Source organism: Mus musculus, chromosome 10 (genome assembly GCF_000001635.26).
Source record: "Mus musculus strain C57BL/6J chromosome 10, GRCm38.p6 C57BL/6J".
Classification (NCBI taxonomy): Eukaryota; Metazoa; Chordata; class Mammalia; order Rodentia; family Muridae; genus Mus; species Mus musculus.
In genome coordinates, this window is record NC_000076.6 from 17,892,884 (window position 1) to 17,964,972 (window position 72,089).

The window sequence follows — 72,089 nt, forward strand, 5'->3', positions numbered from 1 at the left end:
CCCCCCCCCACCCCCACAAGTGTGAGGATTAAAGAAAGGCTTGAGCCACCACTGCCCAGCAGAGTCTAACACCTTGCGTTCTTTGTATGTTTTGGATATTAGCCCTCTATCAGCTGTAGGATTGGTAACAATCTTTTCCCAATCTGTTGGTTGCCATTTTGTCCTACTGACACTGTCTTTTACCTTACAGAAGCCTTGCAATTTAATGAAGTCCCATTTGTCAATTCTTGATCTTAGGGCACAAGCTATTAGTGTTCTGTTCAGAAATGTTTCCCCTATGCCCATGTGCTCCAGTCTCTTCTCCACTTTCTCCTCTATAAGTCTCAGTATCTAGTTTTATGTGGAGGTCCTTGATCCACTTGGACTTGAATTTTGTACAAGGAGATAAGAATGGGTCGATTTGCATTTTTCTACATACTGATCTCCAGTTGAACCAGCACCATTTGTTGAAAATGCTGTCTTCTTTCCACTGAATGGTTTTAGCTCCTTTGTCAAATATCGAGTGACCATAGGTGTGTGGGTTCATTTCTGGGTCTTCAATTCTATACCTCTGATCTGCCTGCCTGACTATGTACCAATATTATATAGTTTTTATCACTGTTGCTCTGTAATACACCTTGTTTGTCAGGGATGATGACTCCTCCAGAAGTTCTTTCATTGTTGAGAATAGTTTTTGCTATTCTGAGTTTTTTGTTATTCCAAGTGAATTTACAAATTGCTCTTTCTGACTCTATGAAGAATTGAGTTAGAATTTTGATGGGGATTGCATTGAATCTGTAGATTGCTTCAGCAAGATGGCCATTTTTACTATAATAATCCTGCCAATCCATGAGCATGGGAGATCTTTCCATCTTCTGAGATCTTTGATTTATTTCTTCAGAGACTTGAAGTTCTTCTCATACAGATCTTTCACTCGCTTGGTTAGAGTCATACCAAGGTATGTAATACTATTTATAACTATTGTGAAGGGTGTCATTTCCCTAATTTCTTCCTCAGCCTGTTTAGCCTTTGAGTAGAGAAAAGCTACTGATTTGAGTTAATTTTATATCCAGCCACTTTGCTGAAGTTGCTTATCAGCTATAGGAGATCTCTGGTGGAATTTTTGGGGTCACTTAAGTATACTATCATATCATTTGCAAATAGTGATATTTTTACTTCTTCCTTTCCAATTTGTATCCCTTGACCTCCGTTTGTTGTCTAATTGCTCTAGCTAGAACTTAGAGTACTATATTGAATAGATGGGTAGAGAGTGGGCAGCCTTATTTAGTCCCTGATTCTAGTGAGATTGCTTCAGGTTTCTCTCCATTTAGTTTGATGTTGACTATTGGTTTGCTGTATATTGCTTTTACTATGTTTAGGTATGGGCCTTGAATTCTTGATCTTTCCAAGCCTTTTAACATAAAGGGATGTTGAATTTTTTCAAATGCTTTCTCAGTATCTAATGAAATGATCATGTGGGTTTTTTGAGTTTGTTTCTTTAGTGGACTATGTTGATGAATTTCAGTATATTGAGCCATCCCTGCATCCCTGGGATGAAGCCTAATTGATTGTGATAAATGATCCTTTCAATTTGTTCTTAGATTCAGTTGGCAAGAATTTTTGTATTTTTGCATCTATGTTCATAAGGGAAATTGGTCTAAAGTTCTGTTTCTTTGTTGGGTCTTTGTGTGGTTTAGGTATAAACATAATTATGGCCTCATAGAACCAATTGGGTAGTGATCCTTCTATTTCTATTTTGTGGAATAGTTTGAAGAGTATTTGTATTAGGTCTTCTTTGAAGGTCTATAGAATTCTCCACTAAACCCGTCTGAACCTGGGCTTTTTTTTTTTTTTTTTTTTTTTTTTTTTCCGGTTGGGAGACCAAAAATGTCTGCTTCTATTTCTTTAGGAATTATGTGTTTAGATGGTTTATCTGATCCTGTTTTAACTTTGGCACCTGTTATCTGTCTAAAAAATTGTCCATTTCATCCAGATTTTCCAATTTTGTTGAATATAAGCTTGTGTACTAGGATCTGATGATTTTTTGAATTTCCACGGTTTCCATTATCATCTCTCCCTTTTCATTTCTGATTTTATTAATTTGGATACTGTCTCTCTACCCTCTGGTTTGTCTGGCTAAGAGTTTTCTTGTTGATTTTCTCAAAGTACCAGCTCCTGGTTTTGTTGGTTCTTTGTACAGTTCTTTTTGTTTCTATTTGGTTCATTTTAGCCCTGAGTTTGATTATTTCCTGGCATCTACTCCTCTTGGCTACCTTTGCTTCTTTCTATAACTTTCAAGTGTGCTGTCAAGCTGCTAGTTTATCCTCTCTCCAGTTTCTTTTTGGAGGCACTTAAGAGGTATTCCTCTTATTACAGCTTTCATTGTGTCCCATAAGCTTGGGTATGTTGTGCCTACATTTTCATTAAATTCTAAAGTCTTTAATTTCTTTATTTCTTCCTTGACCAAATTATCATGTACATGCATACTTTCTGTTGTTTTTGTTGGTGTTGAAGACCAGCCTTAGACCGTAGAGATCTGATAGGGTGCATGAGATTCCTTCAATCTTGTTGTATCTGTTGAGGCCTGTTTTGTGATCGATTATATGGTCAGTTTTGGAGAAGGTACCATGAGGTGCTGAGAAGGCAGCATATTCTTTTGATTTAGGATGAAATGTTCTATAAATATGTTAGATCCATTTGGTCATAACTTCTCTTACTTTCACTGTGTCTCTGCTTAGTTTCTGTTGACATGATCTGTCCATTGCTGAGAGTGGAGTGTTGAAGTCTCCCGCTATTATTTTGTGGGATACAATGTGTGCTTTGAGCTTTAGTAAAGTTTATGAGTGTGGGTGCCGTTGCATTTGGAGCCTAGATGTTCAGAATTGAGAGTTCATCTTGGTACATTTTTCCTTTGACCAGTATGAAGTGTCCTTCCTTATCCTTTTTGATAAGTTTTGGTTGAAAGTCGATTTTATTCGATATTAGAATGGCTACTCCAGCTTTTTTCTTGGGACCATTTGCTTGGAAAATTGTTTTCCAACCTTTTACTCTAAAGTAGTGCCTGTCTTTGACACTGAGGTGGGTTTCCTGTATGCAGCAAAATGCTGGCTCCTGTTTATGTATCCAGTCTGTTAATTTATGTCTTTTTATTGGGCAGTTGCATCCATTGATGTTAGGAGATATTAAGGAAAAGTGATTGTTGATCTCTGTTATATTTGATGTTATTTTTATGTTTGTGTGGCTATCTCCTTTTGGGTTTGTTGAAAGAAGATTACTTTCTTGCTTTTTCTAGTATGTAGTTTCCCTCCTTGTGTTGGTGTTTTCCATCTATTATCCTTTGTCGGGTTGGATTTATGGAAAGATATTGTGTAAATTTGGTTTTGTCATGGAAAATCTTGTTTTCTCCATCTATGGTAATTGAGTTTTGCTGGGTATAGCAGCCTGGGCTGGCATTTGTGTTCTCTTAGGGTCTGTATGACATCTGCCCAGGATCTTTTAGCTTTCATAGTCTCTGGTGAGAAGTCTGGTGTAATTCTGATAGGTCTGCCTTTATATGTTACTTGACCTTTTTCCCGTACTGCTCTTAATTGGTGCTTGATTCCTATGTGATGGGAGGAATTTCTTTTCTGGTCCAATCAATTTGGAGTTCTTTAGGCTTCTTGTACGTTTATGGGCATCTCTTTCTTTAGGTTAGGGAAGTTTTCTTCTATAACTTTGTTGAAGATATTTACTGGCTCTTAAAGTTGGGAATCTTCTCTCTCTTCTATACCTATTATCCTTAGGTTTGGTCTTCTCATTGTGTCCTGGATTTCATGGATGTTTTGGGTTGGGGTTTTTTTTACTTTTTGCATTTTCTTTGACTGTTGTGTCAATGTTTTCTATGGTATCTTCTGCACCTGAGATTCTCTCTTCCATCTCTTGTATTCTGTTGGTGATGCTTGTGTCTATGAATACTGATCTCTTTCCTAGGTTTTCTAACTCCAGGGTTGTCTCCCTTTGTGATTTTTTTTTTTATTGTTTCTATTCCCATTTTTAGATCCTGGATGGTTTTGATCAATCCCTTCACCTGTTTGTTGTGTTTTCCTGTAATTCTTTAAGGGATTTTTTGTTTGCTCTTCAAGGGCTTCTAGCTGTTTGCCTGTGTTCTCCTGTATTTCTTTAAGGGAGTTATTTAAGTCCTTCTTAAAGTCTTCTATCATCATCATGAGATGTGATTTTAAATCAGTCTTGCTTTTCTGGTGTGTTGGGAGTATCCAGAGCTTGCTGTCATGGGAGAACTGGGTTCTGATGATTCCAAGTAGCCTTGTTTTCTTTTATGTTCTTAAGCTTGCCTCCTGCCATCTGGTTATCTCTAGTGCTACCTGCCCTCCATATATGTTTGGAGCCTGTCCTTCCTGTGATCTTGGTTGTGTCAGAGCTCCTCAGAGTACACCTGTCTTTGTAATCCTGTGATTCTTGGATCCTGATTTCCTGGGTGTATCAGAGTTCCTGGGAATCAAACTCCCTCTGGGCCCCTGAGATCCTGGTGTGGCCAAGTTCCTGGGATTCTGTGATCCTGGTCGTGTTAGAGTGCCTGGGAGTGGAGCTTTCTCTGGATGTTTTGGGACTGGCTGCAGAGTTTTTACCCAACGTCTGTTCTGGGCACGAGCCCAGACCAGAAGGGTCCCTTGCCACTGGTTGGGTAAGGTTCCTGTGTCCCTTGATCTCGCTGGTCTCAGTTATTTCCGGTGGTGTTGGCACAGATGTCGTGTCCTCCTCACCTCTGATGCTATGATCCTGGGTGTGTTAAGCGTGTCTTAGAGTAGAGCTTCCTCTGGATGTTGTGGGACTGGCTGTCACAATTATTTCAAGTATTTTTTTTCCTTTCCTCCCCACTAAAAACTACTCTTAGATGTTTTCAAATATGATTGCTCTGTGTGAATCCATCACTCCAAATCAATGTATTAAGACACTGAAAGGTGGGACTTACCAAGAGGTGGTCTTTAGGCCACCTCACATATGTAGTAGATGTACAGTTTGATCTTCATGCAAGTTTCCCAACAACTGGAGTGGGGAGTGTCCCTCACTCTGTTGCCTGTGTGTAGATCCTGTTTCCCTAACTGGACTGCCTTATCTGGCTTCAGTGGAAGAGGATGTGCCTAGTCCTGCAGTAACAGGAGGTGTCAGGGTTGGTTGATACCCAGATGAGAGGTGACCACCCCCTTCTCAAAGGTGAAAGGAAGGGTGACTGGGGGAGGGAGGGGCTTTAAAGAGGGAATGTGGGGGGGGGGGCTGCGGTTAGGATGCAAAGTAAATAAATTGAGAAAAAAATAGTCTCCTAAGCTCAGATAATTGAATGTTTAGTCACCAGAGAATGGAACTGTTTGAAAACATTAGGATTGGGTGAGGCCTTGTTGGAGAAAGTATATCACTGGGGGTGAGCTTTGAGGTTTTGAAAGCCCGTGCAAGGCCCTGTATATCTCTCTGCCTGCAAATCGGGATGCAAAACTGCTCCAGTGCCTGCTTGCATTGCAACCATGCTCCCCAGCAGGCTTAAGCCTCTGAAACTATTTTCAAGTCCCTAATTAAATACTTTCCTGTATAAGTGTTGCCTTGGTCATGGTGTCTCTTCACAGCAATACAAAAGTAACTAAGGCAATGTCTAGTGGGGGCTTGGGTGTTTCAAAATCACACTTTTTACATTTTTCTTTAACACTTTCTATACCATAGAATTATGTATAACCAGAACAATAATTTTATAATATACATACAAAACAAGGGGAAGGCTGATTTGCTATTATTTTGCTGCAAAAGAAGCTTACATGTGATACATGTGTGTAAGCAGTGAAGAATTTCTAATTGTGGGTCCTGTCCCTGTTTTTTCTTTTTTTTATATTTATCTATCATGCATGTGCATGCACCAGAGCATACATGTTCTGTCAGAGGATGGCTTTCTCGAGCTGCTTCTCTCCTTCCACCATGTAAGGTCTGGGGATCAAACTCAACAAGTACCTTTATTTACTGAGCCATCTTGCTACTCTGGAATTTTCACTTTGGATTAGTTGCAGTAGTACTTTTGGAATGGCTTTCTGGGATTTTTTTAAACTCTGAGAATATCCCTACTTCTCTACTATCTTTTCTTACCAAACATCCCCGTTTCTCAAAAACTTCCAACAAAATCTAAAATGCAAAGTTTAATATTTGTTTCTAAAATTTTATTATTCTTAATACACACCTTTCACATACAGAAACCCTCTAACATCACACATGATTCCATAACCCAAATGCTTCAATTTTTATCAACATTCTTTAAGTATTTACACTGGCTTCCCTCAACAAAAGTGCAATCCAAGACATCTTGACAAGAAATCTTTGTAGACAACAACATATTTTTGAGCTGGTTTTCATGGTGTCCATTCATTATATTCTCTTTCAATTATCTGAAAAAATAATAAAGTCAACAAGGTATGAAGATGAACTAGGTTAGGCAGCATCCTGTCATGGGAACCACACCCTAAAGAAAAGTGCTTTTTCCTCACCTCTTCCCCAATCTCCCAACTAAAATTATTCAACAACTGCTTCAAGGACTTGAACAAAAAAATCAACAAGGTTAGAAAACAGGCACAAAGCAGACTGCACAGAAAAAGCACTGGTATTGTAGGACGACACGAGGAACTCAGAAAGGTAGTCTTGGTAGTCTAGCATGTTATGACTCAATCTGTTAAGTTTTATCATTTAAACATATAAAACTCTTTCTTCATGAGCTAATTTTTCCCAAAAAGGTATGAAAATTTCTTTTACTTAGAAAAATGAATCCCTTTTTCAAAAACTGGAAATTAAAGGATGTTGGAGAAGCCCCTCTGTAAGGGCTTCCCATGTGATCAGGTAATCAGAAACAGCAGAGAGCTGAGATGGCCTGAAGAAAATACGATCAGAAATTAGCTTGTCTCAAAACTGAAGCAATTTTACTTGCTCAAAGTATGGAACACTTTAAAAATAAATGACTAAAGATATTAAAGTAGATAAAAATCACTTTAAATTATTAGTCAATCTATGAGTTACTGAATCTATGAGTTACTCATCAGAAACAGAAGTTAGATCTCCTAGGTGACTGATACCCTTTACTGTCCCAACTACAATAGAAATGATAATCCTTCTTGACATAGACCAATTCTAATCAACGTGTTCAGGCAAAGACTGGTGAAAACATTAAGGTCAGAAGATTTCCAAAGTAAAATTTACCTTTATAGCAAGTATTGTATGCTTAGTTGTATTTTTTTTTTTCTCCAACCAGCCAAATTTTCCCTTCCAGACAAAAGTGAAATTAATGCACTAAAAGGCAAAAGGTAAGTATTGGAATGCAGGGCTCATGCTTCTTTTGTAAGACCATATACATAGTCCTCACTTTATCATCAACATAGCATCAAATGCAAATGTTATCCAACTGAAATAAGACCTCTTCCTTTTAGGGGCAGAAATCAATCTAAGGAACAAGAACGGAATGTGGCTTACAGCTCCACAGTGTCTTTTAACCTAAAGAACTCACGTGGTACAGTGAATAGATTGACTTCGGAACAATAACACAGTGAAATTTTACTAGAAAACGTCACCAGGTTAAAGAACTGCATTACAAGTATTTTATTTATTTTAAAAGAATCAGAAACACGAAGACAAATATGAATTTGAATAGAAACTTACCAAAATTTTAAACTTGAGTGTACAACAGACTCATAGGGAAACAGCTAATTCCTAATTACAGCTTTGTGCTTCGGAGACAAATTTGTAAGTATTATGTTATGTAGACCTCATGTAATTGCATTAAACACCACCTGACCAATAATGATTTCTGCTTGTCCTAGGCAAGTTTTTACAGATGTGAAACTTCAGATCATCAAACTATGAGTAACAAACCAACTGATGAAGAATATTCATCCAAAGATGAAGAGTTTTAGTTGGGTTCCTTAATGCTGATTCCATCAAATCACCAAGCAGTAGAATTTAAAACTCACTGGCAATAATGCTTAGACAATTTTGAAGAGAAACACCCACTGTATGTGTAGGGGGCATAAACCAAAAAAATGATATAAATATTTACATAAACTTCAAATTTGCCTAGTCATAAATGGGTAAGATTTAGTATTCTTTTAATATGTACTTCTATATCATACTTGAAAATACCAAATTGCTTCATAAGAAGTAAGTCTCTAATTCTAACTGTACAGGCCATGTCTTCAGCATATTGAAGTTTCCACATTCTCCTGCACAGAGGTTGGTTTGGAATACTTGGTCTGTATGCTACTTTTGCTTTAACCAACAGTGAGGGATCATGGGAATCTTTAGGATGATCTATTTTCAGATATGCTCTTTTGCATTACTGCTCCCAAAACTGAACTTACTTTTAAAAGAATAAAAACTATTCATCATTCTAACTGTCGCCTTCCTTCTTCAGATTGGCTCTGACTATGTGGCACTAGATATACTGAAAAGGAAGTGTGGCACAGGTGGTTCTGCAGCACAGCAGGCAGGCCAGAGGTTTACCTGCAAGGAGCTCTGGATACCAGGCAGCACTTCAGCAATGCAACCTGTAAATGCTGCCCATCAAAACCACCGAGTATACAGATTTTCTGTAGACTCTCTGACCACCTCTAGAGATACAGTTCAAATAACCAAAGTGTGTCTTTCTGCCTGCCTGATTCAGTGTGCATCATTTCCAAATTTGCTTCACAAGACCTGCTAGATTCAGCTCACCTACACAGCAACAGCTTTCACGTGTCATATAATTTGGATATTATTTCCAGTATGAAAACTGTTAAATTAGACAAATAGTCAAAGAAAGAGCACTCAGTTCTACTCTCAAATCATCTATCAGTGGGAGAAAATTGCACCTCAACCTGTGCTGAAAAACAGAGTCCAGACAGCCTAATACAGTACTGGCTGTCCAGGCTCAGGTGTACATTCACTTGTCATTTATTTCCCCAAGGCCCAGAGAACTAACAGTGAGTCTCAAGAAAGCTAACATTTAGTAAAAGCTCCCTCCCAACTCCTACCACACCTCTAGTTTAGCCAGATTCCCACCCCTAAATGGCACCCATTCTTCCTACTACCTTAGAACTCCATCAGACACTCTGCATGAGACTAAAACCCTACCAAACCTGCACAATTCCCCATCTGGCCTCCAGTCTTACCCACACATTGACATTTGGGAATCAGGAAAGGGCAAGAGGAAGTCCCCATTTTAGTGGCACAAATATACAAAGTAAACTCTGCTTCAAATTAGAAAAGAAATTAATGTCACAGAATGTTCCCCTATAAAAGATATGTAGTAAAGTAATAATATCAATAAAATAGCTATTACTAAAGCAAAGCTTTCATCAATAAGCTTCGAGAACTTTGAAGGAAGAGAATGGCTTCACGAAATGGTAGTCCAGGTTCCCACAGTGTGGACACTGCTGGACATTGCTGTACTCAGAGAAGTACTGCATCCCGATCCGTACGTCGATCACAGGCTTGCCACAATGCTTGCAATTCAGACGGGCCTGGGGAAACAGACATCATAAGCCACAATACCACTAGCTACCCAATATAGTCAAAAGCCACCTAATCAAAATGCTGGGAACTGACTGAGATTCAGCGAAACATCTCCATTATTAGCAGAATCAAGGCATGTACATCTAAGATGCATATTCTGACATTCGTCATCATCCTTCTAAAGACTACAGTCTCCCAGTTTCTCTCTTAATATGAGGTGCCTACCAATGAGAAAATTCTAAACAGTACTACCAACAGAGTTACCTAACAGCAATCAACATCTCCCTGGCTGATATGGCTATTTGCACCTGAATCTACATTAAAAAAAAAAAAAACTTTCCTGAAGAGTCCAGGTTTATTTCAAAAGCTCTTATACACTGTCATTTGTCTCTATATGACAGTTTTCTTTGATATAAAAGTAAAATCTCCCTAAAATATCCAAGCAAAATGGGCAATGCAGGCAAGAGTGTTGTGTATGTTGAGAGTCTGGAATTCACTATCACATGCCATCTTCACCTGCGCCTGTGCCTCTAACAGCACCATCCTGCAGCACTTCAGCAATAGATCTGGGAGCACAGTGGATAGGCAGAAATTACAGACCAAACAGTCTTGATTTAGAGCCTTCCTAAAAATCTGCTAACAAATCTGTCCTCAAGGCTTTCTTGTGAAGGAGCATGATGTGCATTTCAGATGATGAAAGGGGCACACACTGATAAATACCAAGCCCAAGAAAACAGAAAGCTGAACAGCTGGGATTTAAACTAAATGTGCTCCAAAGTGCACACTTCACCTACACACGCTATCTTTCCAAAGCCTAAAATGAACTCTCTTTTAACTACTTCATCCCTCTGAGTCTTCAGGAAAGTTCTCTCTAACCTCTTATTCTTTTCAGATAACCAAATACTACTTATTGTTGGCTCAGACTTATTTGAAGACTTTCCTGAATACTTGAGAACTGTCTACAAGGTGTATCTTCACGGTGAATATTTTCAATTGTTTAATAATAATAATAATAATAATAATAATAATAATAATAACAACAACAACAACAACAGTAATCAAACAGGTTTTCTGTTTCAGTTGAGGGACAGAAAATATAATCTTGGCATATATCAGTTTCAAGAATGAACATACAGTGCAGACAAAAGGATTGGTGGGCAAGATGCCAGTCTGTATTTCTAACTGAATACATGGAAATGCCACACCCGTTCAACAACAAGTAGAAAGAACACCAGAATAGGAATCACATGTTTTAGTCACAGCTGTGACACGATTTATGTAGATCTGGAGAAAACTTTCAAAACCTTGAGTCATCCATTATAAGCATCCATTCAGAAAGCTGAATGAGCTCTGGCAAGGTCCCATGCAATGCTAAAATGCCATGAGCTTTATTTAATATAGCCCAAATCTTTGTTCATGTCCTCACTTCCTTAAGAGGCTAACCCTCCTGCTACATCATCTATGTACACAGAAAAGGCACCACACTCCCTTTGGTTTCTATCATCTTACGAATGGACACTAAAGCATGACAGTGAGTAACTGGAAGATCACAGTAACTCAATCAAAGCTAACCTGGAATCTGGAAATGTGGTCAGAACACCACCAGAACAGGAGACTAAGGTCTTCCGGTTTGTGCCTTAGCTCTTCATACCCAAATCCCACCTGGAAAAAGCTGGTCTTCCAGGAGTGCAGACACACCTGAGAGCACAGGTGAGAACACCACTTTTGCTCAAATACCTGGCCCAAGAGGGACCCGCCTGGAGCCCTAATGAGGACACAGGAACTGAGAAGCAGCTGAGGATAGAATCTTTCTGGATTCCATCTGCACCCAGAGCTGACCCTGTGCCACAGTTCTCCATATACAAATTCCACCTGGAAAGAGCTAGTCTCACAGGAATGCTGACACACAGGCTTAGGGACAAGCCACAGTAAGAGATAGCAAGACCAGCTAACACCACAGATAACCAGATGGTAAGAAGCAAGCATAAGAACATAAGCAAAAGAAAATAAGGCCACTTAAAATCATCAGAACCTACCCACCACAAAGCCCTGGATACTCCAACACATCAGAAAAGCAAGACTCTGATTTTAAAAATCACATCTCTTTAAGAAGGACTTAAATAACTCCCTTAAAGAAATACAGGAGTACACAGGCAAACAGCTAGAAGCCCTTAAAGAGCAAACACAAAAATCCCTTAAAGAATTATAGGAAAACACAACCAAACAGGTGAAGGGATTGAACAAAACCATCCAGGATCTAAAAATGGAAATAGAAACAATAAAAAAAATCACAAAGGGAGACAACCCTGGAGTTAGAAAACCTAGGAAAGAGATGAAGAGTCATAGATGCAAGCATCACCAACAGAATACAAGAGATAGAAAAGAGAATCTCAGGTGCAGAAGATACCATAGAAAACATTGACACAACAGTCAAAGAAAATGCAAAAAGTAAAAAAACCCCAACCCAAAACATCCATGAAATCCAGGACACAATGAGAAGACCAAATCTAAGGATAATAGGTATAGAAGAGAGAGAAGATTCCCAACTTAAAGGGCCAGTAAATATCTTCAACAATGTTATAGAAGAAATCATCCCTAACCTACAGAAAGAGATGTCCATAAACATACAAGAAGCCTAAAGAACTCCAAATTGATTGAACCAGAAAAGAAATTCCTCCAGTCACAAAATAATCAAAACACCAAATGCACTAAATAAAGAAAGAATATTAAAAGCAGTAGGGGAAAAAGGTCAAGTAACATATAAAGGCAGACCTATAAGAATTACACCAGACTTTTCACCAGAGACTATGAAAGCTAGAAGATTCTGGGCAAATGTTATACAGTCCTTAAGAGAACACAAATGCCAGCCAAGGCTACTATACCCAGCAAAACTCTCAATTACCATAGATGGAGAAACCAGGATATTCCATGACAAAACCAAATTTACACAGTATCTCTCCACAAATCCAACTCTAGAAAGGATAACAGATGGAAAACACAAGAAGGGAAACTACACCCCAGAAAAAGCAAGAAAGTAATCTTCCTTCAACAAACCCAAAAGAAGATAGCCACACAAACATAATTCCACCTCTAAGAACAAAAATAATAGGAAGCAACAATCTCTACTCCTTAATAGAAATACCTAAAGAAATGTTCAACATCCTTAGTCATCAGGGAAATGCAAATCAAAACAAGATATTCCACTTCACACCAGTCAGAATGGCTAAGATCAAAAACTCAGGTGACAGCAGACACTGGCAAGGATGTGGAGAAAGAGGAACACTCCTCTATTGCTAGTGGGATTGCAAGCTGGTTGAACCACTCTGGAAATCAGTCTGATGGTTCCTCAGAAATTTGAAATCAGTTATACCACTCCTGGGTATATACCCAGAAGATGCTCCAACATGTAATAAGGACACATACTCCACTATGTTCATTGCAGCCATATTTATAATAGCTAGAAACAACCCATATGTTCCTCAACAGAGGGATGGATATAAAAAATGTGGTACATTTACATAATGGAATACTACTCACCTATTAAAAACAATGACTTCAAGAAATTTGCAGGCAAATGCATGGATCTAGAAAATATCCTGAGAGAGGTAACTCAGTCACAAAAGAACACACATGGTATGTACTCACTGATAAGTGGATATTAGGCAAGGATTGTGGAATACCTATGATAGAACTCATGGGCCACATGAAGCTCAAGAGGAAGGAAGACCAAAGAGTGGATGCTTCAGTACTATTTAGAAGGGGGAGCAATATAATCAAAGGAAATAGAGGGTGGAAAAGAATTGGAGGAAGAGAGGAATGGGAGAGGAAAAAGAGGGGCAGAATCAGGTATGGGAGGAGATGGAGGAGATGTACAGAGGGTCAGGAAATCAACAGAGATGTGTAGCAATGGGGGATGGGCAACTGGGGGTAGCAACCAGAAAGTCCCAGATGCCAGGAAACAAAGAGCCTATCAGGATCCCATGGAGATGCTTAGCATACCTGTTGTGACCATATCCAGAGGTTAGGCACTCCACCCCCCAAACCCAGGTTGAGGGATGGGGCCACCCAACCAGCTCCAAAATTTTAACCCTGAAATAAAGGAAATACTGAGACAAATAGTGAAACAGAGACCGAAGATCCTTCCCACATGCAGACACCAAACCCAGACACTATTACTGATGCCAAGAAGTGTTTGCTGACAGAAGCCTGATACAGCTGTCTCCCGAGAGGCTCTGCCAGATTCTGACCAATACAAATACAGATGCAGATGCTCAAAGCCAACCATCGGACTGAGCACAGGGATCCCAATGGAGGAGTTAGGGGAAGGACTGAAGGAGCTGAAGGGGCCTTATCTGACATCAATGGGAGGGGAGGCCCTTGGTCCTGTGAAGGCTCAATGCCCCAGTGCAGAGGAATGCTAGGGCAGTGAAACAGGAGTGGGTGGGTGGGGAAGCATCCTCATAGAAGCAGGGTAAAGGGGGACGGGACAGGGGGTTTGCAGAGGGGAAACCGGAAAAGGGGATAACATTTGAAATGTAAACAAATAAAATGTCCAATTAAAAAAAAAAAAGAAAGAAAGAAAAGAGAACTAGTCAACCTTATCCAAAACCAAAAGACATAGGAAGAAGGCTATCCACCTCGCTCACAAGCACATTTCTCTTCTGTAAAACACTAATGAGCAAAAAAGAGGGGAACTACTGTCTGTGGCTTTGAACTCAACACAAACAGGTCACCTACTAATCAAACTGATACTAGAAGAATATTTTTTAAAAATGAAGTTACAATGGTAATGATACAAACTCCTATTGTAGCCACAGTGTAATACTCACTATCTGTAAAGGATATGGGTTAACACAATGCCAGCAGAGAACATCTGCTACCCAGAGTCACCCACCAGGGAAGGATGTAATACGCCTTCCTCAAGTATGTTGAATAATAATAATTCCGGTATTCCTTGGGATTTTATCCCTTTGGTTTCTATTTCTTATTTAATGGGGTTTTGTGTCAGCACCTCCTCCTTTCCTTTCCTACAAGTCAGGAAAGAATAGTGCTGCTTCTAGCACTTGAGGAATTATAAAGCTTTCTGGTCAATGTCATATAACTTAAGTGGGAGATACTGGGTTTTGCAAACATCTCACAGAAAGTACGCAATTGGTGAATTTTTTTCTGTTCTAGGAAAAAAATTTCCTTTTCAGTTTAAATTAAAACCCTTTGTTACAGATTTGTAGTATAAATTAATCTCACAAAATGAGAAAGTTATAAGCAAAATGAAAACTAAAGAAACCATACACAGATACCTAACCCCCTGGGCCACCTACCCAACTGCTGATAATCAGAGAGCACTTTCATGCTGTCTCAAAGGAAGCAAGGTGCTTTGCAGTTTTATTTTAGTTTTGATTTAACAGATAAAAAGTATTCCAAATCTACTTCTCTCTATGCCCCCTCTCTTTGTGAGTGTGTGTGTATGTGTATATATGTGTGTGTTTCCCTTTGACTAAACAGTATTTTACCTTACCTGAATTTTTATTCCTTAGACGGACACCATGACCAAACCCTCATACCTCACACGCCAAGTACCCACAAAGCAGCCTTTAATTCTCTAAGTTAACTTGGTGACAAAAGCCCATAGGTATCTACTGCACCTTCAGTTCAGCTGATACCAACCTGACAGCAGGGAGAGGCAGCCAGGATGTCGTAGGTATACATGGTGCCCAGCTGGTGCCAGCTGCCGTCCCATCGTGACTTGCATTTGATGCAGATAATCTTGTGAACCCCTTCCAGGCAGTCCACACACACTGCATACAGATGCATGAGTCTCCCTGCACAAAGAAAACACAAGAGTGAAGGTGCAAAACAACTTTATCCCCAGTGCTGATAAAAAGCCCCCATCATCAACAAAAAGCAAATGTTTTATTTGAGTAAATAATTTAGTCTTGGTATCGACAGCCCAGAACTTTTACAAAAGTCACAATTACTATGTTAACATTCCTCAATCCCAAAACTGCTATCACCACAGCTAACTTAGAAACTAGAATTATATAGTACTTGTGATACATTAGAAATTCAATATAATATTTACTGAGCTTTTAAAAGTCACAACCTCAATTTCTTCACTGTTTATCCAGGACTTAATGTCTATATAAGAAAAGGTCGTCCAAATATATGGAAGGGTAAGCATTCAAATTAGTAAGCATGTCTAGGATGCTCCTGGGCCATGTGTAACAGCAACACTGCTGAGAGCAGGGAGCGCTAGAACACAGCACAGTGGCTTCTTAATCAGAGTGCGCTGCTATCTAACGCAGACTGAGGGTTTTTACCATTACCTTGCCAGGACCAGCAGCTCTCTCTCCCTTCTCTACTGCAAAGACTTCTAGTTGTCTTTGGAGAGAACATTTTCATTGCATTTGTTTACATGGCCCGATTCCTCCTCGAGAGCAGGAGCCACACCTCATTCTTCCTTGTCAATTTGGTATCCAGCACAATGTCCACAGTGTGAAAAGCTCTGAGTGCTGAATGAGTGGATGGAGCATGGTAACAGCCAAGAACACTATAAACTGGGAGGTGGGGTCTCTGCCAAAACCGGGGCGACTGCAAGAGCTCCTTGCAGTACCACCCACCTATGTTCTAAAACACTGAAAACAAGGTCTCATATGCCATACAACTGAGTTCCTGGGACCATATCCAAGTCAATTTAATTATCTATGAACCACTAGAACACTTCCTTTCCAGTCTCTTCCTACAGTGCTCAATGATACATCAGGACTGCTAGTGGAAGTTAACACAGACACAGAAGGTGCTGGTAACAATGGCTGTGATGGTGAAGACAGGAATGTTCACTGTGCACTTACCCTGTGCCATGAGCGTTCCATACATCCTTTCATTTAACTTTCACTGCAACACTACAAAGGGCTCATGACTTTTATTCCCATTTCAAACAGGAGAGGCAGATGCTTAAAGAGTCTAGGCAGCTTGGGAATGCTTACAAAGAAAATAAGGAGCCAAAACGAGATTCAATTCATGTCTCACTTGACTCTAAACTTACAGGCAAACAAACTCTTGGGAAGCCCAAGTCGAAACTTAGTTTCAGGAATTGTTTTCTATTACTATTCCATGATGTCCTATAAAGAGAATTTCTGAGCCATAGAAAAGATTCTGTAAGCAGTGTCCTAATAGCACAATCACATACGATGCACAGTAGCAAAGAAGGCCATCGAATCGCTCTTAAATAGACCAGTGTTACTTAGAAAGACCAAATAAAACCATTTTCTCAACCTGAGAGCAGGGTCTGGAGACAAAGCTGGGGAAGGCCCAAAGGATTAAGGGGCAGAGCAAGGGAATAACAACCCAATGAGCACAGTAAACATCTCACCAACATAAAATCAACTGTGAACTGTGGAATCCTGTGCCCTAGAATGTGGCCATCCTGTTGGGAGCTGGAAATGCTTTATAAATGTGGCTGGCCTAAGAGCTCACTATAAATAAGATCACCCAGAGTTCCGAGGTACAGCAATAGAAACACTGACCCATGACTAATGCCTTAGTTGTGGTACTGGTGACTTCTCTAGCATTTATTAAACCTCTTGACCAGATTCTAAAATCAGCAGTTAGTTCTTGGTACCTCTGTAGAGTGTACCAAGCACAGCCATTATCTCTGTATACTTGCCTCTTTCTCCATCCTCTCTCTGATCAACACCTTAAGGATTTAGCCTTGAGTGCTATCACACTGCTTCTTTTCATTTCCAAGATTTCGCCACCAATGTTAAAAATAATATCCCACATGTTCACCAGAAATGCTTCTTTCTAACAGTGCTTGCTAGGTTTCTTCACAGAAAGTTAACTAAATATATACAAATAACCTCATCTTCTTTCCCATAAAATCAGTATTTTTCCAACCTTGTCTACTCTAGCCTGTAAAAATGTCTTTTATATGGTTTGGAATCAAAGTGAACTAAAGAAGACCCTTCATTTTCACAGCCAAAGACTCTCCAAATCTGTAATTTTCCTTAAGTCTCCTGCAGATATTCCTTCCTTTTAGTTCCCACCATCTACAAACAGTAGTTTCTTTATCTTCATGCATACAGATGTGACAAAATTTCAACTCTGTCTCCAGGTTACAAACTTTTCAAGCAGCTTTTTTTTAGTATATTAGGGTTTTTTTTTTAATGCTGAAAACTTTTAAATTCAAATTCATAATAACACGGCAAAGGGCTTCTTTGGCTTGAAAGAAATACCCCACCTGCTCCCACATCTCCTATTCCATACTGCCTCCTCAAGAACCAAACCCAAGAACTGGCCCTTTCTTCCTTGGAAATCTCAGAGCGCTCAGAGTACAGGATGTACATACTAGGCATGTGCTACTTACTAATTCCATGTATGATGCTACTATTCACAGGCTCGGGCTCAGTACAGTTAAGTTATATAAGTTAGCACATAAAAAGCATTTTATATACTAAGACATATACTAATGATCCCACGCAGCACATGTGCAAAGTTTGACTGATGATAGATGTAGCACCCTAATTCGTTTCCATAAAGTGTGGTACAAGTTTTAAGGTGTAGAAATAAAGGTATTTCCATCCATTTTCCTCTAAAATTACTAGGAGTTATGCTAAATAAGAAACAAAAACCCTACCTCTAAAACACAGGAAGAAACCTAAGTGCCATCTAATGGTATTTCTGCCTTTAGCTGTTCCCTTTCCTACCCTGGCAAGGGTGCCCTGCGTTAGTTGAGCACACTATTCAATACATTCTACTGAGAGCAGTTGTTTTGACTCTATAGCTGAATAAAATCATACGGCAGCATTTGTCTTTCAGTACCTGACCTATTTCATTTAATTATGCCCTCTAGCTTCATGCATTTGAATAAGTAGAAGGTGAATCCTCACCCCCTTCTACTTCTAGTGGGGTATAGCAAAGCCACCAGAGAAAACTGCACACAGTTCCCTCAAAAAAAAAAAAAAAAAAGAAAGAAAAAAAAGAAAAAGAAAGAAAAGAAAAAGAAAAAGAAAAAAAAACTAAAAAATAGGGGCTGGACAGATGGCTCAGCGGCTAATAGCACTGACTGCTTGTCCAGAGGTCCTGAGTTCAATTCCTAGCAACCACATGGTGACTCACAACCATGTATAATGGGATCGAATGCCCTCTTCTGGTGTGTCTGAAGACAGAGACAGCATACTCATATATATTCAATAAATAAATCTTTAAAAAAGAAAAAAGAAGAATATTTTTAAAAAAAAACTAAAAAAATAGGCCAGGGATAGTGGCCCACACCTTTAATCCCAGCACTCTGGAGGAAGAGCCATACTGATCTCTGAGGTTGAGGCCACCCGATCTATAGGAAGTTCCAGGCCAGCCAAGGCTACACTCTAAGATTCTGTTTCAAAAATAAACACATAAATAAAAATTATGAATTACCTAATAATAGAATGGTTTGACTTGTGTAACTAGAATTATATAATTCTTGACTTGTGTAATTATTAGAATTAATTAGAATTACCACATGATCCAGAGGTCAAATCAGTATGTCAGAAGTACAGGTATTCCCATATTCACTGCAGTATTCCTCACAAAAGCTACAGAATCAAACTAAGTGTCCATTACAAGATTAAATGACAAAGAAAATATTTTGTTTACATACATATACACACATATTTAGCAACCAAAGAAATTTAATCATACTTCCATTAAATGGATATACCTGAAGGACATTTTATTAAGTAATAAATAAACCAGGCACAAAAAGACTGATACCATGTGATCCACATAGCTGTGTGATGTACAAGGATGAAGTACAGTGGTTACCTCTCCTAGGGAAGAGAGAGACACTGGGGTGGGAGGAAGAGGCTAGTTAATGGGCAAACAACTATATTGTTAGGAGGAGTAAAAGTGCTAATGTTTCACTGTATTGTAGTGACTACAGTTCATTATATATTTTTCAAAATTAGTAGGATTTGGAACATTCTTATCACATAGATTATAAATATGAAGTGAATGGAATCTTCAGTACCCTAATCTTATTACATAATATAAACAGGCACAAAAACATTACACTACAATCCGTTCAATTAGAAGCACAACTTAAAAAAAAAAACCTCAAATTAACCTAATGGAGGATAAAGGTGGGCATGGCTAACAGAGAACCCATTCCATGGGAGTTCCAGAAGCCAACCTGTCTATCACCGGTTGGATGAGAAACCGTCCTAACCAACCCAGCCATGAAACCATGAGAGGGCTTAAGTCCCTTGAGGCCACTGGGCTTTGGGGAGTTTCACTTTACAACAAAAACTAAAGAATTCCTGAGAACCACACAGAACATCCACAGAAGACTACCCTGTAACTGCAACCTTTCTCTTACTCTGAAAGATAAGAAAAGAAATTGCATCTGAGAAACAAGAATGTTTCTTGGTTTTTTGGCGGCACATGCTTTTAACCCCAGCATTTGGGGGGCAGAGCCAGGAATATCTCTTCTAGGCCAGCCTGATCTACATAGTGAGTGTCTCAAAAAAGCAAGCACACAAAAGATCCTAGAAATTCAAAATACTAGAAGAGAAATCTAAAGAAACATTCCATTTCCAGAAGGTTTAACAGAGTAACACATAACAGAAAAACACAGGATTTTCTTTCCCGTCAAAAGAAAGTCAGAAATGTCAAGCTAAGAGGTACAATATCACACATTAAGTGGAAAGAGAGAAATTTATCAAAGTTTTGTATTTATAATACAAAAGCAAAGTTTCTCCAAAGTGAGGATCTAAGTTTCTGTACTCAATCAATAATCCAAGACAGCCCACAGTCTGTGAAGGCAGAGGAGCTGAGAAACCACAATATATAGTAGGATTTCCTAACAGGAGAGAGAGTAAGGGAGAAGTCAACTTCTTTAAAGAGGACAGAGATTGGGGGTTGGGGGTTCAGACTTCAAGACAGTAACGAGGTAAGACAGGAGATAGTAAAGAAACACTTTCTAAGTTTCCAAAAATAAATGTTTGTAATTTAAAGGACTGCATGACCCGGCTAGGTAACAACCAAGTGTTTAGGAATGAATGAAGGCATTCTCAAACTTCCAATGTCGCAGCTTCTGAGGGTGTCTGAGGGAAAAAGTAAAGAAAAGAAAATATGGGTTAGAAGGCAAGACATAAAGCATGAGAAATAAGAAAGGCTTTCCTTCAAGTCCAGCAGGTCCTGAGTTCTTCAGGACAGAATAGAGAGAGCATAGAAATGAAAGCCTTCAGAAGAGATGTTTACAGAAGAAAAGAAACTTCAAAAAATGTTAAGTGTGTAGAAATGCTTTAGAAAAGTGGTTTACAAAGCTGCTAGATGAGAGCAACTGCCCAAAGTTAAAACAAAAAATAAATACACCACTCTCAGGCACTTGAACCTTAAGACGCTAAACCAACGGTTAGTTCTCAATAATAAGTCTTCCCAGGTCTGTGACTGCACCAAGCCTGGGTTACAGAGTGAGACCTTTGCCTCCAAAAACCAAAACAACAAACACATGGTAATGGAAGAAATGAACTCTAATTTTTAAAAGTATCCCTTTCAAGGGATATAATGAAGAAAAATATATGTGTGTGTGTGCACGTGTATACACGTATACACACGTGTATACATACATATATATATATGTATATATATGTATGTATATATATATACATACATACACGCGCACGCACACACACACACACACACACACACACACACACACATATATATATATATATATAATGTTCAACACCATTAACATAGAGTAGAAACACTAGGGATTTATCTCCAAAGGAAAGAGATCCGTAGTCATCCATCTTATGTGCCAGTCTTATCAAAAGATATAGTACTTAAAACCAGAGACTTAAGAGAACTGTATTCAAAATCCTGATGTCAAAAACCTTGAAGAATCACTTAGCATTTCAATGTGTTTGGCTCTGGGGGTGGAAACCGCAGGGTTTAGTGGGAAGAAGACAGGAATCATTTTTATCTGACACTGTAGCATATTGTTAAAGTTATGAACTATTATATACATGTATCTCTTCTTTGGAAGTTCAACAGTTTTAATTTCACACCTCTACTGCCCAACTACTTGCTATTTAAGTTATGGCTAAAAAGTACCCAAGTCTTTGTCATACATATAAGCTGACCACTACAGTTCCCCAACTAATGGCATGCCTGGGCTTCAATCATCCCCCATTTTCCTTTTGATACTATCAATGTTCTCATCTTTCACAATTTTAAAATTAATTCGACTAACACTGGCCCTTCTTGTTTCCTCCTTTCCCTGTTTACAAGGATAACAGCCTGCTGGGCACATTAAAGGTTTCAAACTACTTCACAGCAAAGAGAAAAATGTAATTTCTTCTATAAATTTTTACCCAGTTATAAAAAGCTAAACATTAGCTATCCTTTCATCAAAGTAGCACAAAACAAAGACATAAAATTGTACCCAGTACAGTGAGATCCAAGTACAAAAACCACCAGCCACTGGGAGAAGCTGGAATACTCATGTTACCTATTTAGTCCCTGGCTAGAATAAAAACATGTCAGTTACAATTAAATAAAGTAAAAATGTAGTTCCATCTTGTTTGCTTTTTTGGGTTTTAACAAATAGAAACCAGGCAAGGTGAATTAACACCTATACCTTGAAGGTGACAAGGAACATCATATTCAATCTCATCGTGTCTTGAGGGGCTTAAGAACAGAGTTCCATCCACCAGAGGGAACTGTTCAAACACGGGGAGCGCCCGGTGGCACAAAGCACAGTTTACGACGTTTCTGTGGCTGGCACTGAGGGCTGCAAGAATGAACTTCCGCAGATCTTCGCCTTGGCCTACTTGGGCATCGTCTTCCATCCGAACATGGAAAGTGTTTAGCTTATGCCTGGGGATGTGAGTGAGAAGTTCAGAGAGGTCCAGCCGCCGCAGGAACTGGACAGGGGTGTCAAAGTGTCCTGCCCTGTGTACAGACAGACCAGCCGAACTGTAATCAAAGTGGGCATTTCTGAACACGTGGCCTCCTGGCACGGCCTTTTTGTGAGGCTCAAGATGAATGGCATTCTTTAAGAATTCCCCAAGGTATCTGGAGGATCGGGGACCACTAAAGTGGGCTGGGGAGAGGATAGAGTAGCCTGTGGGTGGGGACTGGCCAGGGGAGCCACAAGGGGAGCGGGCGCCATAGGCTGCAGAACCGACTGTCTTTTCCTGGGAGTTCTGCCTGTCCATGGAGTGCCGCCGAGGAAGGTCATGGTTCAGGCCCTTCTGGGGCTTGTTCAGGGCCCTGCCTTTTTTTGCCTCCTCCCCAGCCTCCCCTGGAGGCCTTGCTGTGTTCTTCTCTGACCCAGACTTCTTCTTCTTTTCATCTTGCATTCGCTTTACCTGGTACCAGTCTGTGTCCTTTTTTAAGTGGCCCTGCCCACAGCGGCAGGAACAGAAGCGGAAAGCCAGGTCATAGCCCTTCTTGGTCCACATGTTTTGGCGGCACTGCTTCTCATTCCAGCTGCGGGCCCTGCCGATGCAGTTGAACTGTACCAAGATGCTGCTCTCCCACTCGTAGAAGCACTGAAGATGCATCCAGGTGCTGCAGGGACAGTGCTCATTGTTGCACACCACCTTCTGATAGTCATCCTTCTCCAGGTCCACTGGTCTCCCAAAGCTGCAGATCAGAGGCGTGGCACAAGGAGCTCCTGAAAGAGGAAGAAAACGAGATTCAGCACAAGGACACAAGGACTCCAGAGGGCGTCCATCTGTCCGCCTGGCCCATTCGTGCGAGTTACACCTCCCCTAGAACAAACACCAGGCAGATTTAGAAACACCCATTATTTTCTTCTGATACGATGCTGTCCCAAAGAAATTTATATTCTATTATTATTTGCTAAAAAAAAAAAAAAAAACAAAAAACCATACTGGTACGTTTCAAGAAGTCCAAATCCTTCCTAGTTCAATTGTGTGTCTGGCCTTCTAACAGTGTGGTATAAAGTTTTCTCAAGATGTGGGTATAACAACAGACAGTATCAGAGTTCCTTTAAAACTGCAAGGCAACTAGGAATATGAAGCGTCTACCCCAACCAGTTCTGGTGGCATCTTCAAAAGGGCCCTCAAAGTGCTTTATCACCAGGGGTTTTAGATAGCATCTGTCCCGAATAGTGGATAGCACTGAGAAAATAGACCAGCCTCATCTCAACTCTTCTTCTAGAGTCACCAGATACTAAATGCAGGATGTCTGGTTAGACTGTTAGCCTACACAGAACTCCAGTTAAGTCCTCAGGCAGGAGCGATCCTGTGCTTTACAAAATATTTAGCTACATTTTTGCCCTCCACCCAATGGTTACCAATAGTATCCTTTCTCTCAAATTTAATGCCCGGAATGTCTGCAGACATTTTCAGATACTCCTTGTAGGGCAAAATGACTGAAAACTACTAGTAAGGTAAGGGTCAAAAGCTCACAGAATGAGCAGGGAGTCAAGCACTGCCATCTCTGTGAGGGTTGTTCTTCTGGTGAGGGAGGGAGGCACCAAAGGCAATAGTGAGCAAAGGGTGTGCAAGATGAAAAGGTGGCAACTATGTGTCTGTAACTCCCTGAGAGACTTGGAGTGTAGCCACAAAGGGAAGAAAGGAGAATGTGAATGGAACAGGGGACAGCCAATGCTGAGATCAGAGCATGTTTTAGAAGCTTAGGACAACTCAGCAGCTTGAAAACATAACACAGGGAACAAATCCCCAACTTCCTTAGAAACACAACCTGACCACTGCCCAATGAATAACTAACACAACTTCCCACCACTTCCAACAGCATGGGTGGGCATACCTTTAAGCCTGTGCAAATCCTAGCTGTGCCTCCTGAACTCCAGTTGTCTCCTTCAGAGCAGGGTGCCAGGGTCTCAGCAGAGCAGCCCTAGATGACTGCTGTGGGCCTCCATCTGCCTCCAAGGAGTCTAAGCCCTTAATCCTCATTTGTACAAATCCCATTTTGTATAGGCGAGTAATCGAGAGCATTGATTCTGCCATCAGGATGCCTGTATACCAGTACCATTTACAGTGTTCAATCTTCCTAATGCTGCAACCCTTTAATTCAGTACTTCATGAAGTGGGGACCCCAACCATAAAATTAGTTTCATAGCTACTTCATAATTGTAGTTTTGCTACTGTTATGAATTGTAATTTAAATATGTATTTCCTGATGGTCTTAAGTGAAAGGGTTGTTCAAGGGTGTTGTGACCCATAGATTTACAAACAAGCTAGTACCCTTGGACAAGTTACTTCTTATCAGTTTCTTCTGTGGAAAATGCAGATAAAAATACTTTAGTTGTTAATGATAAAAAATTCATACATACACACACAGTGCTTAGAACAGAAAGGATATGACATCTATTAAACATTAGGTCTTCCTGCCTACTGCTTCAAATACTACCTTTACACACCTACTATACCACCTGACCCAGGCCTCTTACAATCAGGAGCAAAATAAAGTTTCATTAAGACACTGCCATGTAAAACTCATACCTGACAAAAGCAGAAGGAAGAACGAGCTGTAATACTAGAGGAACAAAAATCCAATTATACCAAAGCACACTGAAAAAAACTGTACAAGTGATTCATACTGAGTAACTACAACCACTTGGACTATGTCCTTGAAAATGTTGTCAAATAAAGTTCAGTTGCTTTAACCTTCAATTCTTCAGAGGGACAGCCTTAAATAGCATATCTTGGAAATGTAGTAATAATAATAACTAAGATATATGAACCCAGGATTAACAGGGTGGCTACTGATCTCTTCACTCACAATTATTCATAATGTAAATCCTGAAGTCCATTTGCCTTAAAAAAAAAAAAAAAAGACTAAGGTAAACTAATAAGGAAAAATTCTATTTAGATTCTTTCCAAAGAGCAGCAGATACACTTAAATCTGAACATTAAGCAACTCCTATCTAACAGACCCTGGAAGCTGGACCCTTAAGCAGCAAACTGAATTAAGAGCTTTAGGGCTGGAGAGATGGCTCAGTGGTTAAGACAACTGGCTGCTCTTCCAAAGGTCCTGAGTTCAATTCCCAGCAACCACATGGTGACTCACAGTCATCTGTAATGAGATTTGATGCTCTCTTCTGGTGTGTCTGAAGACAGCGACAGTATACTCATACACATTAAATAAATAAATCTTTTTTAAGAGCTCTAATACAGATACATGGAAGAAAGACATAACTTCATAACTCTACCCACACCTCCCTGTGGCTTTAAACACCCACCATCACTCATCATAGCAAGTCTCACCTGCTTTCTGCATCCACATTTCTATGTGGAAAGGCCCTGCTACAATGTGGACATAGTTGAGTATTCCCATATATGCATGTGTTGATCCCCACTGTAGCAATATGAGAGGATATGGACCTTTACGGGGTGCAGCCTAACAAGAACTGTGCCCTTGGAAGGACACTCAGTCTCTTGGAGCAAGAGGATGATCACTGAGTTGCTCTATTTCTTGATTTTTGTCTGCAGTTAGTTAGGAATACTTCTGAAATGCAGTCCTAGTAACCTGGCTGACTGGGCACCTGTTCCCTTACTAGAGCCATACAGAGCCCACACAGAACTGGACCAATGCACACACCACGCCCTGGAACCTCCAAACCTATGAGTTAAATAACCTCTTCATAAATACCCTGCCTCAGGTATTTCATTATAGCAATGAAAGGCTGACAAATATCGGCCAGCACTCCACCTTGCCAGCTCTGTATGTTTACACATCAGCCTCTGTAATGTGGCTTTGTAGCTAGGATACAAAAACAATACAAAGTCAAGAGCCTGCTTAACATTGAGTAATACACGCAACAGACATCACACTCTGACACACCTCCAACCCCAGAGTGAGGATGGGAGGAAGGCAGGAGATTAAGCAATAGGATGATTAGAAATAATAACAGGAAGAGCACAGTGGGGACAGCACAGGGACTTGTGTTTCTGCCCTATCCTCTCATGCACTCTCTCCTTCCCCTGACCACACAGGACAGGCAGCAGAGATGAGTAAGAAAGATGGAGTGCATGTGCTAATTCTGCTGCTGACCCACACTGAGCCACTCATCACCCATCAAGACAAAAGCACCTACCTGCTACTCATCTCAGATGGATGTAGCCTTTATAAACTGCAAAGTTCCATTATATTGTGTATTGCTTTCAACTACTCCCACCATAACATCCTACCTTGTGGCTAGCTCCCCAACTAAATGCAAACTGCCCCATTCTGTTTCCCACTTTTCTGTTTTGGATATACTATACAAGTGCTTAGAAATTAAGTGAGTGATGCTTCACTCTTCATTTCCTAACCAAAACTTCTAGAATCAGATTTTGTGACTCTAAGAAAACAGCACCAACAGATTCCAAATCATATCTACGATAAATTAGTTATATTATAAAATCCCTAACTCTTTTGTTGTGTTGCTATCTCACTATGTAGCCTAAGCTGTCTTGAATTTGCTACACAGACCAAAGCAGGCCTCAAATTCAAGAGATCAGCCTGCCTTTGCAGATGCTGAGATTAAAAGCACCACCTAAAATCCCTAATCCTTAAGAGAACAGCAGTCCCAGAGAGATAGAAATAAGATGAACTAACCAGACACATCTAAAACCCTTTAGTAAGAGAAACTCTCCGTTCAGTAAAAGCATGCATCACAACCGTCTCCTGAGACATTAAATCATGATAATCTCACAAGCGACACTGCAAACGGCCTGTACACAGTCAGCAATGTTTAAAAAAATGTCTAGAGAGCTGAGGAAACAGCTCAGCTGGTAAGGTGCTTCCTGTCACCCACACATGCATGACTTTCATAAAAGCCAGGTGTGGTGTCCTCATCTCATCTGTAAGCCCAGTACTGGAGCAGGCAGGGAGATATGCAGTTTGCTAGAGCTTGCCGGCTGGCCAATCAATCAGCCCCACCTTTAGTGGAACACTTTTTGGTTTGTTTTGGTTTTGTTGTTTTATTTTTTTAAGATAAAGTGGAGACTGGTAGAGGCTATCAAGGTCAACTTCTGGCTCTCACATGAACCCTGGGACATACATACAAGCATGTTCATAAATGTACCACACAAATACTCCACATACCACTCATATCCTGCCCTCCAGATATATATATATACCAAAATCGTGTATATAAACCTTCCAGGACCAGTTTTCACAGGTTTATCCTCAAGTATTTAGGACCCAACTTCTATTTCCCCGTACTCAAGGAAAAAATATACACTTTTTTTTCTTATGCAATCTTGCTCATTCTGGATAAAACTCAGAAGTTTCAAGTCTCTACAACACAGTAACAGAGCTAAGGTTACTTGGCAATTTGTCATCTCTCTCCATACTATATACTGGGTTCCACTTCAGGCCTAACAACTTTTTAAAGGGTCTGGTAACCTGACATTGCAGAGAAGAACTGGCTGTTCATCCCAAATTAATACATCTACAATACCATGGAGCACCATGAAGAATAGGGCAGAAGACCCAACGGACCAGGATATGTGCTTCAAGATAGTGTCTTCTATTCTTGAAAGGGAGGCTGTACCCATGAAATCTCAACAATATGGCCATTAAAACAAAACCTATCTAAAGAAAATACTAGCTAACATGCCAATATTGGCTAAGAAAATCTCACACGGCCCCACCTTTGAATGAAGGACTATAGGCAATCAATGGCTGCTAGGAGAGTTTTAGTCTTCTTTAGGCATAAGCCTGATAGATTTAAACTAAGCCGTAAATACATATACACAAGAGAAACTCTAATGGACTCAGCAGTTGTGTATATATGTATATATACATAAACATATATGTAACAATAATTAAAGAGGTAGTCATGAACTTGAGAGGGAGTAGGGGCCACATAGAAGGAGTTGGAGGGAGGGAGGAGGCACGGGTAGAAGTGATACAGTATTCATGTATGAATTCTCAAAAACTAAAACTTTAAATTTAAAACAATAAAGACTAGTCATCACTGTTCACCTATGAGGTACTCTGTTTTCAGAAATTTAACTGTAAAACTGAGTTATCTCCACCCCCTTTAAAACAATTTCAAGTATCCTACGCATGATGAGAGTTAGGGGGGGGCTGGGTCAGGAAGATAGATCATCTGACTTTATAAAGACTTTCTAAACTCTGAAGCCTGTAGCAGAGTTACCTAACCTTGTAAGTCTGTGACTAGGAAATGCAGTAGGTATGGAAGGAATGGACCAAGCTACTCTGGAGTAGCTGAAGTGCTGGTGAACAGAGATAGGAAGGAGGGACAGATATACCCAGCCTTTTATTGTTACCTCACTTTCTCAAACAACTACACGCCCAAGCTTCTTTCCTCAGAATACCAAGATGAATTTCAGCATTTCTGAGCAACCCACGTCTAAGTAGTCTCTTTCACAGCATGTACTCCTGCTGAGCGTCTTCACTTCTAGCTTCAGACATGGAAGTCAGCCTGTGTAGCACTCAATTCCTTCGCTTTCAGGCCTTGGCCAGGACATTTAACTGCCCCCCCCTCCCGTGCCACTGTTTTTTTTTCTTTACCCATAAAATGGTAGAAATAACAGTGCCTACATCAAAGGGTCACTATGAGTAATAAAAATTACTGAAGTAGTTCAAATAGAGCTTAACACCTATTCATTTAACTTTAAGCAATTATTGCTAAAAACTCCTGTCAGTCTGCAACAACACAATGCTAAAAACATTAAAAAATAAAAATATCAAGAAATTTGAGTTTATAGCACAGCTCCAGGGAGGTAACCAATCTTCTGTCACATACGCAGACTGCTGAGACACACGGGGAGGATGGCACAGTGTCCATTAACCCTTTTTTACTTCTCCCCTTCCACTGCACACAAGCACACCCCCTCCTCTTTCCCACCTGGTTCCTCTCAGCTTCCTCTCAGCCTCACATCCCTATCACAGACTCCTAGGCCATAGACTCCTGACTCCAACTCACACATCTCTCTACAGTGACCCTCCAAGTACCACGCTAAATAAATGCTCTCATGCAAAACGCCACCACTATCTTGCCTGTACTACTCTCGACCTCACTTCTTGTTGACCATGACTTCTCATGTGTGTTTTAAGCTACAAAGAGGTAGAGGTGTATTTTCCCCTATAATAAACAAAGCAGGCTAGCATACTCCAAACACTTCACTAACTGACTTGTTTTAACATCTTAAAGATGTCCTCAATATCAAAAAATAAGTACTTTATATCTTCTCCAACCTAAGCCCTTTATCCCGAGCTTGGGTGACAGGGATTCATAAAGCACAAAATATAATTTTATTTATGAAACTGGTCCTAAAGACCTGCCCCAACCAAAAAACAAAACAAAACAAACAAAAAAACCCAAACAAAACAAACAAATCAATCATCTTGAGTCTGTGATTTATGTATAAGAAAAACATGTTCAAAATGCCTAAATAAGCAATCATTGTGTGTTGTGTTTTAATTTAATGGGTGTCTTTTAACTTGTATTAGCTTTATTTCTACATCTAGTTTATCTCATAAATTAACAATGGGATGTGTCAGTATCTTTCACCCCATCTCATTTCTCCTCCAAAGTTGCTGATTTTTCACAATGTTTTTAAACACTAACATCAATTCACCCAAATACTTTGAAGGGTATAAATTATAACAGACAACATCAAAATATCACCAAATCACCCAGATCCTTGAAGATGTTCTATTAAGGTTAAGGATTCATGGAAATATACTGCCTAAGGTTAGTAGCTCTAAATAGGACCACTGAGTAACAAAGCATTTTTATAATTTAATCATCTGCTAGTTTAGAAATAAAAAGTGGTTTAATGCATAATTTGGAGAACTATATCTGCTAAAGTTATGCATATAATGTAAGTCTTTTGTTAATATTATTCTATCTGAAGTTTGTACAATTAGATTTATATAGTAGGATCATACTGTCCTAGACAATAAATTTGTAGGCTTTTCTCTTGCTCAGCTTTACAGCTTAAGAATATTAGAAAACTATGTGGTACTATAGCACCCAGATGCAGTACTAGCATCTTTCTGAAGGAAAAGCAGGGCCAGTTTTCTAAGTTGCATCACATCATAAAAAGTTATATGTGCAAGTGCATGCATGTAGACGTGGATATCTGCAGGGAGCTTTTTGGACAGCTTTTAAAGTCTTTACATCATTTTATAGCACTGTACTCAGATTTTAAAGCCTGTTTGTTCATGAGAAAACAGGCTGGGTTTTCATAATCTTTGCCAATATCCTTTGTATTCAGTAACAAGTAGTCAAGATTTGGCCAAAATTAAATGTCTTTATTTTCTTATATAGATTCCCACTTGCCATGAAAGTTATAGTTCAGGACCTCAAAATGTACTACTTCTCTCCTCTGAGTTGCCAAGTGGTGTCTAAGGAGAAAGAGCACAGGAGAGTCCCTGTCCTCCCCACCTTTGGAATCCCAATGGCTGAAGATGCAAAGGTTTTACCTCTCCCTGGCTGTCCAATAGATAAAATACTGACTTATCTGGCAGTGTGAGCAGTACATGCCAGCTTCCTGTCAGAAAATATAACCAATATTTGCTACTATTCAGTATCTTCTAAAAGCTCAACTAAGAAGCAATTTTAAGTCATAATCCATAGGTAAGCATAGAAGCTAAAATAAGGACATATGAGGACAAAGCATAATATATTCCCCAAATGCTTGTCTTAGTTAGGGTTTCTATTGCTGTAATTAAAAACCACCAAAACCAAAAGGAATTTGGGAAGGAAAAGGTTTTTTCAGCTTACAATTTACAGTTTATACTTCACCCGTGAGGAAGTCAGGAAAAGAGCTTAATGCAGGAACCTGTAGGCAACAACTGCAGCAGAGGTCATAGATGAATACTGCTTACAGGCTTGCTCACTCAATGCTCGTGCAGCTTGCTTTCTTGTACAACCTAGGACCACCTGCCCAGAGAGAGCACCATCTACAATGATCCAGACCTTCCTACATCATCACTAACCAAAAAAAAAAAAAAAAAGTCCCACAGGCTTGCCTACAAGCCAATCTGTTGAAGTCATTTTCTCAATTGCGGTTCCCTCTTCTCAAATGACTCGTACTTTGTGCAAAGTTGAAAAAAAAAAAAAAAAAAAAAAACCCTAGCCAGCACAGTACTTTAAAATTCAAACTGTAAACTTCACATAGGAAATACTTCAGAGTGATTTAAGTAAGTTTTCTTCAGTAAGTTATCATAGATATATGTATAATGAGCCCTCAAACTTCCCCAACAGGCAATCCGCCCTATAGTATGACATCTTAAATCAGTCCTGGGTTTTGTTATCAGATGTGGACACTGGGGACAATAAGGTGGAGGACTCCTATGCAAAATAAAATAGACTTCTCAAGTCAAATGGCTAAGAGATGGTTACTGAGCCACACTGTTTCATCCCTTGGACAAATTGCCTTTCATAATAACAGCAGGCAAAATAAATATTGCTTATTTATTAAAAAATATTGTCCTTAACATTTTTTTGTTGTTTACATCCCTGACAGTTAAGTGGCTGGCTTTAGTTATTTAACCTAATAAAGACTAGAGCACATCACTACTGTTTGCCTCCTGACCTTGTGCTAGAACTAAAGCTAAACTTGTGACCTACTTCTTCTAATGGCTTGGGGTAAACACTATTGCACCTATTAAGTCCCTATTTTTAATATTCTCTGTGATTATTTACATTATACTATGTATATTCTTTTGAAAGACAGCTTAATTGTGTAAAGGAAGTTCATAACTAAAGCAAAAGTCTCTTCACATGCTTCCTTAACTTACAATTCAGTTTTATCAAATATGAATTAAAGTCTGTACTTGATAGGTGCCAAAGTTCCAGCCCTCATTTTGCAAAGCCAGCCAGAGAAGGGTGTAGCTTGGTTGGCCTCAATGCAAATTCAGTGAGCAGAAATCCTTCCTTTGCAGTAACACATGACTAGACCGCCAGTCTAGTAGATTTTTCTTTTTTGTATTAAAACAAAAGAGTAATATGGAAGACAAAAAAATAAAAGCAAATGACTATTGGAAATACTGATAAGTTTGTGTGCTAATATGCTATTATCCACACTTTCCACTTCCTCTTTTCTACTTCTACAGTGAATGGAACACCATTAAATGACAACCTGAATCTTGCCCATCGTAACTAATCACAGCTATATTTAATTACTTACAAATATTACGGATGAGGTCAGATTTCTTTTTAATTAGTATATGCTAGTAAGTATAGTCAACATCAACTTACTGTATCAGACTAAAAACAAGCAAAACAAACCAACAAAAAAAAGCCTAACTACAATAAAGAGGGAACCAAGCCTAGCGGCACACAGTAATAATCCCAGCACTTAGGAAGCTATGGCAGGAGGATCAAGGATTGTTGAGTTCAAAGCCACCCAGTGCTACACACTGAGATACTATCCCTCTCCCCACAAAGCAGGCAGAAGTAGAGTTCAGTGGTAGAGAGAACCCTGGTGTGCCATGCCCTGGGTTCCTACAAAATAATAAATAAAAAGATAGGGAAAGGAAAGGGGAGAGGGGAGAGGAAAAAACAAGAAAAGGAAAATGAAAAAAGAAAAGTAAAATATAGAATAACTTGAGTACCTGGCAGTAGAAGTCACTACAGATAAGAACTGTGAGAACAACTTGATTGGATTAATGAATACCCCTGGCACTAAAGCAGGCCTTCAGGCAGGTCTTTGACAGTGTTTACATAGAGGCTTATTAGAGAAAGACAATCCACTCTAAATGTAAGGGACACCATTCTCATGGTCTTGGTCCAGCCAGATAAACAATGATATTCCCCTTTCTCTGCTTTTGGTCAGCACTATAAATCAAGCCACATTCACTGCCATGACTTCCCCACCATGAGAATTAAAACCCTCTGCCCTGGGAACCGAATTAAAAAGGTAAGCTGTATGTTGTCAAGTATTTGGCCAAAGTATCCAGAAACTTAACTAATACAAGGACATGTGCATAGTACACTCCCAAAGTGCCTTCATACTCAAACTATAAACTTTAATCACTTCATAAAACTATGACTCAGTTTTCTGGGCAAGTTTATCACATATAATTGTGTACAGAAAGAGTCTCTCTATTTTACAGGATACTGACTGCCTTAGTTTTGTTTTGTGTCTCTCAAAAAAAGCAAGTCTTCCTATGAATCAAGACATGGCCACAAGCTAAACTAATTCCAATGAGATACCTTTCCCAGGTGATTGTAGATTGTCAAAATGACAATTAAAACTGACTGCCACGTAACATGGATACTAATGAAGATAGGTATGGGATTTGTTTTGGATAAGCAACACTTAAAAAGGACTCTTCTAAAAGATAAAATAAAATCACCAGGTTCATTTTAGGGTCAAAGACTGCAGTGTGTGCTGTATTGATCTGGAATCCAGGGGGCTCTCTTTGTTAAGGGTCTGATCCTCAGCTTGGTTCACAGAATGTGGTGAACTTTGAGAAGTGGGGGCCTACTGGAAGGCTTTCAAGTCACAGGGACCGTGGGATACCAACCGTTTCCTCTCTTTATTACTTCCCAGCCATGTGAGTGGAGTTGGTCTACCATGTGCTGACGATGTACCTCCACAGTCAAAAAGCAATAGGGCCAATTAACTGAAACGTCGAAAATCATCTACCCAAACAAACTTTCCTTCTTTGTTTGAGCTAGGTCTCTCTCTGAAGCCTGGACCTGCAACTCACTATACAGACCATACCAACCTTGCTTTCAAAGGCCTAGCTGTCTCAGTCTTCCGAGTGCTAAGATTAAAACCATGCACTACCACACCCAGCAGCCTTTTCTTTTTATAAACAGAGCCGTTTAAATACTTGTTACAGGGGGAAAAACCTGACTATCAAACTATAGAAGAAAAAAAAAATACATGAAGTCTCTGAAAATGCTCTAATTCCTATCAACTGCTGAAGATGTAGGCCAATTCAAAAAGCATCTTAAATAACTGTTATATGCCCAATGTGGAGTTTGTTATGTGGGTTAAACATGAGGGAAATAAAAGTAAGTCATAGCCCCCCTTTTTTTGCTCACCTTGTATTTTTGTTTTATTAAAACCTGGATGCCTAATATTAGGTTAAAAACTAACATGTTGGTTTCCTTGTCTTCCAAGACTTGTCACTGTTACTTATTGCTATACAGATAAGCTAATATTCTTGAAGTAATTTTGGTAAGGGTTTGTTTGGGTTTTTTTTTGGGGGGGGGACTGGGTTTTTTGGTTTTGTTTTGTTTTTGTTTTGTCCTGTGCAGTTACTAAGTAAGGTTCATCTAACTTAGTGGTTAGTATCTGCACGGACTTTCTTAAGTAACCTGAATAAGCCTAATAGCCTTTGCAGAAAGGCTGTATGTACATACATACATTGGGGCGTGCCTTCAAATGGTGATGTAACAGTTTTAAACTCTCTTTTAGCCATTAATTTCTGGTCCTGTGGAATCTGGAGGTTAGCCACAGGTAGAATTGGAGCCTTATTTCCAGGGTTTTCAAAGAATGCATATTACCCTGCACAAAGACATGGTTTTCAAGAGTTACAGGATTATATCTGTGATTTTAAGACCCATAAGGACACTTCATTCCCCAGATTTTTTATTTTACGTTTCATGAACCAATTTTTGTTGGCCCCAACTATTATAATTACTATTGGCACTTCTGCAGCTTCAGTAAGTAACTGCAGGCAACTGTTTTCAACAGACATCTCAGGACTTTGCACCAATGGCAGGTCAAGGGGACATGCCCTTCCAGAGAGCTTCTAGACAGATTAAATAGTGACAATTCAGCAGGGCTAGGATTGTTAGGGGAACTTCAGACCTATCCCACCTTCCATGATTACCAAGCAACTATAGTTTTGAAAGCTACTTTGACATGGACGTAAAGAAGAAGGGTAGAAACAAGACAAGCTAAATCACCACAAACCCCATTATTCTGATCCAACTACTTCTGTTGAAAAGGCATTCTTAGAATTAAATAAACTACCAGAGTTTGAAAACTTGATTTTGACAATTTTGCTATTATTCTCATTGCAAACTAACCCCAATTAAAAGGAAGGCCTCATGAAAGGACTCCACTCCATGTTAGAATGTTGTCTGACTTGACCTTGTGCAAGCAACCACAGCTGCCCTAAGTTCATAAGCACAGGAATGCTGTCATTCCAAGCAGGTCTTCACTTGTATTTAACATCATACACTTTTATGTTATCTCAGTCTACCCAGTCTATTCTCCTAGATCTATTCTTTCCTTAAATTCAATTAGAACCTAAAAGTTAACCTAGCTTCAAATTCAAACTAAATACAGATATTTACCCATTTTAAATTCTTATTCTGGCTTGGCATGCTAACATCAGTAAAAAAGACACATCAATAATCTCCTGAAGGTAGAAAAGCCCCATTTTCATTTTCTAACATAAGCTATATTATGACTCATGTCAAAACCCAAATGGACATAGACCCAAAATATGGCTACTTTAGTCTGACTATCAGAGTAGAGAAAATGATCTATGATTCTTTCTGATAAAAATATCACAGTTCCACATAATAGAAATAAGAAGAACCCTTCATGCAGAGTCTACAGACACTTCCCAGACACACAGAGGATCCTTTAGTCATATACTCCAGGGCATTTAGCTTTTTCGTGGCCTTCCTTCCTCCATCCCCAGGCATCAGCACACACAGAGTAAAGAGCTGGGCTAGAGATGTGGGTTAATGGTGAAACATCCGTCCATCACGCTCATGGTCCTGGGGTGAATCCCCTGCAGCACTTTTAAAAGAGCAAAGAAAAGCCAGGCAGCGCCATGGCCCTACACACCTTTAAGCCCATACTCAAGGCAGAGGCAAGCAGATCTCAGTGAGTTCGAGGTTAGCCTGGTCTTCTAAGAGAGTCCAGAGCAGCCAGGGTTCTGTTACACAGAGAAACCTTGCCTCTAAAAACCAAAAAAGAAAAAAGGAAAAGAAAAAAAAAAAAGAGCACAGAGATAGTCACCAATAATTTTGAATAACCAGATAGAGTAAGACACATAAAGTTCTATAAGTAAGAACAGTCTATTCAAAACATTCAGCACTCACTCATAATTAGCACTCAAACTTACTAAACTTCTAAGCTAAGCCACGTTGAAGAAATATTTAAACCCAACTACATCACAAAAGCTTCCTGACCCTTATCTTTCATAAAAGACAAGGAGACAAATCTACTGGAGCTGAGACAGCTGCTGAGATCAAAAGGAAAGGGAGAAAGTTACAAACAAAAAAGCAGTTTTCCTTGAAAAGAAAGTCAAGAAACGCAATATGGTATGGAGAATATTAAATCAGACAGCAGAAAAAACACTGGGCACTAAGACTAAGTTTAGCCTCTTTCAGGTGTATCCTGGTGGAATAACACACTAACATGTGTGATTTGAGTTTAAACCAATAATATCTTATCACAATACAGCTAATGTCCTCCCTCTATCTATATCCTTAAATAAACAATTACATTTACTTATTTAATTTGCTGAGCTGAAATCTCCAAAATAAAAGATACTCTCTAATCACATGTTTCCTTCAAAATAACCTGGTAAGAAAGCTTCCTAGTTATCACCCACGCAGTCATTCTATCGGGACTTAGGAAGACAAGCCTTTGCCTACAGTCAAACTGAACAGCATCTCTCAAACTATCTCGTAGCAACCAGCAAGCAACAAAGAATCCGTTACAACAAGGCAAGGCTTCTAGACTGAGAGGGCATGCTTAAGTCCTATATATACTTTAGTGCAAATGAAAACAACCTCAAATCAGTCCTGACTATATCCTCTTGGCCTAAAAAGGATACCTTACCTCATACATAGACACTTAACGTAGCCTGCTATGATATAACCCTTGAAAAGCAGTTCATAAAATGTTCTAAGGGAAACTAGTAAGTGCCAACTTACAGACTCCCAATGACTGTTTAAGCTAGGGATGCCACAATAACTAAACCTTCATTTTTTACCTTTTGGAAACACAGATAAGTTTTGTACTATGGACATTCTCCAAGATTCAAAATTATTCATTTCAAAACTGAAAGGGAAAAAGTGAAGTATCACTTATAAACTAATGGAAAAAAAAACCCTGGAAATTAAATTGTATCATAAAGCCTTTTGCAGCAATTCTAGAAAGACTAACTCAGATAACTCATCTTCCCTGAGGCCAGCAGGAAGGTTCTCTAGGGCAATCTGCACAGTAAGAGCTCTCATATCCAAATCTGTAGAGACACAAAAGCCCCCCCCCCCTACAAAAGCACCACATGAATTTTGGAAGATTAGCATTCACTGTGAACTCCTTGGAGAAAGGCCAAGGTCTGTCCTGGATTGCTGGTTGCAACAGATCAGATGCATTCATCACTAGTTGGAATGCAGCCATTCTCCTTCACAAACCGAGAAGCAGAAATTCATCTAGAAAGCACTAAAACTCCTAGATCATGGCACAACTAATTGCTTTTTCAAACAGCTTTATGGTTTACAGAGGGCTCGTCACGAGCAATATCATGTTACCCTCACGTTCTCTAGATAAGACTGGGCTTAGGGCGAAGCCTGACAACCTGAGTCTGATCCCAGGAACTCTCACAGAGGTGGAAGAACAGAACGCCCTTCAGAGTTGCTCTCTGACCTCCACATGTGTACTATGGCACAATGGACCACATTACAGCAACCACACCAGAAAACCCACACACAGAGGCATGCATAGAAGCATGTACATGCACATAGCTTTTAATGATAAATTAGGCTTGGAAAGAGTCAGGAATCTTGCAAAATGGCAACACAAATGTACAACTCTCACCTGCCCCTCTCAATCTCACTCACTAGCATAATCAGTGAGTTTGAGAGCCTTTTCCAAATCACTGATATCTAAGGTGTGGGCCTGCCTGGATTAGCAGCATGAACAGTGCATGAATAAACTGTGATTAAATGAGCACAGGTCTAATTTTACTAACATACACATGCCACTTCAGTTTAAGTGCCTGAATGAGGAAAATGAAACCTTTCTTCTGACTCTGAACTTAAGTTGGTTATCATAACCAAACATAGGCCATTTGGATTTTAAGAGGTCTCATTTTGCAACCTGGTTCATGAGAAGAGGAAACAGGAGCCTTTATCAACCAGCTGCAACATGCCACTTGGATGGCATAAAAACTGCAAAGAATCTGAGTCAGGTGTTGAGCACTGAGCTCAGCTGTCTGCTAGACTGTAGTGGCCAGGGATAAAGAGAATCACCGAGGAGGGCAGCAGAAACTGCAGTCAAATCAGTAGATTCCATAAACTTAACAGCATTACTGTGCAACTGTATTCAAAGGACTTAAGTGTCAATAACGATGCTATGCACAAACTTCCAAACCTTCAGCTTTTCCAGAGACTCTGTATCTATGTAGATAGTATATAATCATACAAGACATTTCCAGGTAGTATAGACTGACCTAAAAAAGCTGAAAGACTAATAAATAGTAAAATGTAATACACAGATGCAAAAAACCCTGAATATACAAAGACTGTGTAAATCAATAAAACACAAAAACTTGTAAATAAAAGATTAAAAATTTAACAGGAAAAAAAAATAAAAATGACCAAGATACAGATAATGTTTACTCACTGACAATCTTTCAAATGCAAATGATTTGTGTATTTTTCATTTATGTGGCTGCAAAGATAGAAATGATGTTAAAAATTTACATTAGACAATATGATGAAATAACTATTCCACAGGATAGTGTATAGCTTAGTAATAGTATGTTTTTCTTGCAAGTAATGAGAAGGTATTAGGTTCAATCCCCAAGAAGGGGGGAGAGAAAAGAGAGGAGGAAGGGGAGAAAAGGAAAGGCACTCCTGACCAGCAGCTCCCCTTACTGCGCCCTTACTGCTACCTGAGCATAAGCATCAGAGAGGAAGAAGACACACGGAGCTAAAAACCCTTTGGAAGAAGTCTTTGAGCTGCCCCACGTGCTAGATATGCACATTTCTTCTTCAACCACTGAAGGGCACTTTGAGTTCTCAATGCCAAGCTCTCTCTGTGACTTCTGGAATCTATCACTGCTCTAGACACACCATATTTGTTCATTAACAACTGCTGCCAACTATCCCAGGCTCAGTCTCTCAGATTACAGGCTTCATCTGCTGCCAATAAAAAACAGCTAGAACTTAATTCTGTATATTGCCCAGTTTCCACTTCTGACCAGACACTCTGCTAGTCATAACAAGTAGTAGTAAGTTTTTTAATAGAATTCTATGAAATATCATGTTGGAATCATCTTCACGCTCACAAAGTAATGTCAAGCAGAGCTTGTGATTTCACCCAACACCAGAAAGACTCTCCTGACATATTTTTATAGCTTGAAAGGAGATGATCTAAAATATAACCAAACCTATGTTTACCCATAGGGGAAAATATACATTAAAGTGTGATCTTCCTAACTTACAATAGTAATCGAAACTTTTGCTACAATGTATCCTCTTGATTAGTTTTATACAGGCTTATACCTTAAAGCATTCTATACCAAGTGAATTGTCAATGAAATGAAATAAGCAGAAATTCTGAATTATGGCATGTGGGTTATCTTTTACTATCTTAAGTTGCTCTTGGAGGGTGATACAATTTGAGCACCAAAATACTTTAAGAGTCCAGAATATGTCATTATGGTTAAAAAAATTCTTTACAAAAGTATTTGTTAACAGCTTTCGCTTTTTGAAATCTCTTATCTGCCTAAAAGTAGAACAGCCTCCCTCTTCCCACCAAAAGAACTCAGTTTCCAAAACTCACCTGACTGAGACTGCTCCTTACTACCAGAATTGAGAAGTCTCTCCACCACACAAAGGAGACACCATCACAAATCTTTGGACTCTTCCATTTATCCTAAGAGTCCATTTGTCATTCCACAAAGTTGACTTTCTCCAGAAGTGTCCTTTCCCCACTTATTCCTTACCATTAAATTGAAGAAAGCTTCAAATTCTATCCATGACTTTGTTGCACATATTTCTGTTACAATCTAACCTGCAGCTCCTCGAGGCCTGACTCTATGAAGGAAGAGGGAATGCTTTGCCTTCCTAACACCTTTCACCATGACCTGCACTGTACTGAGTGCATCTGAGAGCCATTGTAACTTAGCAAATGCAGTCTAAGCTAACTGTTTAGATAACTAACATTTCAGTTTCTCATTAAGTCATCTTTCTTAAAGCTCCCTCTTAATATATTTTTCTCAGATTGTTCAAGTATTTTATAGTCCTAAGTATAACAGTATAAGTTATTTGCTTCCCCTTTCCACATCTGATAAATTACAACATAATTTACAAATATTATTAAAACCACTTACTTTTTACCAGTTTTTAAAAGCTCTAGAATAATCATAATCTTGTTAAAATATACAATTACTTGGCAAGCGTTTCAATAACCCATGGCTCCTGCAGCTGTCCTGGTTACAATCTTTGCTAGATGATTGGTAGTTCACTGGCTACCACACAACCAAACTGACTACTCAGCCCCATCAGTCACATCACGTTGACAGCAACCAAAACTCAGGGCCTTTCTTACTTCCTCCTACTTGGAACATCTTTAAAAGTGTAGATTCTGGTGCTCCTGTGTATAATGTAAGATTATACTTCCTGCCTTAGAAGACAATAAGCACATAATAAATGTCTAGTAAATAGATATGTGCACAAAACAAAACAATGAACACACTAATGGAATGAACTCTTGCTGTTGATCAATCTTCAACTCACATGATCCTTTCACCTCTCAGTCTTTACCTCCAGCCCCTACAGTTAAAGCAATTCTTTACTACACACGGCCCAGCTCTTATTTCACCGCTGCTGCTGTAGTACATGCAATAAAATCCTTGTGTTTAGTTCTTTATAAGGAAGGCATAACTGTTTCATACTTTGTTGTATTTATTTTTTTTCTAAATCATCCCATTTGTTTCCAGTTAAACTGGAGAGAAATGATGGTAGAAGAAAAGATTATAGTTAAAGCATTGCTTAAATAAAAACCCATATAATACCAGTCATCTTCAACACTAACATTAGAATAGTGCACACAGAATGTCAACAGCTATGCTTGCACCTTCATTATCACCAGCCACTAATCTGTCATCTGCCCTTAGTACATAATTTCTTGAATCTCTGTGAGCTACCAAATCACTAACCTCCCTAAGCATAATAGCATCTGCTCTAAGCACCGAGTCAAAACAGCACTCGCCCATTGCTGAGACCTTTATGGGTCCCACAAACTCTCTAGCATGCTTGTAAAACTAAGAACTAGAGACTAGAAAGGTCATGGAAAAACGACACAACTTTTTGATGGCACAAAAATATAACTTATTGAAAATATAGACTTACCTTTTAAAAAAAAAATAGGCTCTCACTATATAGCCCTGGCCTTAAACACAGAGATCTGCCTGCCTCTGCTTTCTGAGTGCTGGAATTAAAGGTGAGCACCACACTAGGTGGAATGATTGATTATCTTTACATACCAAGTCCATACGTAACATACACTCTAAAAACCGAGGTCTCGCCTAAAACTTTTGTTGAAATTTGATTCCCAATGCACAAGCATTAAGAAGGCAGCTAGTGCTCAGAAGGTGGCCATAGAGATGGGATTACTATCCTTAGAAAAGTGACTTCGACTAGGTGCATCCTTTCTATCTGCTCTGCTCTTTAAGGATGCTGTGATAAAATAACATAATCCATAGAGCAGACCCTGCCCAGATACTAAGTCTATTACCTGATCTTTTACTTCCCAACTTTCAGAACTGTAAAATTTTATTTCTAGGATTTAAAAATGTCAAAGCCTGCGTTACTTTGACTGTTAGGTCCAAAGCCTGCCTACTCCCATGGAAGTCTGATGTTGATGACAATGTCTTAATGAAAAGAACCTTGGCAGGCAACAGAAGCCTATAGGTGGGTTTCTGTTTTCCAAGAACCTCCCTTAATCTGCCCCTCGACACCCCTCAGGTGAACCTTGAGCAAGAGCATTAGTCTTGTCAAGTGCAACAGTTTTATCAGCTCAAAGACTCATCCTCTTAACTGTCATATAAAATCTACTTGCTGTTGTGCCATTTTTCCCCCAACCCATGTCCTGAGATAGCCCAATAAACCTTTTTTTCCCCTACCCACAAATGGTCTAGTTCAGTGGTTTCAATATAACCTCATTTACAGATATATAGCAACAGGAATTGACTTAGGTAGAAGTAACTAGATAAATTATGTATGTGTGGATACGAGTCACATAGAAGAAGTATACTCTCTAAGGCACAGAAAGATAATGGTACACTACATATTCTTTAAAAATGATAATACCTATACACTTAGTTAGCTATTAAAAATGTCCATAAAATACTAAGTATAAACGCAGGTTATAAAATGTGACTATGTGGTATTTACTTCTTATGTGTATGTACTTTTGTCTACATCAGATACTTTTTTTTTTTTTTTTTGGCTTTTCGAGGCAGGTTTCTCTGTGTAGCCCTGGCTGTTCTGGAACTCACTCTGTAGACCAGGCTGGCCTCGAACTCAGAAATCTGCCTGCCTCTGCCTCCCAAGTGCTGGGATTAAAGGCGTGCGCCACCACTAAACTTCCTTGTTACTTTTCTTAGGAGGACCCCTTCTTCCTTTCAAGGCCCAGCTTTCCTGCTGAATGCTTGTGTTTCCTGCCTTTGTGAGTGTGCAGCTTTGTTATAAGTATTGCATATACCCTCCTTTGAATCCATCTTTCATCTTTCCCCTTCCATTGGTTCCTTTCCCTCTATCAGCAAACATGGTCAGATCTTCCCATCATCCTCCACGATAAACCTTTTATACTGAGCAATAGAGTCCAAAATCACCTAAGACACAAAACTCTGTAAATTTCCAGACTGAGTTAATCGAAGTAGTAAGACCACTCTAGATATGAATTCACTGTCCTTCAATCAATGAATCAATAATGAAAATGTGGTGTATATATAAACTATGGAATATTATTCAGCTGTAAAGAAAAACCAAATCACGAACTCTCTAGGTAAACAAATGGAACTAGTAAAGATTATATTGAATGAGGTAACCCAGACCGAAGAAAACAAACATCACATGTTTTGTTTCATCAGAGGCTCCTAACTCCAAATCTTCAGGTTGAATATATATTCTGGTGTAAGTACAGAATTCAGAGAAGTAAAAAGGGACCATTGGGTAGGGTAGTGGGAGAACAATAGAGAGGAGAATAGCAGGGTACAGTGATCTGATAGGGTAAGGGATAGGAAAGAGAAAGAGGGACTCTAGGAACAGAGGAAGGAGATAAATATAGAAGGAAGATGGTAAAATACCATTAAGAATGTCTGAAAAACTCTTAAGGAATCATATTATTAACTACCTACCAAAAGAAACTATAATGCAGGATAAATTTTGGGTTGAACATTTTTTTATCCTGTCTACAAGTAATGCAGGCACAGAGGAGGGAGACTGAGGGAAAGGCCAACCATAACCAGCCCAACTTGAGACCCATCCCATGGGCGAGCACCAGTCCCTAACACTATTTTTTTTTTAATTTAATTTTATTTTTATTAGGTATTTTCCTTGTTTACATTTTCAATGCTATCCCAAAAGTCCGCCATACCCACCCACCCAATCCACTACCCACCCACTCCCCCGTTTTGGCCCTGGGGTTCCCCTGTACTGGGGCATATACAGTTTGCAAGTCCAATGGGCCTCTCTTTGCAGTGATGGCCGACTAGGCCATCGTTTGATACATATGCAGCTAGAGTCAAGAGCTCCGGGGTATTGGTTAGTTCATAATGTTGTTCCACCTATAGGGTTGCAGTTCCCTTTAGCTCCTTGAGTAATTTCTATAGCCCCTACATTGGGGGCCGTGTGACCCATCCAATAGCTGACTTCTGTGTTTGCTAGGCCCCGGCATAGTCTCACAAGAGACAGCTATATCTGGGTCCTTTCAGCAAAATCTTGCTAGTGTATGCAATGGTGTCAGCGTTTGGGAGCTGATTATGGGATGGATCCCTGCATATGGCAATCACTAGATGGTCCATCCTTTTGTCACAGCTCCAAATTTTGTCTCTGTAACTCCTTCAATGGGTGTTTTGTTCCCATTTCTAAGAATGGGCAAAGTGTCCACACTTTGGTCTTCGTTCTTGAATTTCATGTGTTTAGCAAATTGTATCTTATATCTTGGGTATCCTAAGTTTCTGGGCTAATATCCACTTATCAATGAGTACATATTGTGCGAGTTCCTTTGTGTTTGGGTTACCTCACTCAGGATGATGCCCTCCAGGTCCATCCATTTGCCTAGGAATTTCATAAATTCATTTTTTTAATAGCTGAGTAGTATTCCATTGTGTAAATGTACCACATTTTCTGTATCCATTCCTCTGTTGAGGGGCATCTGGGTTCTTTCCAGCATCTGGCTATTATAAATAAGGCTGCTATGAACATACTGGAGCATGTGTCCTTCTTACCGGTTGGGACATCTTCTGGATATATGCCCAGGAGAGGTATTGCGGGATCCTCCGGTAGTACTATGTCCAATTTTCTGAGGAACCGCCAAACTGATTTCCAGAGTGGTTGTACAAGCTTGCAATCCCACCAACAATGGAGGAGTGTTCCTCTTTCTCCACATCCTCGCCAGCATCTGCTGTCACCTGAATTTTTCATCTTAGCCATTCTGACTGGAGTGAAGTGGAATCTCAGGGTTGTTTTGATTTGCATTTCCCTGATGATTAAGGATGTTGAACATTTTTTCAGGTGCTTTTCAGCCATTTGGTATTCCTCAGGTGAGAATTCTTTGTTCAGCTCTGAGCCCCATTTTTTAATGGGGTTATTTGATTTTCTGAAGTCCACCTTCTTGAGTTCTTTATATATATTGGATATTAGTCCCCTATCCGATTTGGGATAGGTAATCCTTTCCCAATCTGTTGGTGGCCTTTTTGTCTTATTGACAGTGTCTTTTGCCTTGCAGAAGCTTTGCAATTTTATGAGGTTCCATTTATCGATTCTCGATCTTACAGCACAAGCCATTGCTGTTCTATTCAGGAATTTTTCCCCTGTACCCATATCTTCAAGGCTTTTCCCCTACTTTCTCCTCTATAAGTTTCAGTGTCTCTGGTTTTATGTGGAGTTCCTTAATCCACTTAGATTTGACCTTAGTACAAGGAGATAGGAATGGATCAATTCGCATTTTTCTACATGATAACCACCAGTTGTGCCAGCACCATTTGTTGAAAATGCTGTCTTTTTTCCACTGGATGGTTTTAGCTCCCTTGTCAAAGATCAAGTGACCATAGGTGTGTGGGTTCATCTCTGGGTCTTCAATTCTGTTCCATTGGTCTACTTGTCTGTCTCTATACCAGTACCATGCAGTTTTTATCACAATTGCTCTGTAGTACAGCTTTAGGTCCGGCATGGTGATTCCACCAGAGTTTCTTTTATCCTTGAGAAGAGTTTTTGCTATCCTAGGTTTTTTGTTATTCCAGATGAATCTGCCGATTGCCCTTTCTAATTCGTTGAAGAATTGAGTTGGAATTTTGATGGGGATTGCATTGAATCTGTAGATTGCTTTTGGCAAGATAGCCATTTTTACAATGTTGATCCTGCCAATCCATGAGCATGGGAGATCTTTCCATCTTCTGAGATCAATGATACTCTGTTATGCTTGCAGTCCTCTAAGAGGCTCCACACAGCAGCAGACTCAGAGAGATACAGACACCCACAGCCAAACAGAAGATAGAGCTTGGGGACTTTTAAGGAAGAACAGGAGGAAGGATTATGGGTCCAAAGGGGATAGAAACTCCACAAGAAGACCAACAGATTCAACTAACCTGGACTCTTGGGGCTTGCAGAATGAACCACCAACCAGAGACCCATTCATATGTAGCAGAAGTGAAGCTTGACCTTCATGTGGGTCCTGAACAACTGGAACAAGGGCTATCCCAAAAGCTGTTCCCTTGTATGCAGGCTATGTTCTACTAGTCGGGCTGCCTTGTCTGGCCTCAGTGGGAGAGGAAGCGCCTAGCTTCACAGAGACTTGAAATGCTAGGGTCAGAGGATATCCAGGGGGGCCCCACCCACTTAGAGGAACCGGGAAGGGAAGATGGGGGAAGGATTGTGAGAAGGGGTGATTGGGAGGGGGCAGTGAACGAGATGTAAAGTGAATAAGTAAAATAATAATAATAAGACTAAATAAAAAAAGAAATAATACACATAAGCCCTTTGAGCAGACAATACTCCCTTCAAGATCCAGACATTACCTAACAAACCCCCAACACCTTCTTCTTTTGACTAGCTGGTCAGGAAGTATCCAAGAGACCCCCCAAACATGACAAACTCTTGCTGCCGGCATTGGCCACTCCTAGAAGCAGACGGTAAGTTCCTCATGCTCAGGACTCCATGCACGTCAGACACAGGCCCAGGGCTCCTGAGCTGGAACTGACCTGACTGCCTCCTCCCCTGAGGACAGCTTCCATAGGACCAGGAGTCACCATGTAAGCTTCCAAAGGAATGAAGCAACCAACAGCCCTACCCAGGTATAACACCTCTGAACCACCTCAACAACCATTGCAGCACGATAACCTAAGAGTGCAGTAGTGGCACTCCTCCCTTGGTAGTAACCAACAGCTCTCTAACTGGACTTAAGACTTGTTCAACAAGAGTGAGACCATGGTTGGTACTAGGAACCTAGCCAGCTACTCAGGACTAGTGAGTTAATCAATCTTGGATAAAGCCAACAACCATCACTTTATTTAAACAGCATGATCTCTAATCACATTCTAAGTATTTGTCCTTATAACCACAGGTAAAGTGTAGTGTTAACTCTTCATCAGGGAAATTTCTCTTTACAATAGATGGAAACCATTACAGAAGACCATAACCAATCAAATTCTGGTTGTGGAGTCCAGTCACAATGGATAGGTCAAGAAAACAAATCCCATTCCTAAGGCTGAGGGATCCTTGCAGAAGAGGGAGTATTAAGACTTTAAGAGCCAGAGGATCAGAAAGTAAGATTGTAAATCCTAGTAATGTCAGAAACTACATCCATACAGTCTCATCAACATGAGCAGAACAAGGACAAGAGATATGCCAACGTGTGTGGGGAAGAGGGTCAGGAGGACAAGGCCTCAACCCGACATGAAGAACTAAGGAATGCTAAAATTGGGAAAAATAATCTTTCGTAGGGAAGAGCATACCAACTAGTTATTCAATTCCAACAGTGAGTCCTAAAAACATACAGTGACATTATATTGACTGAACAAGTTACATTTAGGAACATGTATGTATGCCTGTACATGTATACCTGCAACAATTAAAGAGGCCATGAAATTGAAAGAGAGCACAGAAGGGTGTACAGGAAGATTGGAGCAAGGAAAGGAAATGATGGAATTACAGTATAATCTCAATACAATAAATGGTAAGACAAAGGACCAGTGCTTCCTCACTCAAGGCCAACTATACAACTTCTACCACTGACTTCTACTTGACTACTCTGCTAAAGGTATGATTTAATATTTCCCTTGGGAAAACTAAAGAAGGAAACAGAATAAGACTAGCTGACCAATAGTGTTGTATATATAGTTAATGACCTTTATCAATTATCCGTTAATAGTTCTTAATTCTGTAATAGATTTTTTTTATGAATAAACATTTCATCTAATCACAAACATATTTTTCTTCACAAATAAATTAAAAGAAAAAGAATTGTGGTGCTGGCAACATGGGTCAGCAGTTAACATCAGCTGCTCTTTCACAGGACCAGTATTTGATTCCCAGCACCCACGTGGCAGCTCACAACTATCCATAATTCCAGTTTCTGGGGAGCCAATGACTTCTTTTGACTTCTGCAGACACCAGGCATGTAAGTGGTACACAGCATACATGGAAACAAAACATATCATAAAATAAAATGTAAATTTAAAAAGTCTCAAACTATGATCAAATCTTGCGGTGAGGATTACCACTGAACACAGGCTACTTTTAAGATGAATTTATAAACCTGAGTCTTTTGTTTTTGTATTTTTCATGTACTTAATTTCTATATTAAATCTTCTTAATTCTTCTAATTACAATGCTTTTTTTTATATCTCAAGTACTTTCTGGTTGGAAAAAAAAGAAATTTAAGGCTGAAAGAAGGTATGTCAAAATATTTTGGTTGTGAGCCTAGCCTTTAAAGGCTGAGCCATCTCTCCAGCCCTTAAAATATTAAAATATTAATTACTTGTTATCTCTCAGTGGTTGGATTATATATTTTTGACTAGAAATGTGAAAAGAATTTGGCATATCTTAACTTTTTTCTTTCTTAAAATTTTCTTTAGATTTATGTATTTTTAGTTTCTGTGTATGAGTGTCTTGCTCACTTCTATGTCTACAAGTGTCCACAGAGACCACAGGAGGGTGTCAGATCCTCTGGAGCTGGACTTACAGACTGCTATAAATCACCATGTGTGTACGAGAACCAAATCCAGAGGGCTGTGAGCCACCATGTGAGTGCTGAGAGCCAAACCCCGGTCCTTTGCAAGAGCAACAAACGCTCTGAGCCACTGAGCCATCTCTCCAGCCACTCTTCACTTTCTTTCTCTCCTCCTCCTCCTCTAGCCCAGTACTGAGAAATGAAGCCAGAGCTTCCCATACACAGGGCACGCAAGGGCTTTACCACTGAGCTACATCTGCAAGCCAATGTAACATTCCCATTCAGTGGTTTTCAGCGTGTGGTTCGGGACCCTCCTGGGGTTGAATGGCCCTTTCACAGAGGTTGAATATCAGACAGCCTTCGTATCAGATATTTACAATTCCTTTTTTTTTTCCATTTTTATTAGGTATTTAGCTCATTTACATTTCCAATGCTATACCAAAAGTCCCCCATACCCACCCACTCCCCCTTTTTGGCCCTGGCGTTCCCCTGTTCTGGGGCATATAAAGTTTGCAAGTCCAATGGGCCTCTCTTTGCAGTGATGGCCGACTAGGCCATCTTTTGATACATATGCAGCTAGAGTCAAGAGCTCCGGGGTACTGGTTAGTTCATATTGTTGTTCCACCTATAGGGTTGCAGTTCCCTTTAGTTCCTTGGGTGCTTTCTCTAGTTCCTCCATTGGGGGCCGTGTGACCCATCCAATAGCTGACTGTGAGCATCCACTTCTGTGTTTGCTAGGCCCCGGCATAGTCTCACAAGAGACAGCTATATCTGGGTCCTTTCAGCAAAATCTTGCTAGTGTATGCAATGGTGTCAGCGTTTGGAAGCTGATCATGGGATGGATCTCTGGATATGGCAATCACTAGATGGTCCATCCTTTCGTCACACTTCCAAATTTTGTCTCTGTAACTCCTTCCATGGGTGTTTTGTTTCCTATTCTAAGAAGGGGCAAAGTGTCCACACTTTGGTCTTCGTTCTCTTGAGTTTAATGTGTTTAGCAAATTGTATCTTATATCTTGGGTATTTACAATTCCTAACAGGAGCAAAATTACAGTTATGAAGTAGCAATGCAAATAACTACATTTGGGGGTCATCACAACATGAAGTACTATATGAAAAAGTCACAGTGTTAAGAAGGGTGGGAACCACTGTTTTAAATAAATCTCCTCAGACTGTATGAGAAGTGATCACCAATATCCTCAGGACATATTTCCCCCCTCTTAACACGTTCCTTCAGTTACCTTCAAGTTCGTTAACCAAATTAAAATTTAGCACAACTAAACACTTGAAGTAAACTCATAAGACTAAGCTACAAGATTAACTGCCAGATTTATCTCCTGGTTTTTGCTTTGGTCATGTCCTCCATCTTTAATCCCACTATTCCTGGAGGCAGGGGCAGGGAGACCTTTGTGAATTAAAGGCCAGCCTGATCTACAGAGCTAGTTCCAGGATAACCATGACTATACAAAGATACACTGACAAAGGAAAAAAAACCACCAATGTCCAGCCCAGCGCTGTGCTACAGAAACCAATGTCCAGCCCAGTGCTGTGCTACATGCCTGTTACCCAAGCACTCGGGAGGCAGAAGCAAGGAAATAACAACTGAAGAAAGCCTGGGCAAAAAGAAAGAAAAAAAGGGAGGAAAATCAGGCAAGCACTGTTTTACTTCTGATTCCTGTAGGTAACTTATAAATGTATGAATAAAATAAACACCTGAAAGGGACAATCCATTTAAGGTATACTACAAACCTGGTTATAAAGTGTTTACTTACTGGTCAAAAATAAAGCAAAATATAAATCCTGTTCATAGATAGTACTCAGGTGGTACTCAAAAAATTATAAACTGACATGATTCTGAACAGTTATACAGTGGTTATCTCTCAGTCTGTCTCACAAAACCTATATAGCAGCTAATAAGATAAACTTATTCATCCCACACTGGCTTCTGTGGTGCCACTGATATGGCTAAAGAAGACCCCAGTAAAGGTCAGCAAAACAAGAGTCCTCCCCACGTAAGTTCTCCAGCAGAAAGTCCTAAGGACTACTATTTTCTAGGGGAGACATTTCAAGGTTTTATGTTCTTAGACTTATAGGTTTAAATACCTATCTCAAGGTTTAAAAGCACCAAGAAGCATCCTACCTCTGGTGTGCCTACAAGTCTCCCCTCTGCCCAGTCCTGCCTCCTCTCGCCCACTAGTGAAGAGAACATCACAATAAGCCTCCTGCCCATAAATCTCTTTCCTCTTTCAAGAGATTATTTCCCAGGACCAAGCACAAATGACTTACACTATAAACTCCTTTGGAACTGTTCTAGCATACTCTCTTTAACATATAATAGCTATCTTGCTTCATATTTACCGAGGTTCTATGATCTCGTTTTATATATGCAGAAACTAGGCTCAGAACCTAAGTAACTTACCCAAGAAAATCAGAGGGACTAATTTAAAGTAGGCCCTAGAATGCAAGGCAAACACTAACACTCGGAGCTGTTGAATGACTTAAGGCAGAATTAGTTCAAAGGCTGTGCTAGGAATGAATGTGTGGTGAACCTTGCTCAGCCACAAAACAGAGATTTATAAAAGTATGAACAAATCAGGTCTACTGGAAAGTAGATATACCACAATCAAGATTTCAAGTAGTTTTCGAGCTGAAGAAAAAAAAAAAAAAAAAGGCAGAGGCCTAATGGAGCCAGCCTTTTAGAATGAACCCAGTTGTAATCCGCTGCCTGATTACTAGAGTCTAGAAAGAATGAGTGACAAATCCTGTCCACCTGCAATCACAATGCTGCAGTAGTGCACAGATGTTTACTATGTAGGACACGATGGTACTTCCTCAGGCTTGCTTCCTCCATTCCTTGCAGAAGGCTTCATAAATTAGTATCTAAAAAATACGAGTACAACATCCTTTGAATTCCTATTCAACTGCATAACAGCAACCAGTTCAACTACCTCAACTCCAACCATACCAGTTTCCTCAGGCTTCCCCTGGCTAACAACTTTATAGAGCGAGGAGTTATTTACACTAACAATGAACAACTAAGGGCTAATACGACCTTGCTTTGGTAACTACAATGCCCCATACTTACAGGACATAAAACCACTCTATAAACCTGAAACACCTACTAGTCATTAAGTTTACATGTAAGTGTACATTCAAAACCTACTTGATCAAAACAAACCATGTAAAATTGTAATAGATAGGAAACATTTCAAGGCCAGCCTGAGAGCTATACAGCTAAGGCACTGTCTCACCACCAACAAAAGACTGTAAATATTTAGGAATTTTGAAAATTATATAATAATAAAATCTACAATATACTTAGGAATCATAAAGCAGTCCAACTAATATAATTTTAAAATTAAAAAATAATTTAGTCTTGAGCCAACAAGATGGCTCAGTGGGAAAAGCGCTTACCACGAAGCCTGACAACTGGACTTCAATCCCCGAAATCTACCTGGGGAAGGAGAGAACTCCTGACCCCAAAAAGTATGCTATTTGTACACGCACACAGCTAAAAAACAAAATGAACCTTTGTTATCATGTCCATTGCCCCTTCCTATAAAAATTCACCAGTATCACCTCTCCCTACATCTATACTACACACACACACACACACACACACACATAATTTACAATCTCCTTATTCATTTTGTGTAGGCCTAAGAACCTATGTTAAAATTGTCTTCAGAAACACAGAGATGATTCTTCAGTTAAATCAAACTATTTCACCAAGGTGACACCAAAGATAGGCGCCACAACCCTCAGCTCGCTGCTCCTGAATATGCAGCTTCTGAGATTGTGGCTATGGCAATATGGGGGCCCACTGCTTCTTTTCCCACATCTAATAGAATAAAGACCTACTAAGAAAGCCATAGCTTTACCCAGATATACACAGTACTGCTAAATCTACCAGTTTACTACTTCAAATGAACAATGTAAGTGGCTTAATGTTTTCAGTCTAGCAGGTACCATCTGCCAAAGAAAAACTTCCTCAACTACTTTAAGATACTCAAATCTTTCAGAGTGTGGTAAAGACACAGGTCTTTGTGAGAACCGAGGATGTACTAAAGTATAACCATTAGCCTAGTCCCTATCTAATACACAGTACTATTAACATTACAAATTAAAAAGTTGTCCATTTAAAATATTTATTTTAATATTTAATAACAATAATCTAATAACTAAAATAATCTTTTGAATGAATAACTAGTAGCTGTTACTCACCAGCCATCTATTATTTGCAATGAGCTTTTATCGACCTTTACATAATAAGCCTTTAAATAACACGAAATGGGAACTTAAAAGTAAAGGGTCACTCTAAGCCTCCCTCAGGAAAATCCTCTAAAGGCCCAGTGTAACCCTCACTGCCCCCCCTCACTCCCTCAAGTGTGTCTATGAGGAAACTGAGGTTCAGAAAAACTGGCCTTTCTCCAGATATCAAAGCTCTAAATGGCTGAGGAAGAGCTGGTATTATGCAGTCTAAGTATCATCTTCTCTGTCACATCAATATCAAAAGGACGGTTAGAGATAAGAAAGCAAGAGCCGGCACAGGCTAGCCAAATAGGCTAGCCAAGTTTTGATAGTACACTATCAAACACTCACAAACGTGTAAGTTTGCTCCTCCTAATAAACAAATCTTCCTATTTCAAAACTGCAGGGGCTCAGCCAGGGGGGGGCCCTTTCCAACAGCCTGTAGTCTATCTCCTATGGGAATCACTGTGGCATTCTTGTAAGTACTGTAGCCCTTTTTATGGGAGACCATCTACATAGAGGATGGCTTTGAAAACTGTTAAGAAGCAAATATAACGATTCTAACGATTCTCATCTACTTACATTAAAATGTACATTTTTTTCCCCTGAAAAACTACCTGAGAAGAAAAAAGTTTAAAAGCTGCCCAAATAAATGTCAGGCATCCTGTGGTAAGAAGGGAAAATCCTGTCACACCTTAGCTATTACCTGCATTCCTCCCTTCTAAAGGATCATTCAAGCGCTCATGAAATTATCAGGGCTTCTTCAGAAAAACAAATGTGAAACAATTATACAAGGGACAGGAAAAGAAAGAAAGAAAGAAAGAAAGAAAGAAAGAAAGAAAGAAAGAAAGAAAGAAAGAAAGAAAGAAAGAGAAAAGAAGGAAAGGAAGAAAAGGAAGAAAAGAGAGAAAGAAAGAGAGAGAAAAAAAAGAAAAAGACACCCAAACACTTCAGGTTGGGAACGGAAGTCAAGTTCAGATTCTCTTCCTTCCTCGAGCAAGACAAGAGAATTAAATGAACACCACACACACACACACACACACACACACACACACACACACACACTCTCTCTCTCTCTCTCTCTCTCTCTCTCTCTCTCTCTCTCTCTCTCTCTCTCTCTCTCTCTCTCCACCTGTGGCAATCAGGCAACAGGCCTACATCTGCTGGGAATTGCAGCTTTTCTTCTTTGGGGGCAATGGTGGGTGGGTGGGTCGCGGTGAGCAGGGAAGTTTCCAATCGGATCATTCTAACTTGGGCTCCTTTTCCTGCTTGCCCGCTGCCTCGCTCCCACCAACCCGGGACATTTCAGACTCAGCCCGCGCGGGCACCACGGGGAGCAGGCACCAACCGGAGCGCCGCCGCGGGGCCCGCAGCCCCGGTCCACGCCGCTCCGCGTGGGGACCACGAAAGGAAAGGCAGCGCGGGGCGGTGGGGCGGGGCGAGCACTTCCTGACTCGCATTGTCCACGCGCCGCCCGCGCCACCCAGGGCCCCGCCACCGCGCCCGCCCGCCCGTCGGTGAGGAAGTTGGCGCTCGCCCCGCCGCTGTCGTCTTACCATTCTTAGCGTCTCCCGCGGCTGCAGCCCCCGCAGCGACGGTGGCGTTGGCGGCGCCCGTGCCCGCACCTCCCGGGCCCGCCGCGCCGCCGGTGCCCACCGCGCCGGGCGACGCCGCCCCGCAGCCCGCCGCCGCCGCCGCCAGGGCCCCTCCGGCCGCCGCGCCTGTCGCACCCGCCGCCGCCAAGGCCCCGGCTCCATTTTCCTGCTCGTCCCCGCTGCTGTTGGCGCGCTTGTTTTTGCGGCCGCCTTTGCTGTTCTTGGGGTTGGGCATCTCCCCGGCCCGCTCGCGGGTGTCCCGGTCCCCGGCGCCCACGAAGGCGGCTCCCCCGCCGCACCGGGGCGGCCACGGAGAGCGCGGGCCGGCCGCTCTTCCTCAGGCGCCCGCCCCGCCGCGCGGCCCTCGCCGCGACATTCCGGCCGCCGCGCCCTCCGCGGCAGAAGCCGGCGCGGCCACGCGCGGCCACCCGAGGCTCGCAGCCGCGCGGGCGCAACGGGCCCCCGAGCAGAGCGAGACGCGGAGGAGCCCGAGGGAAAAGGCGGGTCTCGGGCTTGTTTTGATTCGGCTGCGCTGACACGCTCCAGGCCCGCCCCCGCCCGTGACGACACTGGGGCTTGAGCCCGGCCCCGCCCACCCAGTGACCTCACGGCAACTCGCTCCGCCCCCGTGACGTCACGCTCGGCGCTCAGCCCTCGGCTCTGGGTGACGTCATCCAGGCGCCTTCTTGGGAGAGGGAGGCTGGCGGGCTTCCCGCGTGTGCTGACAGCCACGACTGGGAGCCAGGCAGTGTTCGTGAAGTTGTTAACTGGCCTTCTGACCTTACTGGAGCTAAACCTGACAACGTGGTCTGGAAAAACAAACAGGTGACTAGAACAGGAGAGCAAAACAAAGGGTTTCGGATTAATAATTCGCTCAATGGCTCTGCGGCTCAACAATGGTAAGATAGGAGTTTCTGGAGAGTGCAGTTGAGCTCCTGTATGGGAATTCTTCAGTCTCGTGGTGGAAAGCTTATTTAGCCCAGACCTACCAACCAGAGACCCAAGGGTTCTGTCGGTTCTGTCAGAAGCAGAGCCAGCCAGGAGGAGCCAGGCTGCACAAAGAAGACTGAGTTGTCTGGAGAGAACGGCCGGGTTGTGAGGAGGACATCAGAGGTGAAGAAGTGAGGGCACAGCCATGCTCAGCAGTAGATGGCCAACACAAAAGAGACTCAGTTGAATCTTAAGAGGTTCTTTGTCTCAGAATGTTTTGTCAGGGATATATATATATATATGTGTAATCTTTTTAGGTCTTTTGTATAGACATATGGCTTCCAGTTTTCTGTTTTTTGTGGAATTCCTCACTGAACGAATACATCTATATGACTTTCTCATGCTTTTTCATTTGTTTGTTTTGTCCTATATTGTGTGTTTGTTTTCATCTTATCTATTTTATTATTATTTAGATGCATATTTGTTTTCTAAGAAGAGGCAGGAAAGCTGTGGATTCGGCTGGGAAGGGAGGTGGAGAGGATCTTGGCAGAGCTGGAGAAGGGGAAAGAAGAGCAGAATATAGTGTATTAAAAATCTATTATTAAAGAAGAAAAACGGAAAGAAAGAAAAAGAGATGAGAGCACAGGGTTCCTGGGAAGAGTTTGATGTAATCTCCTTTTCTGCACTCTCTTCTGCCCCTTTCAAAGACCCGCTCCTTTCCACCCTTCTGATCTCAGCTCATTTCTTCAGAATGATCCCATACCTTACCAGAAGAGCTGTCCCGAGTATCACAGTTTATTTCTCCTGTCTACCTCTGATTACGTTGGCAATGTATATGCTTAAATAATTTTCCTCTGTTCCCTCGCATGAAACAGCCATATTTTTATCTTGGGTGCCGTAAGAAACAACTGAACTGATCTTGGTGAATGTATAAATGACATTCTTGATCCATGACTACAGAAAAACACTGAACTCGTTTACAGTGTCTTCTTCCTATGGCGTGATCTTTAATCGACTGGACTGTTGAGGCAAGGCACTGTGGCTAGGTTGAAGGGTCTAGAAAGATGGCCAAGGAATTGCTCAGAGAAGAGCCATCCACATGACTTCCTAGCCAGGATTCTGATGGGCAGAGCCTGGAGCAACACTGTATTCTTGAGAGCAATTGCTAGTTGGACGCAGTACACTATATGTTAAAGGAAAGTAATTCTTTAGAAGGCCCAAATGATAGCTAAGATAGATAGGGAAGGAAGGAGGGAGAGGTGGAAGAGAGATGTGTGTGCTGGAGATTAGTATCAGGTGTCTTCCTTTATTCCTCTCCACCTTATTTTTTGGAGGCAGGGTCTCTTATGGACCTGGAGCTCACGGACATATTAGATGACCAGCTGGTGAGTTCCAGGGATCCACTTTTCTCTGCCTCCCAGCTCTGGGACTATAGATATGTGTGTCTGTGCACAGTTTTTACATGGGTCACATAAAGTTCTTAAGTTGGTACAAAGAGCACTTTACCAATTTAAGTATCTCCCCAGCTAGAGAATAGCTATTTTGTGCTTATGATGTGTTTATGTCTTATATTCACACATTGTGCGCACATACACACACCCTGTATCAGTAGAACAGGGCAGGTTGTGTTTCTAACTCTGCAGTCTAATATAAAGCCTTCTCCACTATCATGTTTAGTACAAATTTTTCAAATGTGTGAAATATACCTAAAGGATTCTTCTGCCTGTATTTCTTCTGAACCTTAATATCTCCACTAAGCCATTAATAACTTACCAAGTCTTCTCTGGTAACCCAAAGTTAGGCTTGCCTCCATGGACCCTCATACCTTTTCACCAAAAAGGCTTACATTACACACTTAGGATGAAGTTATTCACTCACTTGTCTCTTGTTTGGAGCTTGCTGTGATGGCAGTATTGTGTCTGTCTTATCATACACACAGTGTATTGTACATGGTAGGACATTAAGTCCATTACAAGAAAAATGAATAAATGAAGACAGGTGAATTGGAGGTAGATGCAGGAAGAGTCAGTGGCCACTTAAAATTGGGGAATTAAGGAGTACAGTCAAGATGGTCTGAAAACTGAAAGAACTTATGACATTAATGGAGGCATCAGCAGGACAGTGGATGGAGATACCAGGTAAATATGGCACTTAAATTTCATTAACTTCATTACTGTTACATCTCATGAGAGGTAGTGAGAAGAGTTCAAAATATATTTTTACATTACCTCTAGACTTGGTTTTGTTTTTTAAATTGGTGGTGATGAATTACAAGAAAATTGAGAATTTTTTTTGAATAAGCCCTCTGCTGTCATGCAACGTTGATCAGAGTTAGCACGCACCCACCCTGCAGACAGGCATCTACACCAGCTGCCTACCACCTCTCCATAACTGAGATTTAAGAATTGGAAACCTTCCCACAGAAATATAGTTGGCTGAAAGTACACAGGCACCCAGCCAGTTGCAGTTCTAGTTAATTGTGCGAGTCACCTTCTCATTCAAACTACAGCAGAATGAAAGGGGAGAAAGGAGAAGCTGGGCCATTTCCATGTTCAGCCTTCGTATCTAATTTTAGACCTAGTCAAATTTGACACAGAGGCTATTGTTCCGGTTTTATTGGTACAAAGGCAAGGTACAAAAATGAAGATGTTAGAAACAAAACTCAAGTGATACTAAAGCACCCTCTTTCCCACATTCTATACTCTGAAATTTCACTACAATCCTGACATCCCAACTTTTTCCATTTTTCCCACCAAGCCTAGGAATGGGGGTTGCATACAGAGGGAGAAAGAATGAGGTAGATCCCCTCACCTTAGATACGTCTAGAAAAAGAACTAAGACTGAAAGCTATGCTGTGCTGTATACCTCTCTCACATGCCTTCTCGGTCTTTAACTTATCAAATCATGTGCTCTGAAATTCACTTCACAAAGGTACCATTCTATTCCACTCGGCTTTCTTTCCCCTTGAATATCATGGGCTCTATTAGACAATTCTCTACAAGTTTTTTTTTTTTTTAAACAGTAATAAGCCTTTGAAGATAAGCAATTTATACCTTTGAGAAAAAGAATGAACAAATATTCAGGACTAGGCTGGAGAGATAAGGATATTGTTTCCCTGTTGTAATTTTTGTTGGTTTGACCTTTTGAGCTGTCTTTGTTCTCAGCTTGGCTTCAGCATTGTCTTAGACCTCAGTCATCACTAGATGAAAACAATACTCATTCTCAAAACTGTGCATTTAACCTGTTGCATGTGATTTAAATGCACGCTTGCTCCTTGCTCGGTGCCGCAGCACACATTTTGCTTTGAGATCAACTGCTGCCCATGGTCATCTCATCCACCTTCCACAGCTAGCTTCACCAATCTACTCAGGTCTCACTCAACTCTGCCAAACCACCAGTCCAACCTCGTGGCAGCGCTAGCTCCGCCAATGTTCTAACAACCTCCCAGGCTATGCCCTTTCTCTTGCCCACCTGAGTCGCCACGGATAGAAACACCAGACAGCCTTAATATTTTTAAACTAGCCAGATATTACAACTGCTGGGTGCAGAATCTATGGCCTTAAACTCTCAGCTATCCTGTATTAGAATTCCACTGGTGGCAGAGGGTGCCACCATTCAGTCACCCCCAGGCCTTACATGGTTCATGCTCCTCCCGCCAAAGCCTGGCAGAAAAGCCTCTCTCTATCTCTTTCCCTCCTCTTCCCCCTGAGACCTGGAAATCCCACCTCTTTTCCTTTCCCCGAAGATTAGCTTCTGACATCTTTATTGACATAATCAAAAAACAATTTGCCCCAACACACTCTCTCTACCATGACGAGCTACCTAACCACAGACCCAAAATTGACAAAGCAATGTGATACTATAGATGGCTGCCTTTGCATCTGTAGAGCAAAATAAATGTTCCCTCCTTTTAAGTTGACTTTTCCTGGTGTTCCATCATGAAAATGGAAGGCTGAATGAATAATACACTAATTCCCAAAGATTTAAGTTTAGTTTGAAGAGGACAATGGCAAGGAATTATTCTGGCTCTTTTAAAATTGTTGCTTCAGGTAATCAATCACTGATGATTTCGGATAATTAAATCTCAATAATTTTTAACTTTTTTTTTAAAAACTGCCTGAGGTGTTTTAAACCTGTGTATTCAAAGCACTACTGGCTTAGAATAATTACAGTCAGTTCTGAAGTGCTGGGTCTCAAGGTCCGCTCCAAGGATGCCCATTATTTCAATGCTAAGGATGGTGCAGTGCTTGATTCTGGAATACTTTTGATTGACATAACTAGAATTAGTTGTCAAGGGCACTTTTCCTTCTTTGTTTCCATTTGGAGCAATTTTTATGAATAGTTTAGGGATGCAATTAAAGAGGAGATGCCTCTCTTAATGTGCCTAACTATGTCTAAAAACACTGTAATATTTTAAGAATCACAGCATGTACTAGTATAGTAATTAGGGCCCCTTGGCCATGGTATGGATTCTTATTGTGGCTAATGCAAGCTTAGCAGTAGAAGGAGAGTTGAATCCAGGTAGCTCACAGGTTTTACTGTTGGCTCTCATGAGCACGTGGGAGGAGATTTTACTGTACTAGATAATATATGGAACAATCCACGTATATTGTTACTTTACATTTGAAACACTAGACGTGGTTATTTTCTGTGGTTTGTTGAGCTTCTGGTCAGTTCTTTGTGAAGTGGAAACTTCTATATTTTTTGTTTGTTTGTTTCTTGCTTTTTTATGAAATCAGTAATGTCAAGTGATGTTTTGATGGAGAACACAGGTGAAAAGATGCTTTGGTATAGCAAACACATAAAAGGGTGCATGATGTTCAAGAGGACTATAAGTATGACCACACAGACACTGGGAATTCAAGCATTGGTTTGCTTTGTTCTGCCTTGCTATCATTCACCAACAACACACATGTACTGGTTCACCTTACATTGCGTTTCTGAGTTCTGCTTGTGAGGGTACCGTAGAGAAAAACTCACCAAAGAACTGCTCTTGAGGTTCCTGCCTCTTCTTGTCGCTTCCACAGCTTCAGCCACTTGGCAAGCCTTGCAGTTACTTCTGAACTGAACTGCCCTTGCTGGTTCATGTGTGGTGACTGCAGCGTGGACTAGAATGTAGCTGCTGGTTCATATTTGGTGTTTGCTACTGTACTGAACTGTTGATATCCTGACAACGAAGACTGGACTTGCCCCAAAAAACTATTTCTGAACATGTCTATTTCACCTATGTCCTAATAACTTTTCTTTTCCACCACCTCTAGTGGATGGTGGGCGTGACTACATCCCAACTTACATATTGTGCTACTTACATAGCATTTCTATTTGAAGCTTCACTTTTAAATGCTGAGACATTGATTGTTTTTATGGTCTTTCTGGCTTGGGCCATTATTTTTTTACCATTAAAATCTTCAAGTTTGGTTTATTTAAGACATTCCAAAGAGGATCGTAGCAGGAACTCCACTCTGCACTAATTCTACAACACTTTGAAATGTATATTGATGAAAAGAATAATCTTCCTTAAAATAAAGTGCTGCCTCGGCCATCTTCCTTCTGAGCCCAGCAGAGGCCACTAAGGGCTCCAGAGTACTCTCCACACCGCAGCAGCTCAAGATCACAGGTGAGTGGAATGCAACATCAGCTCCAAAGAATCTCAGAGGGTCTTATGCCAGCAGAAACAGGGACAAAGGAACCCTGCCCAACCAGAGGCTGGGATGCATTCAGGTCTGGGCCAGCCCCACCATCTTCTGCTTGAACCAGGACGAGACTGTCTAAGGCACGAGAGAACTCTCCACACTGCAGGACCCTTAGCACACCCAGAACCTCCTGATCACCTGAGAGCACGTGGGCATTAGAAGCAAAAGAGCCTCTTGGTCAGGGTCCTGTCGGGTCTTCATCCTCAGCCAGGAGGCAGAGCTGAGACCCAGACCCCTGGGCACATTCCTTGCCAGAGGTAAGTTGGCCCACAGGGAGAGTTCTGACCCCAGAACTCAGGAGATTGATCAGAGCTCCAGACTGCTGAACACCTGCCATGAAAGAGGAGAGTTTGCCTGAAAAGAGTGCTCTGACCACTGGAACTCAGGAGAGAGTTGAACTCCCAAGAGTGCTGACAGAGGCTAAAAGAATCACAAGAGGATCAAGCTCCAACCAGAGACAGCTTGAACATTAAGACCAGAGATTTGCAGATGGTGAAAGCAAACATAAGAATCTTACTAACAGAAACAAAGAACACTGGGCATCATCAGGACCCAGTACGCCTACCACAACGAGTCCTGGATACCCCAACACACCCGAAAAGCAAGATGCGGATTTAAAATCATATCTCATAATGGTGGTAGAAGATTTTAAGAAGGGCATTAATAGCTCACTTAAAGAAATACAGGAGAACACTGCTAAACAGGTAGAAGTCCGTAAAGAGGAAACACAAAAATCCCTCAAGGAATTACAGGAGAACACTGCTAAACATGTAGAAGTCCTTAAAGAACTACAGGCAAACACTGCTAAACAGGTAGAAGAAAAACAAAAATCCCTTAAAGAATTACAGGAAAGCACAACCAAACAGGCAATGGAATTGAACAAAACCATGCTAGACCTAAAAATGGAAGTAGAAACAATGAAGAAAACCTAAAGGGAGACAACTCTGGAGATAGAAACCCTAGGAAAGAAGTCAGGAACCATAGATGTGAGCATCAGTAAGAGTATACAAGAGATGGAAGAGAGAATCTCAGGTGCAGAAGATTCGATAGGGAGCATGGACACAACAATCAAAGAAAATGCAAAATGCAAAAAGATCCTAACTCAAAACATCCAAGAAATCCAGGACACAATGAGAAGACGAAACCTACGGATAATAGGAGTAGATGAGAATGAAGATTTTTAACTTAAAGGGCCAGCAAATATCTTCAATAAAATTATAGAAGAAAACTTCCCAAACCTAAAGAAAGAGATGCCCATGAACATACAAGAAACCTACAGAACTCCAAATAGACTGGACCAGAAAGAAATTCCTCCCAACACATAATAATCAGAACAACAAATGCACTAAATAAAGACAAAATATTAAAAGCACTAAGGGGAAAAGGTCAAGTAACATATAAAGGCAAGCCTATTAGAATTACTCCAAACTTCTCACCAGAGAATATGAAAGCCAGAAGATCCTGGACAGATGTTATACAGACACAAAGAGAACAAGAATGCCAGCCCAGGCTACTATACCCAGCCAAACTTTCAATTACCATAGATGGAGAAACCAAAGTGTTCCATGACAAAACCAAATTCACACAATATCTTTCCATGAACCCAGCCCTTCAAAGGATAATAAAGAGAAAACACCAACACAAAGATGGAAGTTACACCCTACAAAAAGCAAGAAAGTAATCCTTTAACAAAACTAAAAGAAGACAGTCACAAGAACAGATTCCCAACTTTAACAACAAAAATGACAGGAAACACCAATTACTTTTCCTTGATTTCTCTTAACATCAATGGGCTCAATTCCCCCAATAAAAAGACATAGACTAATAAACTGGCTACACAAACAGGACCCAACATTTTGCTGCTTACAGGAAACCCACCTCAGGGATAAAAACAGACACTACCTCAGAGTAAAGGGGTGGAAAACAATTTTCCAAGCAAATGGTCTGAAGAAACAAGCTGGAGTAGCCATTCTATATCGAATAAAATTGACTTCCAACCCAAAGTTATCAAGAAAGACAAGGAGGGGTACTTCATATTCATCAAAGGTAAAATCTACCAAGATGAACTCTCAGTTCTAAGTATCTATGCTCCAAATGCAAGGGCAGCCACATTCATTAAAGAAACTTCAGTAAAGCTCAAAGCACACGTTGCACCTCACACAATAATAGTGGGAGACTTCAACACCCCACTCTCACCAATGGACAGATCCTGGAAACAGAATCTAAACAGAGACACATGAACACTAACAGAAGTTATGAAACAAATGGACTTAACAGATATCTACAGAACATTTTTATCCTAAAACAAAAGGATATACCTTCTCAGCACCTCATGGTACCTCCTCCAAAGTTGACCATATAATTGGTCACAAAATAGGCCTCAACAGATACAAAAATATTGAAATTATCCCATGCATCCTATCAGATCACCACAGACTAAGGCTGATCTTCAATAACAGCATAAATAATAGAAAGCCAGCATTCACGTGGAAACTGAACAACACTCTACTCAATGATACCTTGGTCAAGGAAGAAAGAAAGAAAGCAATTAAAAACTTTTAAGAGTTTAATGAAAATGAAGCCACAACATACCCAAACTTATGGGACACAATGAAAGCAGTCCTAAGAGGAAAACTCGTAGCCCTGAGTGCCTCCAAAAAGAAACTAAGGAGAGCATACACTAGCAGTCTGACAACTCACCTAGAAGCTCTAGAATGAAAGGAAGCAAATTCACCCAAGAGGAGTAGACGTCAGAAAATAATCAAACTTAGGACTGAAATCAACCAATTGGAAAGAAAAAGAACTATTCGAAGAATCAACCAAACCAGGAGCTGATTCTTTGAGAAAATCAACAAGATAGATAAACCTTTATCCAGACTAACTAGAGGGTACAGGGACAGTACCCTAATTAACAAAATCAGAAATGAAAAAGGAGACATAACAACAGATCCTGAGGAAATCCAAAACATCATCAGATCCTACTACAAAAGGCTATACTCAACAAAACTGGAAAACCTGGATGAAATGGACAACTTCCTACACAGATACCAGGTACAAAAGTTAAATCAGGATCAGATTAACGATCTTAACGGTCCCATTTCTCTTAAAGAAATAGAAGCAGGCATTAATAGTCTCCCAACCAAAAAAAGCCCAGGACCACATGGGTTTAGTGCAGAGTTCTATCAGACCTTCAAAGAAGACCTAATTCCAACTATACTCAAACTATTACACAAAATAGAAACAGAAGGTACTCTACCCAATTCATTCTATGAAGCCACAATTACTCTGATATCTAAACCACACAAAGATCCAACAAGGAAAGTGAACTTCAGGCCAATTTCCCTTATGAATAGCGATGCAAAAATACTCAATAAAACCCTTGCAAACCGAATACAAGAACACATCAAAACAATCATCCATCATGACCAAGTAGGCTTCATCCCAGGGATTCAGGGATGGTTTAATATATGGAAATCCATCAACATAATCCACTATATAAACAAACTCAAAGACAAAAGTCACATGATCATCTCATTAGATGCTGAGAAATCGTTTGGCAAAATCCAACACCCATTCATGATAAAAGTCTTGGAAAGATCAGGAATTCAAGGCCCATACCTAAACATGATAAAAGCAATATACAGCAAACCAGTAGCCAACATCAAACTAAATGGATAGAAGCTGGAGCAATCCCAGTAAAATCAGGGAATAGACAAGGCTGCCCACTTTCTCCCTACTTATTCAATATAGTTCTTGAAGTCCTAGCCAGAGCAATTCGACAACAAAAAGAGATCAAGGGGATACAAATTGGAAAGGAAGAAGTCAAAATACCACTGTTTGCCGAAGAGATGATAGTGTATATATAAGTGACCCTAAAAATTCCTCCAGAGAACTCCTAAACCTGTTAACAGCTTCAGTGCACTAGCTGGATATAAAATTAACTCAAACAAATCAGTGGCCTTTCTCTACACAAAGGATAAACAGGATAAGAAATTAGGGAAACAATACCCTTCACAATAGTCACAAATAATATAAGATACCTTGGTGTGACTCTAACTAAGAAAGTGAAAGATGTGTATGACAAGAACTTCAAGTCTCTGAAGAAAGAAATTGAAGATCTCAGAAGATGGAAAGATCTCCCATGCTCATGGATTGGCAGGATTAAAATAGTAAAAATGGCTATCCTGCCGAAAGCAATCTACAGATTCAATGCAATCCCCATCAAAATTCCAACTCAATTCTTCACTGAGTTAGAAAGGGCAGTTGGCAAATTCATCTGGACTAACAAAAAACCTAGGATACAAAAACTATTCTCAACAATAAAAGAACCTCTGGTGGAATCACCATGCCTGACCTCAAGCTGTACTACTGAGCAATTGTGATTAAAAACTGCATGGTACTGGTACAGCGACAGACAGGTAGATCAGTGGAATAAAATTGAAGACCCAGAAATGAACCCACACACCAATGGTCACTTGATCTTTGACAAGGGCGCTAAAAACATCCAGTGGTAAAAAGACAGCATTTTCAACAAATGGTGCTGGCTCAAGTGGTGGTTAGCATGTAGAAGAGTGAGAATTGATCCATTCTTATCTCCTTGTACAAAGCTCAAGTCTAAGTGGGTCAAAGAACTCCACATAAAACCAGAGACACTGAAATTGATAGAGGAGAAAGTGGGGAAAAGCCTCGAAGATATGGGCACAGGGGAAAAATTCCTAAACAGAACAGCAATGTCTTGTGCTGTAAGATCAAGAATCAACAAATGGGACCTCATAAAATTGCAAAGCTTCTGTAGGGCAAAAGATACTGTCAATAAGACAAAAAGGCCACCAACAGATTGGGAAAGAATTTTTACCAATCCTATATCTGATAGGGGACTAATATCCACTATATACAAAGAGCTCAAGAAGCTGAACTCCAGAAATTCAAATAACTCCATTAAAAAATAGAGTACAGAGCTAAACAAAGAATTCTCAACTGAAGAATACCAAAGGGCTGAAAAGCACTTGAAAACATGTACAACATCCTTAATCATCAGGGAAATGCATATCAAAACAACCCTGAGATTCCACCTCACACCAGTCAGAATAGCTAGGCTCAAAAATTCAGGTGAAAGCAGATGCTGGCAAGGATGTGGACAAAGAGGAACACTCCTCCATTGCTGGTGGGATTACAAGCTGGTACAACCACTCTGGAAATCAGTCTGGCGGTTCCTCAGAAAACTGGACATAGTACTACCGCTAGATCCAGCAATACCTCTCCTGGGCATATACCCAGAAGATGTTCCAACTGGTAAGAAGGACAAATGCTCCACTATGTTCATAGCAGCCTTATTTATAATAGCCAGAACCTGGAAAGAACCCAGATGTCCCTCAACAGAGGAATGGATACAGAAAATGTAGTACATTTACACAATTCAGTACTACTCAGCTATCAGAAAGAATGAATTTATGAAATTTTTGGGCAAATGGATGTATCTGAAGGATATCATCCTGAGTGAGGTCACCCAGTCACAAAAGAAGTCACTTGATATGCACTCACTGATAAGTGGATATTAGCCCAGAAACTTAGAATACCAAAGATACAACTTCCAAAACACAAGAAAATCAAGAAGAAAGACCAATGTGTGGCTACTTCATTTCTCCCTAGAATATGGAATAAAATATCTATGGAAGGAGTTGCAGAGACAAAGTTTGGAGCTAAGATGAAAGGATGGACCCTCCAGAGACTGCCCCACCCAGGGGTCCATCCCATAATCAGCCACTCATTTATCATTCATATAAAGAAGGGCTACTGATTTTTTTTTTTTTAGTTAATTTTGTATCCAGCCACTTTTTTGAAGGTGTTTATTGACTGTAGGAATACTCTGGCAGAATTTTGGGGTTCACTTATCACATGTATCATCTGAAAACAGCAATACTTTGACTTCTTCCTTTCCAACTTGTATCCCTTTGATCTCCTTTAGTTGTCTTATTGCTCTAGCTAGAATTTCAAGTACCATAGTGAATAAATATGGAGAGAGTGAACAGCCTTGTCTTGTCATTGATCTTAGTGGAATTTCTTTAAATTTCTCTCCATTTAATTTGATGTTGGCTATCATCTTGTTGTATATTACCTTTGTTGTGTTTAGAGCCTTGTATCCCTGATCTCTCTAGGACTTTTATCAGGAAGAGGTGTTGGCTTTTGTCAAAGGTTTTTTCAGCATCTAATGAGATGATTGTGTGGTGTTTTTTCTTTCTGTTTTTTTATATGATGGATTATAATGACAGATTTTTGCATGTTGAAAATAATCTCTGTGATGAAGCCAACTTAATCATAATGAATGATCTTTTTCATGTGTTCTTGGGTTCAGTTTGTGAGAATTTTATTGAGTATTATTGCATAAATGTTCATAAGGAGAATTAGTCTAAAATTATCTTTGTTGAGTCTTCACGTAGTTTAGGCATCAGGATGACTCTGGCTTCATATAATGAGTTTGGTAATGTTCCTTCTGTTTTTATTTTGTGGAATAGTTTGAAGAGTATTGGTGTTAGCTATTCTTTGAAAGTTTGGTAGTATTCTGTGCTAAAAACATCTGTCCCTGGGCTTTTTTTTTTTCCCCAGTTGGGAGACTTTTGATGACTGCTTCTATTTTCTTACAGGTTATAGGACTGTTTAAATTGTTTACCTAATCTTGATTTAACTTTGGTAAGTGGGATCTATTAAGAACATTGTCCATTTCATTTAGATTTTTTCAAATTTGCCAATTGAAATATAGGCTTTTGAAGTAAGGCCTAATGATTCTTTGGATTTCCTCAGTGTCTATTATGCCCCCTTTTCATTTATGATTTTGTTAATTTGAGTACTGTTTCTCTGCTTTTCAGTTAGATTGACTAAGGGTTTGTCTTTCTCATTGATTTTCACCAAGAACCAGCTCTTGGTATTGTCAATTCTTTGTATTATTCTCTTAGTTTCTAATTTATTATTATTTCAGCCTCAGATTTGATTATTTCCTGCTCTCTACTCCTCATGGGTATGTTTGCTTCTTTTTGTCATAGAGCTTTTAGGTGTGCTTTTAAATTGCTGGTATGAGAACTCTCTAATTGCTTTATGAAGGCATCTAGTGCTATGAACTTTTTTCTTAGCACTGCTTTCATTGTGTCCCATAAGTTTGGGTATGTTGTGGCTTCATTCTCATTGAATTCCAGAAAGTCTTTAATTTGTTAATTTCTTTCCTGACCCAGTGGTCACTAAGTAGAGAGTTGGTCAGTTTCCATGAGTTTGTAGGCTTTCTGTTGTTTCTGTTGCTGTTGAAGTCCAGATTTCATCCATGGTGGTCTGATAAGATACTGGAGATTATTTCAAGTTTCTTGTATCTGTTGAGGCTTGCTTTGTATATGGTCGATTTTGGAGAAGATTCTGTGAGGTGCTGAGAAGATATATTCTTTTGTGTTTGGGTGAAATGTTCTGAAGATATCGGTTAGGTCTATTTGATTCACCACATCTGCTAATTTCATTATTTCTCTGTTTAGTTTCCATCTTGATGATCTGTCCATTGGTAAGAGATGGGTGTTGACATTTCCCGCTATTAATGTGTGAAATTCAATGTGTAATTTAAGCTTTAGTAATGTTTCTCTTACAAATGTGTGTTCCCTTGCATTTGAGGCATAGATGTTCAGAACTGAGATGTCATTTTGGTGGATTTTTTTTCTTTGATGAGTATGAACTGTCCTTCCCCATCTCTTTTGATTACTTTTGGTTGAAAGTCTATTATTTTAACTATTAGAATAGCTACTCCAGCTTGCTTCTTGGGTCTGTTTGCTTGGAAAACCTTTTGCCAGCCCTTTACTCTGAGGTAGTTTCTATCTTTGTTGCTGAGGTGCATTTCTTGTATGCAGAAGAATGGTGGATCTTAATTATGTATTCAGTCTGTTATCCTGTGTCTTTTTATTGGGGAATTGAGTTCATTGATATTGAGAGATATTAATGACCAATGATTGTTAATTCCTTATTTCCCCATTAAAGGCCTATATCTTTATGAGATTGTATTAAGGTCATCTTCTTTTACTGTGGCTGTGTTAGGATATCCAGGGCTTGCTCTGATAGGATAGCTGGGCTCTGGTGTTGCCATATTGCCCTGGTTCTTGTTGGTCATGTTCTTGCATTGGCCTTTAGCTATCTGATAGTGCCTGGTATTAGATGAATATTCCTGATGCTGACAAGACTCCTCAGGGAGTCAGGCAGAGCCTTGGGCCTGACAGTGGAGTTCAGGGAATAGCAAGCTGCTCACCTCTGATGGCTGTGCCCCAGGTGGACCAGGTAAACAGGGGATTGGTGGGGAGGGGTCTAATCTGGATGTTCCTGGTGGGGTCAGGGGAGGGGTATAGGCAGCCCATCTCTGCTGGCTGTGCCCTAGGTGGATCAGACAGGCAGGAGACAGGTAGGGCAGGGTCTAACCTAGATTTTCCTGGGGCCAGGAAGGCCTCCTAGGAAGGGAAGGCAATGGAGCTGGGGGAGGGAGAGAACAGACCACAGCAACTCTTATAAAGGAAAACATTTCCTTAGGGCTGGCTTATGGTTTCAGAATTGTAGTCCATTATCATCATGGCAGGAAACATAGTGGCATGCAGGCAGATATGGTGCTGGAGAAGGAACTGAGAGCGCTACATCTTGGTGTGGAGAGAGCAGAAAGAGACTATGTTATACTGTGCATAGCTTAGGCTTATGAGACCACAAAGCCTGCCCCCACAGTGACATACTTCCTCCAGCAAGGCCATACCTACCCCAACAAGGCTACCCCTCCTAATAGTGCCGTTCCCTATGCACCAAGCATTCAAACAAAATGGTCTGTGATGGCCATTCCCATTCAAATCACCACACAAGGAATAGCTGTCCAAAGAATAAATGCATGTTTAGAGTTTCAAGTAAATCTCCCCAGAAGTCCAAGAGCACAAAACAGAAGTTATTCTTTGAATATAAATTCTGATTCCATATTGATTTTTATTTTTAAAAGAAAATACATATTAAAGAATATTATTTTAAACCTAGTAATAGAAAAACAGTGACCAAAACATAAAAGAATATTCTGATTATAAAATCCACACCCCTAATGTCTAATAAAAGGTCATAGATTTCTAATTATTCAATAAATGGGACAGGTAACAAAGTTTGATTTAAAGGGAAGTAGAATATAGCATATTTCTTATGCTGAATTTATGAAGCTAGTATTTTTATCAGGCTAGTATTTTATCAGTATTTTTATTTCTCAGTCAGGCAGCCAAAGTGGGGGTTGGGGGGGATCCTTTTCAGCTTCTTCAGACCATTACTAACTTTCTTATCACGAGTAATAATCTAGCCTTTGAGTCCTGGATAGGTTCCTGACAGAAGGAATCCCAGAAGTGCTGTAATTGAGCCTGACACTTGACAGCCAAGAATAATGTCAGGTTTCCACAGATGCAATGCAGAGCATGGGATGATAGGCAAGGAGGGAGGGAGGAGCCATCTCAGATCTTACCTGTATGCTCATGCAGTCTTCAGAAACAGTGACATCCACATTTCTTCGGGTGTGATAAGGAATTATTTGCTTAGATTATAGAACCATATTTAAAATTTCTAGGCAACAGAGCATTAGATATAAGGCCAACATGTGGCATTTCCCAGTAACAAAAATCAAATAGTTAAAATCTATCTAGAAAGAGTGGATCTTTTCATAAAAGATTTTTTTCTTTGCTAAAAGCAGATGTCAACTTCGGTTCTATAGCCACTTGAAGACAGTATCATGTGACAAGTGAGAAGGAGACAGGGGAGAGGTATTCCAGTGCAGGGGTATGATGTCTGAGGAAGCCAGGAAGGGAAGGAAACTGGACTTTCATGTGGGCAGAGTGGACTAGGGAGAAGGAAAGAGCTTTGGATGAAGAGACATGTCTCACACAGTAAAACTCTGTACCACCTCCCACCCACCAGGCTCCTACACACAGAGAATCACAGAAAAAAAAAAAAAAAGACAGCTTTTAAACATTGGCATGGGGCACATGCTATTACAGGATCAACAGTAGCATTTAATTCTGTGTGCTGCTCATTGCTTTTACATCTTTACAAATAATTACAAGATAAATCTGGATAAGGCCAAATGGATAAGAGAAACACAGAAAGGTATGAGAACATTGAGGGGAAGGAGGGTGTTAGCTAACAAACTAATAAAGATGATTGAAAGGCTATAGGCTTCTTTGCTTTCACCTCATTCTTGACCCACTTGTCTGTTGCAGTTCCAGATCTTGTGATTGTACCTCCACAGGCATTCTATACATACACAGAGAGACAGAGACAGCAACACAGAGACAGAGAGAGGGAGAGGGGAGGGGGAGATCTACTTCTTCTGCTATCCTTTAATCATTTGTAAAAATGTATTTCTGAGCTATACTTCTTTCTTCTCAACTTGTAGATTTGTCCAGGACTTGGACATCTTTGTATGTTTATATGAAAGCAACTGAAAGAAAGAGAAAACAGGATCTAGACAGGCACATAGAGGAATAGAATAAAAGGGAGGAAAAAGAGGAGGGACTAAAAGAAATTCTGGAGCCTCATTAAATGCAGATAAATCAATAGACTTAAAAGACAACTTTATTTCCTTTCAAAGTAAGTTTTCTATACCCTTTTTATAACGAGGCCCTTATGTCATTTGAAATTAGTATCTGCCATGCACCTTAAGAACTTAAGTCACACAGAATGTATACATATTCAAATATCAATGTTTTGGGTGCGTGTGTGTGGAGGGTTGGTTTATATAAGAGTTTACATAGATGTGTGTAGACATGCACCAGTGG

General features: G+C 40.2%; 1 protein-coding gene across 2 annotated transcripts; it reads right to left on the reverse strand.

Annotated features, from left to right (window-relative positions):
• Positions 1-6,156: 6,156 nt before the first annotated feature.
• On the reverse strand, positions 6,157-55,184 carry Heca (hdc homolog, cell cycle regulator). 2 transcript variants are annotated; one of them, XM_006512783.4, is made up of 4 exons: positions 54,418-54,577; positions 22,109-23,149; positions 15,151-15,305; positions 6,157-9,494 (listed from the first exon to the last, which is right to left on the reverse strand). In XM_006512783.4, the coding sequence occupies exons 1-4, from the start codon at positions 54,527-54,529 to the stop codon at positions 9,330-9,332; spliced, it is 1,473 nt and encodes a 490-aa protein (XP_006512846.1). In that variant the 5' UTR covers positions 54,530-54,577; the 3' UTR covers positions 6,157-9,329. The 2 variants fall into 2 exon arrangements, with proteins under 2 accessions (XP_006512846.1, NP_001028604.1); NM_001033432.3 differs by lacking the exon at positions 54,418-54,577 and adding an exon at positions 54,626-55,184 and having other exon boundaries at positions 7,583-9,494.
• Between the last annotated feature and the right edge of the window lie 16,905 nt (positions 55,185-72,089).

Coding starts and splice junctions, on each gene's coding strand:
- Heca (NM_001033432.3), bottom strand. CDS start 54,899: ATGCCCAACCCCAAGAACAGCAAAGGCGGCCGCAAAAACAAGCGCGCC. Junction 15,306..22,108: donor TGTTCCTTGTCACCTTCAAG/GTATAGGTGTTA, acceptor TTCTTTGTGCAG/GGAGACTCATGCATCTGTAT. Junction 9,495..15,150: donor CTGCCTCTCCCTGCTGTCAG/GTTGGTATCAGC, acceptor CTGTTTCCCCAG/GCCCGTCTGAATTGCAAGCA.